A 64,304-nucleotide genomic window follows, 5' to 3' on the forward strand; every position below is an offset into this window, starting at 1 on the left:
CTTTTGTATCTTCTTCTCCCACGGTATAACCCCTGTGTTCATTGTATTTGATTCAGGTGTTCTGAATCTTGTATATACATTTTTGTAATTTGGGGAAGGTATAAAGTGGAATGCTTAAATGGGGATGCAGTTTGACCCATTGTGACGATGAGATGTACAGGACACTTACAGGAGGGGGAGGGATGGGGAGAGGGGCAGTGAGAGATGTTGGCAGGTGGGAGGGAAGAGATGGAGGAGGTAACAATGCTGGATAGGAAATGTACTCAGTACCTTTCCCATATAACTGTAACCCAACTGTACATATAGTATTTTTACAATGAAAAATATTTTTTCTGACTTTGATTAGATATTTACTTCAATGTAAACCCTAATTTATATTACTCAATTCTTTTTTGTTGTTGTTGTTATTCTTAGTGCTTTAACTCTGGCCCTAGGCACTGTCCCTCATCTCTTTAGCTCAAGGGAAGTACTCTACCACTTCAGACACAGTGCAACATCTGGTTTTCTGAGTGGTTTATTGGAGATAAAAATCTCCCAAAGTTTCTTGCTCAGGCTGTCTGTGAACCTTGATCTTAAGATGTCAGTCTCCTTAGTAAGTAGGATTATAGAAATGAGACACTGGCACCTGGCTATTGCTCAATACTTTTTATGCTAAAAGGCCAATGTTTGACTGTTCCTACCTAAAAGTTGTTTTCATTCAAATATTACCTGATGAACCTTAGATGAGTGATACATAACGTGATGTATTTAGATGCATTTTGTAAACAGCAAAAGCAATGGTCTGAGCTTCCTCAAGTTTGTTAAGTTTGGACTCTTGTTGGGAGCTGACAGTAAAGGTTAAAGATCATCTTGACCCTGGTGCTCACTTAAAGGCACATAAAGGAATTGGTTTACTTAAAAACATCAGGTCCCCAGGATGGATTTCTATGTCTGCAGAGTTGTTTTACTTTCTACTAGTTGACCTTGTCATGTTTTTTTACTGAACTCTGTTTTTATTGAAATTTTCTTTGTTTTTCTAGACTATTGTAACCTTATGTTACCTCTTGACTTCTATCAGTATATATTAGGGAAAGTTAAAAATAAACGGTGCTACAGTCATTTTTTTCATTTAATTTAATTTTATTTTATTTTTTGTGAACATACTGTACAGAGGGGTTACAATTACATGGGCAGGATAATGCATAAATTTCTTATCAAGCATTGCAGCCTCCTCTTTTGTTTACCCTTCACATCCCTTCCCAGCCTTCCCCCCACTCCCCCACTCAATCCACCCCCCCTTCCCCGCTGCCCTCCCCACCCCCAGCACCAACATTGTAAAGCTCATGTTCAACATGACAACTTGTACTTCTCATTGTGGCAACAGGTACACCTGTATCCTTAAACGATTTGTTTTTCCCCATCTACTCCACAAGTTATACTGACATCAAATATAGTGAAAGCAGGGGTTATACTGTGGGAGAGGGACATACAAAGCAACAAAGAAATGATCTTATAAATGCATTAGAAACACATGCATAAAAGAAAAAAACATTAAAATACATATCTAAAGGTCCATTTTTCTAACATCACATTATCTGATCTTTTCTGCTTGACTCATACATATACTAGATATTGCATATAAGGGAAACCATGGGACCTATGTTTCTTTGGGCCTGGCTTACTTCACTTAATATAATTTTTTCCAAGCCTTTCCATTTCCTAACAAATGGGGCAATGTCATTCTTTCTGATGGAGGCATAGAATTCCATTGTTTATATATACCACGTTTTCTTGGTCCATTTATTACTGAGGTGCATCTGGGTTGGTTCCATATCTTAGCAATGGTAAATAAGGCTGCAATAAACATAGTTCTGCTAGTAGCTTTAGTGTGGTCTTGTTTGTGATCATTTGGGTAAATGCCCAAAAGTGGGAAATGCTGGGTCATAGGGGAGCTCTATGTGAAGTCTTTTGAGGAACCTCCATACTGCTTTCCAAAGTGGTTGAACAAGTTTACATTCCAACCAAAAATGAAGTAAGATTCCCTTCTGTCCACATCCCCTCCAGCATCTGTTGCTGTTAGAGTTCTTGATTTTTGCCATTCTAACTGGGGTAAGGTGATATCTCAATGTTGTTTGGAACTGCGTTTCTTTTATGGCTAGGGATGTTGAGCATTTCTTCATGTGTCTATTGCCCATCCTTCTTTCTTGTTCAGAGAAGTTTTTCTTTAAGTCTTTAGCCCATTTATTTATTGAGCAGTTGTTTCTTTGAGGATTTGTTGTTGGGGGATTTAATTTTTTGAGTTCCAAGTATATTTTAGATATGAGACCCTTGTTCGTTGTATGGCTAGTGAAGAATGTCTCCCAATCCATGGTCTTTCTATTGATCTTGCTAGCTATGTCCTTTGCCATGCAGAAGCTCTGCAACTTCATGCAATCCCATTTGTCCAACCTTTCTTTGATTTATTGTGTTTCCGGGTCTCTATTCAGAAAATTTCGGCCTGAGCCAAGGAGACCTAGGATTTCTCCTATTCCATCCTGTAATGTTTTCAGAGTGTCTGCTTTGACTTTAGGTCTTTGATCCATTTGGAGTTGATTCTGGTGCAGGGTGATATATAAGGATCTAGCTTTAGTTTTCTACAAGTAGTTAACCAATTTTCCAGCACCATTTACTGAAGAGGCTGTCTTTCTTCCATTCTATTGTTTTAGCTCCCTTATCGAAGATTAGATGGCTATAGGTCTGTAGGTTCATTTCTGGGTTTTCAATTCTATTCCATTGGCCCTGAGGTCTGTTCTTATGCCAATACCAAGATGTTTTGATTACTATGGCTTTATAGTAGAGTTTGAAATTTGGTATTGATATTCCTCCAGCAGTATTCTTTCCGTTGAGGAGCGTTTTTGCTGTTCGGGGTCTTTTATTGTTCCATATGAATTTTTGGATTGCCTCTTCTATTTCCTTGAAGAATGAGGTTCGGATTTTGATAGGTATCACGTTGAATTTGTAGATAGCCTTGGGAAGTATTGCCATTTCCACGATGTTAATCTTTCCAATTCAGGAGCATGGGAGTTTTTGCCATTTTCTAAGTTCTGTTTTGATTTCCTTTTTCAAGATTTTAAAGTTTTCCTCATAGAGGTCCTTCACTTCTTTGGTCAAGTTAATTCCTAGGTATTTTATATTTTTGTGGTACTATTACAAAAGGAGTTGCTTTCCTAAATTCAGCCACACTTCTCTCATTGTTGGCATACAGAAAAACCATTGATTTTGGGGTGTTAATTTTATACCCTGCTACTTTGCGAAAGTTTTGAATCAGTTTGGGTGCTTTGGGAGTGGAGTCTATGGGATTCTTTAAATACAAGATCATGTCGTCTGCAAAGCGGGAGAGTTTTATTTCTTCTTTCCCTATTTGGATCCCCTTTATGTCTTCATCTGGTCTTATTGCCGCAGCTAGGCATTCTAATACTAGATTGAAGAGAAGTGGAAAGAGTGGACATCCTTGTCTTGTTCCTCAGTTAAGAGGAAATGGCTTTAGTTTTTCACCATTAAGTATAGTGCTGGCTGTAGGTTTGTCATATACAGCTTTTATAGTATTGAGGAATGTTCCGTGGATTCCTAATTTTTCCAAAACCTTCATCATAAAGGGGTGTTGCATCTTATCGAATGCTTTTTCTGCACCTATTGAGATAACCTTGTGGTTATTGTTCTTGCTCCTGTTGATGTGATGAATAATATTAGTTGATGTGCTTGTATTCAACCAGCTTTGCATCCCTGAAATGAATCCTGTTTGATCATGTTGTATGATTTTTTGGATGAATTGTTGAAGTCGATTGGCCAAAATTTTGTTGAGAAGTTTTGCATCAATGTTCATCAAAGAAATGGGTCTATAGTTCTCTTTCTTTGATGAGTCCCTGCCTGATTTTGGGATGAGGGTTATGATGGCTTCATAGAATGTGTTCGGTAGTGATCTTTCTCTTTCAATTTCATTGAAGAGTTGGAGGAGTATTGGTGTGAGCTCTGCTTTAAAATCCTTGTAAAATTCTGCTGTAAAACCATCTAGTCCTGGACTTTTCTTAGCTGGGAGGTCTCTTATTGCTCTTTCTATTTCAATGCTTGATATGGGCCTGTTAAGCTGGTTTAATTCATCTTGGTTTAGTTTTGGCATGTCAATATTTGCTAGGAAAAGGTCCATTTCTGTCATGTTCTCAAACTTATTAGTATAAAGTTTTGAGAAGTATTTCCTTATAATGTTCTGAATCTTGACTGTTTCCATGGTGATGTTTCCATTCTCATCTCTGAGTTTATTTATTTGGATGTGTTCTCTTCTTTTTCTGATAAGATTTGATAAGGGTCTATCAATTTTGTTAATTTTTTCGAAGAACAAAGTCTTTGTTTTGTTGATTCTTTTTATAATTTTTTTGGATTATAATTAATCTAATTCTGATTTAATTTTAATTATTTCTTTCCTTCTACTGGATTGGGGTTTATCTTGCTCCTCTTTTTCAAGGAGGTTTAGATGTGTCATTAAATTGTTGGTTTCAGATCTCTCCAATTTGTTGATGTAGGAACTCAGAGTTATAAACTTGCCCCTGAGCACTTCCTTTGCTGTGTCCCAGAGGAGCTGGTAATTTCTGTGCTCATTTTTGTTGAATAGTATTAGCATTTGAATTTCCTTTCTAATCTCTTCCATGACCCACTGGTGATTCAGCAATGTGTTGTTCAGCCTCCATGTGTTACCGGTCTTTCTTTGATGGCTTTTGGTGTTGAGTTCTAATTTTATTCCCTTGTGGTCAGAGAGAATGCAAGGTATAACTTCAGTGTTTCTGAATTTAGACAAGTTTGCTTTGTGGCCTAAAATGTGGTCTATTTTAGAAAATGTTCCATGTGCTGCTGAGAAAAACGTGTAGTCTGATGTTGCTGGGTGAAATGTTCGGTAGATGTCTGTTAAATCTATTTGATCTATGCAGCTGTTTAGATCTGCAGTTTCTCTGAGTTTTTGCTGAGTTGATCAATCTAGTGGGGAGAGTGGTGTGTTAAAATCACCAACAATTAATGTCTTAGGATCTATGTGGGATTTGAGGAAAAGTAGTGTTTCTTGGATAAATTTGGGTGCTCCATTGTTTGGCGAATAGATATTTAGAATTGTAATATCCTCCTGAAGGAGAGATCCCTTAATTAGTATGTAGTGACCTTCTTTATCTCTTCTCACAATTTTAATTTGAAATCTATTTTCTCTGATATTAGGATTGCAACTCCCGCCTGATTATGGGGGCCGTTGGCTTGGTCAATTTTGTTCCAGCCTTTAACATTGAATTTTTTTTTTTTTACGGGCAAGATGTGAATCCTGAAGGCCGCAGATAGAAGGGTCTTGTTTTTTAATCCGACTAGACAGTCTCTGTCCCTTAATTGGAGAGTTAAGTCTGTTAACGTTAAGAGATAGGACTGAGAGGTACTTGAGAGTTCCTGTCATATTATCCACCTTCTTGGAGGCTGTGAAAACTGAGTTCTTCCTATGGTTCTTGGATTCTCAGTTTGGGTGCAGTTTCTTGGCATTTATTGTGGTCTTGTTGGTTTTCTATGTGTAGGACATCTTTAAGAAACTTTTGTAAGGCTGGTTTGGTTTGCTATGGAAGGTTTTTATTTGGCCTTCAGTTATGAAGGAGAGTTTAGCTGGGTACAGTATTCTTGGTTGATAGTTGTTTGTTTTTAGGGCATGGCATCCATCATTCCAGGCTCTTCTTTGATTGTCTCTGCTGAGAAATCTGAGGTGATTCTAATTGGTTTCCCTTTATAGGTGATTAATCTTTTCTCCGTGACTGCTTTAAGGATCTTTTCCTTGGTCTGAGTTGATCCTGTGTGGATTATAATGTAAAGGTGGGATTTCCTATTCTGGTCTGGTCTATTTGGGGTTCTAAAAGCTTTTGGTATCTGAATAGGAGTATCTTTTTGTATGTTTGGGAAGTTCTCTGCTAGGATCCACTTAAGGAAATTTCGTAGACCATTAACATCTGTTTCTAGGTGCTCCTCTACACCCATTATCCTTAGAATAGGCCTTCTCATGGTGTCTTCCAAGTGTTGGATAAAACTATCATATGCCGTTGGCTTGTCTTGGATGGTTGTATGTTCTTTCTCTATAACATCTATGTTGTCTTCAATCCCTGAGATTCGATCTTCTGCATGGTCTAACCTGCTGTCAAGACTTTCTACTTTACTTCTTATCTCTTTTCCTTCTAATTGGTCAGCTTTGATGGGTTCAAATTGTTTGTTGAAGTTTTGTTTTAGATCTTGTATGAACTTCTTTACTTCTTTAATTTGGTGTTCAGTGTTTATTCTCAATTCACTTAGTTGATTGGTTATGGTTTCCTTGGACTCCCATTCCTTCTGTTGGGTTCCTTTCAGCATTCCCTTTGTGGTCTCCCTGACTTCCTTCAGCTCTTTGTTAATGGATTCCATGAATGCCTTTAGTGATCTCTCTGTATTCTCTTCCTGCTCTCACAATTCCTGTATTACTCTTTGATTAGCATCCCCCAAGTTCATGGGATTCCTGCAGTTCCCTTTGAATGTTCTGAGCCTGCTCATGCCATTCCTTCCTTTCTCTTTGGGTATTCTCAAGCTGCTCACGCAAATCCTGTATCAGTTTTTGAGTAGCTTCCTCACGCTTATGATATTCCTGTATAAACTTTTGGATTGCCTCCTCTCTCTCCCTATCACGCTCATACAGAGTCCTTTTTATGTTTTCTATCTTTTCATTTATCATGTTTGCCAGCAGTGTTTGTAGAGCTATATGGGAACTCTCCTCTAGATTATTCATTATCTGTTCTGTCCCCTGATTATCAAGATTGGGAATTGAGATACTCGGATTTGCCATTTTTCTTGTGTTTTTCAGGCTTATTCTGCCCATTTGAGATGAAAATATCACCAATTTTGTGCTCGAACACTATCTTAAGGCAATCATCAACCAAAGTCTGAATTTGTACATTCAATAGTCTACAGATATGATCTAGTACAACAGATACATCTATTCAACATCAAACAACTATATGTTAATGGGCTTCGAACCACAAAGAAGAATTTGGAAAACTAGAAATTATTAGGGTTAGGGAGAGATGTGGGTAAAAAATAGGATTGGTGTGGGGAGGCACAGGGAGAGTTAAATAAGTCCTAATCTTAATGCAGGAAATAGGTTGGGTAGGATGAAAGTAGAGAGAGAGAAAAAAAGAAGAAAGGGAAAGGAAAAAGAAAAGAGACCAGAAAAAATAGAAAAGTAAAAATTAATAACATTATGTAGAATTCAGAACAATCTATAAAAGAACGTGAATATATTGAAAGAAGGGGAGAGATATAGAGGAGATGTGAAAAACTTAAAAATAAAAATGCTTAAAATATTATATAGGTATAAAGAGGTAGTACTGCTATTAAGGAATTTAAGTCTCAGAGGTTTTGAACTGAGCAATAAATTTGTGGATTAAGTGTGTACACAATGGGGGATAGGGTCTAATAGTCAACTACCTGTTTATCTGCGGATGTGTAGGACAAGAGTTAAGTCACATAAAGAAGAATGAAAGAGAGGAAAAGGTGAAGGTGAAAAGGATAAGAAAGGAAGAAAGAAAGATCAGAAGTTCAGTAGAGCTAAACAAAAAACAAAAAGATAATTGAAAAAAAAGAGAAAGAAAACAAAAAAGAAAAACGGACACTCACGTATCTCTAAAATAAAAATTAAAAGAGGGAAAAAAAGTTGCTCGAAAACAATTTTTTTTCAAAAAAGGCAAAAATTAAAGATTAAATAAAGTTTCAGAAAAGAAAAAAAAATTTTATATAAGATACCAAAAGAAGAAGAAGAAGAAGAGGAAGAAAGAAGAAGAAGAAGAAGAAGAAGAAGAAGAAGAAGAAGAAGAAGAAGAAGAAGAAGAAGAAGAAGAAGAAGAAGAAGAAGAAGAAGAAGAAGAAAATATTCTTTGATTTTTTTGGGAGGCGTGGGAAAAATCCTGTATCTCCCTTTTGTCTGTAACCAGCCTCTTGTTGGAGTCTCTGGTCTGCTTGTGGTCCTGTGGCTTGGTTGGTTTCTTAAATCAGTTTGTTCGAACAGGCAGAAAAATGCTCTACTTTACCCAGGATTTTGGGTTTCTCCTCCCAGGGTAGTTCACTGGGAGGCTGATCTGCTTTGAGAATCACAAAAGAGGGGGATGCAGTGATGAGGCTAGGTTCTGGGTAGAGTTGAGGCCTTTCAACAAACAGCAGCTTTTCCCTGGGGCTAATTGGTGAAAAACTCACAGAGCCCAGCCTGGAGCCATTCTCAGGGTTTCTGTTTACTGAATTTCAATTGATTGTCCAGGCTGCTAGAGGGAGGGGCAGCCTCTGGCTCTGATTACTCAGTGAAGAAAGCCACTCCTAAGGCTGGCGCCCGAGGTGGGTGACTTCACCCTGGGTGGAGCTGAGTCTGGCAGGTCATGCCGCCATTAAGTTCTTGTGACCTGCTAAATGACTCCTTTTATTCCAAGGCTTGAGTTGTAGCTAGCAGCTCCCCCGAGCTTTGTCGGTATCCAAGATGGAGATCTCCGGTACTGGGGGGGGAGAGGTGGCCTTCCCTCCTCTGCTCCCTGATAAGGAGTGAGGATGTCAGGCTTCTACTCACGCCGAGTCTTTGTTCCTGGGTCATCTCTGGTCTGTGAACTGCAGGATGAAGATGTCTGCTCCTTGTCGGTTCTTGCTGGTGTTGAGTAGAATCTGCTTGCCCCCTGCGTCTGGCTCCTTTGTCCCGGACTCTCTGTGGCTCAGGTATGGCGCAATGCGGTCGCCGCCGCCACCACTGCCGCAGCCACCGCAGCTGCTAGCAAGAGCTTGGATGTGTCTCCTTGCCTGGATTTTCCCTCTCTGGCCTATGTCTCTGTTCTGTGATGGCACACTTGGCTTAGGACTGTTCACTGGAACTCTAAAACTGCTTTCTATTTGAGAGCTTGTTTAGATTCCAGCTTCTCCTCTGCCATCTTCCCAGAACTCCGGTGCTGCAGTCTTGAGCTGCAGACATCCTGACCCCATCCTGTGTCTTCTGTTTTTATTTTTCCACATCCTCGCCCCCTAATTTAGGATTTCCTTTCATTGCCGGCAGCCTCTGGCAAGTGGCATCTGAACAGGGACCTGAAAACCTGGGATCACAGCAGAGGACCCTCTAAGGTAAGAGGATATCCAGAAATAGAGAGTGGGAGAGAGTATAGTCGGGAGTAAGAAATTATGGGGCATATATTGCGCATGCTATATGTGCAGGCTTTCAAGGGTATCCTTCATGCTCAAGAAGTGAAAGTTAGACAGAGTCAGTTAGAATGTTTCTTTCACTTTGTTGGTTCCCAGAGGAAACTTAGTTTAGAAACTTAGGGAAAAAAAATGGAAAAAAGGATTCAGGGACACTATGATGCAAATGTACGGTAAGTTAAAACATTGCTGCTTTGTAATTGTCTGGTATCTGTGTAGCCTGCAGGTTCTGTATTGGGGTTGGAAAGAAGTCTTCGTGGATGCACTGTAAGACAGGCAACTGGGCCACTGGGAGCTGTCCCCCAGATCCTCATCAGAGTAAACTATCCACTAGTGTGGACATTTGGGCCTGTATGTAGTCTTTCTGTCTGAAGTCTATAACGGGCATGCTGTAAATGTGTTTTGTCTCAATATTTGTGTGTATGTATTCTGGAATTCTTGGAATGTTTCTTCTCTCAGATTCATTCTGATGCAAGATCCCAGAGGAGACTGGCTAACACCCCCTTTTAATATCTTTTTCTCTCTAACTCCTTCTTTGGTACTTACACTTTAAACTGACCCCCTTTCTACCCTTCACTGCCACTTCCTCCACCCTCTCTGGATCCAGAGGTAGGATGGTGGTGGGGAGATGAGAAACCTGGAGGATCTAACAATAACTTAATAGGGCCAACAGGGAAAACTCACAGCCGGATGAAACTGCCACTGACCAACTGCAAGTGACACCAGCAAGATCTTAGCATTGGGCTTTGGCCCAGGGAGTCTGAGTATGGAAGAGAACCTGTCAGTCTGAGGGGGTGGCCGCTAAGGACTTCTTTCCCTTGCCCCAAGATGACTGGGAATTCTCCTCCATCTTAGAAGGCCCCTGGGTCAACGTTTGCAGGAATCTAAAAGAAAAATCTTCCAGAGGTGAGTAAAGGGGGTTCAAGTCCCCTGGTAAGAGGATTTGAATCCCACTTGTGAATGGTGGTGAGATGTTGCCCCATTCACTGAGACCTGATTTTGTCTTTGTGGCTACTTGTTTGACTTGTTTACTTTGGTGTGTTTTCTGTTCTATGTTTTCTGAGGTAGGGATAAACTGGGGGCCCATTAGCTCCCAACTCAGCCTTTGGTTGTTGTCTTGTGTAGTTCTATTTTAGAATTGGTACCAGTTTTAAATGTACATACAACTGATTTTAATTTTTGCGTGCTTTAAGATCTGTGTGTGTTTTGTATGTGTTTATGAACATGTTCAAGATAAGAATTATCAGTGTGCTGTAACAATTGGGTGAGTTTAAGTTTAAAATTCAAAAGGTTATGAGGTTTGGAGATTACCAAAAATTTTTAAGTAATATCACATTGTTTTAAATGACTTTTTAAGGATTCTTTAACTTAAAAATAAAAAAAAAATCTGGTATTTTAAAATTCATAAGGCTGTTTACACTGTAATCAAGTTATCTGGCTTAACAAAAATGCCTTGGCTATTTGGAATTTAGTTCCCTTGACTTAAATTTGAGGATAAATATTAGAAGAAAAATTTGGGGATAAATATTAGAAGTATAAATATAAAAGTTTTTTTAACACTGTCAAAGACCTGTTCTGTCTAAAGCTGTGTATTTTCACTCAAAAATCAAGAGATAAAAAAGGAAAAAACTTAAAAAAGTCAACAAAACACCTATTTTTAGGGGTTGGGGGTAAACAGGCAAAACTGAAGTTCAGCTGGTCATACATGGTGGGACCGGCCATGGGAGGAGTCCACCCATGGTGAAAGAGGACAAGCTGGCACAAACACAGTTCATCTAACCCTAAAGAGTGAGATTAGGTGCATGCCCATTCCATAGGAGGTGCCAAGTGGCCCAGCTTTGTTCTGTCCTTTTTCTCTACAGATAAATACTAGAATCATGATGGTAAAAATTAGTGATGTGATGATATGATTAGTATTGCTGAAACTGGCCATTGGACATAAAAAGTGGGTTAAAAATGTTTTTGTATAATGTGACTTGCTTTCAATGATGTTTTACAATTAAGATATGTTTTTAAAATCATAAAGGTGTTAAGTTTTGCTTCTTGGTACAGTGATGGTGATTGTAATTCTTATATTAAGAAAAAATTGTCATTTGAGTTTAAAAGTTTTAATGTGTATCTGTTTTAAAACAAGCAGCCAAGAGACAATGAGTGACACTTGCCCTCAAAATTTTAAGGGATTTTTAAAAATGTAACTAAAAACTAAACTAAAAAATAATAAAAGAGATTAATAGGAGGCTTAAAAAATTAGGAATGGATTTCTGGATATAAAGTTTAAAAGTAAAATTGTTCTTAACATTTGCCTTAAAGTGAAAAAATTAGGATCACCAAAATAATTGCTTAATTGCTATTCCAGTTTGCTGTTATAGGTTTTTTAAGTTTCCAGCAAGCCCAGAGCAAAGCACAGAGGATTCTTACAGGTTTGTCAGCTGTAACTTTGGCTCTTAATAAGTTTCAGGTAAGAGCATGCTTAAAAGCTTCTTCTATGTTGACCACCTTGTTGCTTTTAATTGGAGTAAAGTGGCCTTTTATGAGATTCATTGATCTGCAAACCGGTTCAAAGCTAGTCTGGGCAGAAAAAGGTCCCTGTGAGACTGTCACCTCTATTCAACCAGCGGAGTGCTGAAAGAGCAAGCAGAGTTGCTTTGGGATTCAAAGCGGCAGAGTGCTAGCCTTGAGCTGTAGAGCTGAGGGACAACACTCAGGCCTGGAGTTCAAGTTCAGCAACCAGCTAAAGAATATGCAAATGAGGCATTTATCCCAGTGTAGAGAAGACATTCCTGGGACAAGAGCAATGGAGAAGCATCCAGAGGCAGTAAGCCACTGCTTGGATGGCAGAAATGCCAGATCCTAGAGTCATTTGTGTGTGGCCCTTCTAGAATTGGTCAGAGCCAGGAGTTCATGGGAAGATACTTTGTAAGCATGCCTAATGTCCATCACTGTCTACCTTGTAGGGACAGGAACTTGTCAGTAATCTGTGATAGTACTAAAAAGCTAAAGTTATAAAATGTGGGGGATGGTTTAAATCCCAACCCCTGTTTGTGCCAAAAGCCCTAATTGGCAGTAAATTTGAGCTAACACTAGCTACATAAAATTTATCTGTTCAAAACAAAAGTTTGTAAGCCTGACAGTGTGTTTCTATTAACATCTGTCTAAAGGCCTACAAAGGTGACTTAGACATTGTTAGGGTTACTAGAGGTAACATTCCTAAAGATGCTTTTACAAACCAGAGTGCTAAACAAGCTACACTGCTGTAGCCAGAGAAAAAGTCTGTGCATTTGTCAAAAGTTAAAATATTGTTCTTAATGACATCTAACCCTGGTAACTTCTTTGTAAAATAGCCTAAGGTTATAGGTTCCTGGTTAGGTAGGATCAACACCCCTGAGTCAGCTTGAAGAAGTAACAGAAGATGAATCTTCGCCCATCATCCCCTTTTTAGAACAAGGGACCAGAGTCACAAAAAAATGTGGCAAAATAGACAGAAGAAAAAGGCATGGAAATAGTAGTACAGGCCTGAGCCCTCTATATCTGCCTAGAAAATCAGCCTTATTAAAAGAACTATCTAGTGAAAAAAGTCATCTTGGTAAATTGTCCTGGGCTATTGTCTAAATAGTCTTAAAAACTAGTGGGCCACAGCCTGCCAAGCCTATGTATTACTTGTATCCTTAACCAGTCTGTGTAGAAATTTACAGCCCAGCACAAGGTGTTACAGTCCCTTGGAGTCACTGAGAGACCCTGCTGCTGCTGCTACAGCCTGACAGTCACCTGGAGGAAATCTAAATCATTACCCTGACCACCTCCATTGTGGAAAAAGTAGACTAAACTCCTGCCTGATTCCATCTTTTGGATGGCTTTGCTTTGTCCATGTTACCATATACCTACTCTAATTTTATTATTGTTACTCCTCTTGCCGGGGAGACTAGTAAACATTGTATTGCTTATTCCCTACACTGCTTTGCCACTATGGGAATTCCTAAATATATTAAAACTGATAATGGTCCGGGATATGTTGGACAAGCTTTTCAAACTTTTTGTAAATCTTACCAGATTGTTCACACTACAGGTATTCCCTGTAATCCACAAGGACAAGAAATTGTTAAACAAGCCAACAGGCTGTTAAAACCAAAATTTTAAATTAAAAGGGGGAAATTATACCCCTTCTCTCCTGTTAATATACTTCTCATGCTTTATTTTACTAAATTTTTAAAGTTTAGATTGTAAGGGCCTTTCCGCAGTACATTGGCTTGGGGAAAAAAGAGAGCAAAGAGCTTTTGCCCAGGTTAAGTGGAAGGATCCATTAACAGGTGATTGGCAGGGGCCCGATCTGGTTTTAACATGGGGTCGAGGACATGTTTGTGTTTTTCGCAGGAAGAAAATAAATCCAGCTGGTTGCCTGAGCATTGTTTTAGGATTGTGGAGGCTCATTCAGATGACACAAACCCTGACACATTGGTCTTACATGCTGGATCCCCCCGATTGTGCACCCTACAACTTGGGAGGGAGTTGAAGTACTCATTCACATCAATAGATCATACAGTACAGCCCCGAGCACACCAAGATGAGTGATGTCTCAGCTTCAGGCACTGGAACTCCTTTATGCTTTACCACCAGCTCTAAAGGTTCCTTCCAGGCTGTATTAGAATGCTATCCATGTACAATATACAGATGACATCTTTAACAACTAGGCACCCAGTTCATGTAAATTCTACTCTACCCTATATGATACCCATTGCATTAATTCTTCACAAATAGTAGTAGCTACAGGAGAGACTCAACCAATAAGGTGCAGGCATGTACAGCCATTTGTTACCAATATTTCTGGAGCTAACTCTCAATTAATGGACTGGTCTGGAGCTAATCTTACTAATAAGTACAATCTTGGACCGTGGTGGATGAATGGGCATCCTCAACATCATGTTTGGATGCTGGTGGCTGCATTCAACAACATAACCTGGCCCAGTTCATCCTTTAAAAAAATTATGAGTTGTGTATCACCACCTATGTCATTATGTATGGACCATTTAATATTTCTGTAGGAGCTAATTGTTTTAATGTCACCTGCTCTAATTGTTCTTTTGCTAATTGCTCGTATAGCAGCATAACTGAATCCATACTTATTGTTAGACAACCATCTTTTGTTATGCTTCCTGTACATATTTCTGAAACTTGGTATGAAGATACTGGCATTCAGGTGTTAAGACAATTGAAAGAACTAATGCGCCCTCTTGTTGGGCTACTTGTAGCTTATGTTTTGGCCTATATTTTGTGAGCCTCCGCAGCGGCAGCTGCTGTGGCACTAACACAAAATGTACAAACTGCCCATTATCTTAATAAGCTTGCTCTTAATACTACATAAGCCCTACCTCTGGACTCTAAAGTGGCAAAAACTGCTTAAAAAACTGTTTAAACAATTTCAACACTATATCCCTTCCCTGACTTATGTTAAAGGATTGCTAATGTCAATGCTTGGCCTGGGAATGCTTTTGCTGATGGTTTTTCTATGCCTTCCTTGTATTATACATGCACTACAAAACTCTCTTATGAGTTTAGCCAGCCAGCTACATAAGATCAAGCTCCATATAAATGAATTCCCCCCAAGAGGAACTGCATCCAGAGACGGGTAAGAGGGGGTGCCAGTCTGACCAACCTAAAACAGGGCCTTCAGCTTCTCTCTGAAGAAGTTCCCGATGACGGGTAAGACAGACAAGCTGATCCACCCAACCTAAGACAGGTGGCTTCACTTCTTTAAACAATGATGGGGGAGTTGTTGGGAGCTGACAGTAAAATTTAAAGGTTATCTTGACCCTGGTGCTCACTTAAAGGCATGTACAAGGAACTGGCTTTCTTAAAAACACCAGCTGCCCAGGATTGCTTTTTTATGTCTGCAGTTTTAATTTCTACCAGTTGACCTTGTCCTTTTTTTTACTGCACTCTGTTTTTACTGAAATTTTCCTTGTTTTTCTGGACTATTGTAACCTTATGTTATCTCTTGGCTTCTATCAGTATATATTAGGGAAAGTTAAAAATAAACGGTGCTGCAGTCTTGAGCTACAGACATCCCGACCCCATCCTTTGTCTTCTGTCTTTATTTTTCCACATCCTCGCCTCTTAATTTAGGATTTCTTTTCCTTGCCGGCAGGCTCCAGCAGACTCTTAGTTCAATGTCAGTCTACATGTGATTCTCTTGTTCTCCCTATTTTAAAACCAAATGGGAAATATAGATTTACAACTAGTTTGTCTTAGGGTAATTACTTTACATTTTTAACATGTCATTTTGAGATCAAATGTTTCAAAGAGTTAACTGAAAATGCAAATTTTTTAAAACTCAGTAATGAAGCCAGGTGCCATTGACTCACACCTGTCATCCTAGCTACTCAGGATGCTGATATCTGAGGATCGAGATTCAAAGCTAGCCCAGGGGAAAGTCTGTGAGTCTCTTCTCTCTAATAAACCACAAGAAAACTGAAAGTGGTGCTATGGTTCAAGTGATAGAGCACTCTAACTGAGTGACAGCCCCCAAGTCTAGAGTTTAATCCCTTTAATGGAGTCTGGGGTAAGGAATTCCACATTCCTCCCGATGGGGACATTATATTCCACTAAGGTCCACCATGCAGAGATAGCCTCATGTAAAAAGATGAATTTATTGACCAGCCAGGGATGCAGCACAGACCTGGGAGCTGTGACTGTGACCCCAAGCAGTCCTTAAGCTGGTGTTTTTAAGGGGTAGGTTACATAGAGTTATATAGATGAGCCATGCAAAGTAGTTTTGGCACATTTTCATTGGCTATAGTTATATGACATTCAAATTCATTTGTTCTTTACAGTAAATATCACATGTAAAAATTTATAATGGGCTGCCCATAGTGGGACCACTGGGTGGTGTTTTTTAATTGGTGGTCTTAAGGCCCTGTTACTGAAGCATGCAAGCAAGGTTACAGAAGCAAAACATAGCAAAAACATAGCGTCGAGTCACAGGAACATAGGCAAAATATAATCTTGACTTGGTAAGCATGACTAATACTATTAATGCAATTGATACTATTAAAAATTATTTTTATTTAAACTCCTGACTAAGACAGCTACTCAGAGCAGCTGGTGATAAGCTTCAAGGTTGTCAGCAGCCTTCTGCAAAGCTGCCAGCTTGGTAACCTTGATTGAGGGAAAAATGTTCTTTTGGTTTTTAGCAAGGATGGAGAAGCAAAGGCTGACTAGTAGTCAGGCTTTATATGGGGTTTTTCTTTATCAAGAGTTTTTTGCCCTTTATTAATATCAACTGAGATATTACAGCCCCTTGATTGACAAAAAAATCTCAGTAAGGAAATAACAAATGTAAAGGAAGAAGGAAGTTAGTAAATAAAAGCCTTCAGAAAGGAAACTGAGGAAACAAATTGTTTTCAATTGGATAAAAAATGACTTGAGAAGCAAAATTGTCTTCACTGTTTCTAACCACAAAATGTTCAAGTAGCTCATGGTCTGAGTAGGTCTTGAGTTTCATAAAATAGAGCTTACTATAAAATAAATGGTATTAAATAATTTGGTTGATGATCAAGAAAATTAATAATCACAGATGCTGGTGGAGATGTGGCCAAAATGAATAACACTGTTAATAAAATAAATGACAAAAGTTATAATATTACATGCACATTACACACGCACAAACTGGTATGGGTGTTTGCTATGTCTATGTTTACATACAATGAGTGTTTATCATGACACTACTTAGAAGCTGAATTGTAGAACCAGGTACCATTCCAATCAACCCATGAAGGGAAAAAGTAAATTGAGTCACACAGACACAATGGAGTCTTGAGAATGCAATTAAATATATTACATATGGAAGGAATTGGATATCATTGTGTTCAGTAAAGCACCCTGACAAATACAACAATAATATATACTGGACACCATTTGGAAAATGAAGTATAAAACCTATGGGTGGGGAAGGAAGGGAAAAACTGAGTAACATTGTAAAAACAGAAATGTACTCATTACCTGATTTACATAATGGTAACTCCTCTGTACATCACCTTTACAAAACAGACAGATATACAGGAACATAGAGAGACACACAGATAGGTAGATAGATGTATTACCACCCAAAGCAGATTCCCAATATTTCTCTTATTTTTGAAATATAGGCAGAAGAAGTCTTAGAGTAATAGAGTAGATATCAATGACAATGAAGTAGAAATTGTAAGGTTCGACATAATGGAAACCTGACATATGGTTCAGGCAGACATAGAAAACTTTCCTCCTACAGGAGATGGAAGCCCATGGAGAAGGAAAAAGGAAAAACATGGAGACAGGAAAAGGAAAAACAGAAAGAGAGAGAAGGGGATTTGTGTTGAGCCAGGACAACAGCCAAATGCGGAAGCGACCTCAGAGCCTGGGGAACCTCCCACTGTTAGAGGAAGGTGTGACCAGGAAAGTTCAGGAAGTGAACTCAGCAGATAAGGAAGTGACCTCAGAGTGTGAGATCCTTTCCTGACTCACAGTCATGTGTTTCACAGGTGACTACTGGTTTCAGGCAGGTGAAGAGGAAGTGGGGAAGGACTGTTCTCCTGGGAGACTTAACAGAAGTAGAGTAATCTATGAGGGGAACAGTATAAAAGTTTGTCTTCTGAGCCAGGAACAGGTGGCTCATATCTATAATCCTGGATATAGGAAGCAACAAAGATTCCTACCTCAGAACCCAAGTCAGGCTTGGCCCCAGCACTGACCCTCTTGCAATGTCTTGCTGGCTACCAACACCATGTAGCATTTGCATCCTTACTTTTCCAACTTACTCTTACCAAGCCCTTCCTGATAAACATATGGAGCCAGATCACAGAATCAGCCACCACAGTGGGAAGCAGGACACTACACGATGACCTTGGTTTCACTTCTATTTAGAGAATATAATAGAGGAGACAGGTAGGGAGAAATGGACAGAGCCAGCATCATGTGGCTGTCCAAGTGGGAACAAGAATTTCCCCAGAACCCAGGACATGACTGGGACACACAGCAGAGCAAGACCCATCCATATACCCACAGCTTCCAGGATCCTCAGTAGGCAGGCCTGCTATGTTCTCAGAATGTCATAAATCATAGAATAACTCTGTCTAACAGTGGATGGCCACAATGTATTGATAGATGCATTCTGCTGGTCAGCAACATGCAAACACTAAATAAGTTCAAGGTTCAAAGTGCAAATGTCCAATTGGATGTGTGTTTTGACCTTGAAGTATTGATCTGAAATGGTTGAATTCAGGGATACTGTTGGTAACTCCTGCAGCAGTAAAGAAATGCATTGACCACTTCTGGATGTTTCTTCATGTGGAGCTGGTATGGAAACCTGAATGGGTCATTTCTCCAAACTTCTGTGGCTCCCTTGGCCCTGGGTTTGTGAATCTGTCCATCCTCATCTTTGATTGTGCTCCAATAACTCTGATTGGGCCTTTGCTGGCCATGGCACTCTATGACTTTTGACCTTCACCTGGCATCTTCTGGTGTCATCCATTCCTATCATCCCTGTGGCTTTCCTATTGGTCTTCATGTTGTATGCTTTTTATTCTTTTCAACTTTTTGCTTTCACACAAGTTTGTGAGCAACTCAACAAGAAAAGAATTCATCCCTAGAGTTTCATTATCTATAGTCTTGGATGAAATCACAGTCCTGAGGGTGTGGAGAGGAAGATGGTACACTTGTTTTCCAACTTGGGTTTTGAGCTTGAAGCCGGACCCCAGATGCAGAGCCAGAGGGCAGAACAGACCCTGTATTCCTCTAGGACAGTGGAGGAGGCTGCTGGTGAGTCCCAGTGGCCATCCAGGTAACAAGAAGCTACAGAAACTGAAGATCCATTTAGACACCTGCCGGCACTGCAGGCTCATTCTGCAGCCATAATTGCAGCTCTACACCAAAACAGCAGCAATGTTCCCTGTGGCTCTGAAACTGCTTCTCTTCCAGCTTCCGCTCGTGGTCAGTTCCCCTGAAGATGCCAGAGGCATTTGCAGAGAGAAATCTGTGGCCCACAGCAGGGGAGATGTGGTGATTGCCGGGTTTTTCCCCCTTTATTCTTGGGAATTTGTTTCCAACGTGAATGACTTTGCCGGGCAGCAACAGAGCTTTCAGTAAGTGATTTCTTGGATTTTCGTAAAATTCACTTTTTCTGTTTGTTTATCAGATTTTTTGGGGGAAGTTTGGTTGCATCCACTAATGTTCTCTACATCTTTCACATTGTCCTCACCACAGCAGCTCTACTTTATATTTCATGTTTTCCTGATGAAAATTTTTCTTTCTTCCAAAGAGCAAAGAAGTTTCTGTCTGTCTTCCATTCTGCTCCCCTTTTCCAGTGCTGCCCTAACCACCCCACCATCACTGTGACTCCTCCAGTCATCACTGTTCCTCAGGGTCAATTGGGTGACCAAGAGTCCACACAAAGACACTAAAATGCAATGTCCCCATCCATAGGGCAAAGGCCAAGGAATTTTAAATCAATTCTCTTCTTTGTACTTTTCAAAACAGGTCTAATGTTTGGACCTCCTTCAGGGCAACATTTCTTAGGATAGACATGCAGTTTCTGCTTCTAGGGTTATTTCATGTCAGCAAAGCTCTGGGAATGGGGAGCTGCTGGTCAGATCAGGAATAAAAGATTCATGACAAGTTTGATTTTTTTCCCCCTTTAACTAATGTAAGTAAGCCGCTGCCTTGCTGTCCTTATCTTGGCCTGTATCCTGTATCCCAGAAGCTTGGCTTCTGTTCCATGGTCTCTGCCATAATTCCAGGCTTATCTATTTTTCCCCTACTCATACTTTATTTTTTATTTTTAATACGTTTTTATTGTAAAAATACTGTACAGAAGGGTTATAGTTACATGAGTAAGGTAATAAGTAAATTATCTATCGAGCATTGTTACCCCCTCTTTGTTTTGCCCCTATCATCTCTTCCTTCCCCACCTCCCCAAGTACTGCATGCCTTCCTCTTCCCCCTCCCCCCAGTTGTAAAGTTCATTTTCAACATAGTGTCCTGTGCGTCTTATTGTTACAATGGCTGAACTTGTATCACTATTTAAGCATTTTGTTTTTTCCCTACCATCCCCAAATTAGAAAAATATATATACAACATGTAGGACAGTGATATCAAATACAGTGAAAACAGGGGTTATACTATCGTGGAGGAACATAACAAAAAAACAAAAAATTCACTTAGTACATTATAAACATGTTAAAAACAATAGCAAGAAAGAAAAGACTATTTGTCCACTTTCTTGGGGTTCATTTTCCTTAACATCACCTTATGTAGTCATATATACATAGCTTTTGACCTTTCTGCTTGTCCTAGACTTATACTAGTTATTACAAATAAGGAAAACCATGGGACCTATGTTTCTTTGGGCCTGTCTTACTTCACTTAATATAATTTTTTCCAAGTCTTTCCATTTTCTAACAAATGGGGTAATGCCATTCTTTCTGATGGAGGCATAGAATTAAATTGTATATATATATGTATATATATATATATGTATGTATATATGTACATATGTATATGTATATATGTATATATGTATATATATATATATATATATATATATATATATATATATATATATCACGTTTTCTTGATTCATTCATCTACTAAGGGACATCTGGGTTGGTTCCATGCCTTAGCTATGATAAATAATACAATAATGTTGTGATAAACATCATTGTTCTGGTAACTTCAGTAAAGTCGTGTTTGTGATCATTTGGGTAAATGCCCAAAAGTGGGATTGCTGGGTCATAGGGGAGCTCTATGCCGAGTCTTTTGAGGAACCTCCATACTACTTTCCAAAGTGGTTGAACAAGTTTACACTCCCACCAACAATGCAGTAGGGTTCCCTTTTGGCTTCATCTCCTCCAGCATCTGTTGATATTAGATTTCTCAATGTAGTTCTTATTTGCATTTCTTTTGTAGCTAGAGACATTGAGCATTTCTTCATGTGTCTATTGGCCATTCTTACTTCCTCTTCAGAGAGTCTATCTTTAAGTCTTTAGCCCACTTATTAATTGGGTAGTTGTTCTTTGAGGATTTCTTATTGGTGGATTTAATTTTTGGACTTCTAAGCATATTTTAGATATGAGACCCTTGTCTGTTGTATGGCTAGTGACGATCTTCTCCCAGTCTATGGGCTTTTTCTATTGATTTTGCTGTCTATGTCCTTTGCTATGCAGAATCTCTGCAGTTTCATGCAATCCCATTAGTCCAAACTTTCTTCGATTTGTTGTGTTTCTGGGTCTCTATTAAGAAAATTTTGGCCTGTGCCAAGGAGCCCTAGATTTCTTTGATTCCTTCCTGTAATGTTTTCATGCTGTCTGCTTTGACTTCAAGGTCTTTGATCCATTTGGAGTTGATTTTGGTGCAGGGTGATATATTAGGATCTAGCTTTAGTTTTCTAGAGGTGTTTAAGCAATTTTTCCAGGACCATTTACTGCTAAGGCTGTCTTTCTTCCATTCTATTTTTTAGCTCCCTTGTCAAAGATTAGGTGACTATAGATCTGTGGGTTCATTTCTTGGTCTTCATTTCTATTCCATTGGTCCTCAGGTCTGATCTTGTGCCAGTACAAAGCTGCTTTGATTACTATGGCTTTGTAGTAAAGTTTCAAGTTTGGTATTGATATTTGTCCAGCAGTGTCCTTTCTGCTAAGGATTGTTTTTGCTATTTGTGGTCTTTTATTGTTCCATATGAATTTTTGCCTTGCTTCTTCTAGTTCATTGAAGAATGAGGTTGGAATATTGATAGGTATTGCATTGAATTTGCAGATAGACTTTGGAAGTAATGCCATTTTCACAATGTTGTTTCTCCCAATCCAAGAGATTGGGTTGTTTCTTCACTTCCTACATTCTGCTTTAATTTCCATTTTCAGGTTTTAAAATTTTTTCAGCATAGAGGTCTTTCATTTGTTCAGTTAACAACTAGGTATTTTATTTTTGTGGGGTGATTCCAAAAGGAGTTGCTTTCCTGCCATACTCTTTTCATACAGAAGAGCATACAGAAAAGCCAGTGAATTTCAAGAGTTAATTTTATACCTGACACATTGCCAGAGTTTCAAACCAGCTCAAGTATTTTTAGAGTGGAGTCTATGGGATTCTTTTTTTTTTTACTTGTTGGTTGGTCATGGGAATTGAACTCTGGGCCTGGCCAGTGTCCTTGCACTGTTCAGCTCAAAGCGAGCGCTCTACGGCTTGAACCACAATGCCACATCCAGTTTTCTAGTGGTTTAATGGAGATAAGAGGCTCACAGACTTTTCCTGCCCGGGCTGGCCTTGAACTGCTATCCTCAGACCTCAGCCTCCTCAGTATCTAGGATTGCAGGCATGAGCCACCAGCACCTGGCTTACATGGGATTCTTTAAATACCAGATCATGCCATCTGCAAAGAGGGGAGTTTTACTTCATCTTTTCCTATTTGGATCCCGTTTATGTTTGCATCTTTTCTTATTGCTGTAGCTAGGCATTCTGATATGAAATTGAAGAGAAATGGAGAGAGTAGACATCCTTGTGTCATTCTTTTTTTTAAATTTAATTTAATTTTATTTGTGAACATACTGTACAGAGGAGTTACAATTACATGGGCAGGATAATGCGTACATTTCTTATCAAGCATTGCAGCCTCCTCCTGTTTTTACCCTTCACATCCCTTCCCAGCCTCCCCACTCCCCTCCAATCCCAATCCTTCTCCTTCCCTCCTCCCCCTCCCCCCCCCCTGCACCGACGTTGTAAAGCTCGTTTTGGACATGACAACTTGTACTTCTCATTGTTGCAACAGGTCCACCTGTATCCTTAAACAACTGGTTTTTCCCCATCTCCTCCACAAGTTATACTGACATCAAATATAGTGAAAGCAGGGGTTATACTGTGGGGGAGGGACACTTATTTGTAAAATATAGTATATGTATGAGTCAAGCAGAAATGGGCAGATAATGTGATGTCAGGAAAATGAACTCTTAGAAGTGTGTTTTAAGGTTTTTTCTTTCATGCATGTGTTTCTAATGCATTTATAAGATTATCTCTTTGTTGCTTTGTATGTCCCTTGTGTCATTATTGAGTTTAAAGGAAATGGCTTTATCTTTTTGCCATTAAGTATAATGCTGGCAGGAAATAGAAGATGCAATCTAAAAATTCATATGGAACAATAAAAGACCCCGAACAGCAAAAACGCTCCTCAATGGAAAGAACACTGCTGGAGGAATATCAATACCAAATTTCAAACTCTGCTATAAAGCCATAGTAATCAAAACAGCTTGGTATTGGCATAAGAACAGACCTCAGGACCAATGGAATAGAATTGAAAACCCAGAAATGAACCTACAGACCTATAGCCATCTAATCTTCGATAAGGGAGCTAAAACAATAGAATGAAAGAAAGACAACCTCTTCAGTAAATGCTGCTGGCAAAATTGGTTAACTACATGTAAAAAACTAAAGCTAGATCCTTATATATCACCCTGCACCAGAATCAACTCCAAATGGATCAAAGACCTTGAACTCAAAGCAGACACTCTGACAACATTACAGGATGAAATAGGAGAAACCCCAGGTCTCCTTGGCTGAGGCCGAAATTTTCTGAATAGAGACCGGGAAACACAACAAATCAAAGAAAGGTTGGACAAATGGGATTGCATAAAGTTGCAGAGCTTTTGCAGGGCAAATGACATAGCTAGCAAGATCAATAGAAAGCCCACGGATTGGGAGAAGATCTTTACTAGCCATACAACGGACAAGGGTCTTATATCTAAAATATACTTAGAACTCAAAAAATTAAATCCCCCAACAGCAAATCCTCAAAGAAACAACTGCTCAATAAATAAGTGGACGAAAGACTTAAACAGAATCTTCTCTGAAGAAGAAAGAAGAATGGCCAATAGACACATGAAGAAATGTTCAACATCCCTAGCCATAAAAGAAATGCAAATCAAAACAACATTGAGATATCACCTCACTCCAGTTAGAATGGCAAAAATCAAGAACTCTAACAACAACAGATGCTGGAGGGGATGTGGACAGAAAGGAACCTTACTTCATTGTTGGTGGGAATGTAAACTTGTTCAACCACTTTGGAAAGCAGTATAGAGGTTCCTCAAAAGACTTCACATAGAACTCCCCTATGACCCAGCAATCCCACTTTTGGGCATTTACCCAAATGTTAACAAACAAGACCACACTAAAGCTACCAGCACAACAATGTTTATTGCAGCATTATTTACCATAGCTAAGATATGGAACCAACCCAGATGCCACTCAGTAGATGAATGGATCAAGAAAATGTGGTATTCTATGCCTCCATCAGAAAGAATGACATTGCCCCATTTGTTAGGAAATGGAAAAACTTGGAGCCTTTTTTTTTTTTTTTTTTTTTTGTCGGTCGTGGGGCTTGAACTCTGGGCCTGGGAGCTGTCCCTCAGCTCTTCAGCTCAAGGCGAGCGCTCTACCACTTGAGCTACAGCGCCACTTCCGGAAATGGAAAAACTTGGAAAAAATTATATTAAGTGAAGTAAGCCAGGCCCAAAGAAACATAGGTCCCATGGTTTCCCTTATTTGTAATATCTAGTATATGTGTGAGTCAAGCGGAAAAGGTCAGATAATGTGATGTCAGGAAAATGAACCCTTAGATGTGTATTTTAATGTTTTTTTCTTTCATGCATGTGTTTCTAATGCATTTATAAGATTATCTCTTTGTTGTTTTGTATGTCCCTTCCCCACACTATAACCCCTGCTTTCACTATATTTGATGTCAGTATAACTTGTGGAGGAGATGGGGAAAAACCAGTTGTTTAAGGATACAGGTGGACCTGTTGCAACAATGAGAAGTACAAGTTGTCATGTCCAAAACGAGCTTTACAACGTCGGTACGGGGGCGGGGGGGAAGGAGAATGATTGGGATTGGGGGGGGAGGGGGTAGGCTTGGAATGGATGTGAAGGGTAAACAAAGGAGGAGGGTGCAATGCTTGGTAAGAAATGTATGCATTATCCTGCCCAAGTAATTGTAACTCCTCTGTACAGTATGTTCACAAATAAAATAAAATTAAATTTAAAAAAAAGTATAATGCTGGCTTGTAAGTTTGTCTAACACTGCCTTTATTATATTGAGGAATGTTCCATGGATTCCTAGTTTTTCCGTAGATTTCATCATAAATTGTGGTGAATATTGTCAACTGCTTTTTCTGCATTTATTGAGATAATCATGTGGTTCTTATCCTTAGTCTTGTTGATGTGATGAATTATATTAATTGACTTGCATATATGGAACCAGATTTTCATCCCTGAAATGAATCCTCCTTGAACATGGTTTATGATTTTTTTGATAAGTTGTTGAAGTGAGTTGGCCAAAATTTTGTTGAGAAGTTTTGCATCTGTGTTCATCAAAGTAATGGATCTATAGTTATCTTTCTCTCATGAGTCCCTGCCTGTTTTTGAGATGAGTGTTATGATGGCTTCATAGAAAGAGTATAGTAGTATATTTTCACTTTCAATTTGATTGAAGAGTTGGAGGAGTATTAGTGTGAGATCTGCTTTGAAGGTCTTGTTGAATTTCACTGTAAATCCATCTGGTCCTGGACTTTTCTGAGATGGGATGTCTCTTATTGCTGTTTCTATTTCAATGGGTGTTATAGATATGTTAAGTTGGTGTAATTCAACTTGGTTTAGATTCTGCATGCCAATATTTGCTAGCAAATCATCCATTTCCTCCAGATTCTCAAACTTATTCCTAGTCATAACTTTCAAAACTAGATTTGAAGTTTTTCATATGTTTTACATACACTTTGATTCGTCCATTTGAATGCAGGTGAGCTCACTACTTTTAGATCTCTAGAAATCCCTGTAAACTAGGGAAGTCACAGATAAATCTTCACTGACAGTTGTATGGAAACACTCTGTATGGGCATTGTTTGAGAGGGGAATACTTTATGCCATGAACTATTTGTGAGAGATATTGAAGCCAACTGAACATGGAGTGGAAGTGAGACAGATGGGGCTCATGTGTAAATCCAGAATTAGAAATGTACCTCTATGGGAGGTGGGAGATGTCAAAGATTTCTTCTGCACTGTCCACTCTCTAATTGAGTTCTCTGTGTGTGCACACACTCTCACACCCCTTTCCCCACATGCTCACACATGCTCTGGTATTTGGACTTGAACTCAAATTCTGATGGCTGTCCCTTAGCATTGTTTTCTGGCACTCTACTACTTGACCCACAGCTCTACTACTAGCTTCAGTGTGAAATAACAATCTCAAAGACATTCCAGCCCAAAGTGACTTCAAAATATAATCCTCAGATCTCAGCCTCCTTAGTAGCTGTAATTAAGGCCTGAGCCACCTGTATCCAATTAATATTTAATATTACTGACATTCTAGCTGTCAAGCCATTGTACAAGACCATATCAAAAACAACCGTGAGAATTGAAATTCTCTATGAGAATTTCCCCAAAATGATTATATTGAATCCTAGGAGAACTTATACTTGTGGAACATTCTTGATTCATATTGGCTTGTGATACCATCTGGCCTTTGAAATGTCTCAGAATTAGACCAGTCTGCCTGGTCTAGCTTTGTGCCTGTCTTTCAAGAAATTCCAGGCTATATTTAGTGCTCCTGAGTCTGTAGTGACTTCCACAATGTCACCACTAGAGGGAGCAAAGGCCTTGAGGGAAGTGAGCTGGAGAGGTGATAAACCTCTTCAGTAGCAGAGAAAACCAAAGACAAGTTGAGTGACCAAGAGTATGTGGTTCTAAAAACCTCAAAGAGAACCCCAATGAGTGGTGGGTCCCAGCATGCCTCCTCCTGGGGACACGGGGGCCCATAAGCTTCATGCACAGGGAATGACCATATGATGGATTCTGTCTAGCAATGGCAAGATCTGTGTGAGGGAACAGGTCTTAATCACAGCCATGGCCACTAGAACCCTATCACAACTGGAATACCAACCAGCAGGGACACCAAAACAGGTGAAGATTAATGAGGTTTCCATCTAAAAGTAGGGACCCTTCACTTAGGATCCTTGACTTTGATCTCAGAAGAACAAATTCTAGACAAGTCACAATGGTAAGAAAATGTGGCATAGCTTTACTGAGCAAAGATGCAAACAAGCAAGCAGGAAGAGAAACAGGAAACAGAAAGGCAAAGAAACACTCCAACTGAGGAGAGACACATGGCCCTTGGACTACCAGGGGTATTCATATGGTAATGGCAGGGGTCTGACTTCAAACTTAAGCAAACGTTGGTGGCTCATCTTTGCTTTAATCACTCCTGGTATTACACTTTCTGAGTTTCTGTATGTTTTGGATGTTCTTTTCAGATAAGAAGGCATCCTTCCCTAAAACATATGATTACCCTTGAAGTGAGGAAGGTGTGCTCTTGTCTATATTTTGGGTAGGACGTTGCTTATGTTTTGAAGGAGCATTTTTTGGGGAAGACATACACACTGCCAGACAACTGGTAATTCATATGATGAGAAATAGATCTCTCAGGAAGGAATGCATCATGTTGTCACTCTTTGAAACAAAGTTAGTGCTTTTGTGTTTCTAAATCATATGTTTCTGAGTTGTCTTCACGAAGGCTCATTGCTTTTCCTCAATTTATCTGGCTTCATTTTCTGCTCAATGATTTGGTTCCCTTAATCTTAAGGATGTAGATGAACGAATAGATCTCTATTTGCTGTGAGAATAACATACCTCATTTCTCCTTATCTAATCTACTCTATTTTCCTCTGAATGACTTAATTCCATTAATATTAAGAGAAGTAGATCGACAAGTTTTACGCTTGAGTTTTTGAATTCCTGGCATGCATTAACCAGGCCTCATTTTCCCTAGTCTACCCTGCCTCAGTACTACATCCTCAGTCCATTGCAATCAAGACCAGAGTAGTGCTGGGTAAGCACTAATATCCACCCAATTTGTGTGTAGTAGAGGTGGCCTCATGGGCCAAAATGGCCACAAACATATGTAATTAGTGATAGCTGGAATAGAACTGATTGTCTGCTGGTAGATGACATTGCCAGGTACTGAGGTGATTACAGAGCTCTGCCAGAGGCTGGCCTGGCTATGGGGTCATGGCACAGTTCTAGTGCTATCAATTGGCCTACACTAAGCTGTGGGACAATATTACCATCTTGCTTCGTGTCCTACTCATGACAAGTGGGATGGAGAACTATGCTGTGTCATATCAGTATGGTAAATTTTGTCAAGAAAGCCTCAAGCTCTTCACCAGTAGATGACACCTGAAATCCCAGCTACTTAGTATGTTGACATCAGAGGATTGGGGTTCAAAGCAAGCCCAGGCAGAAAATTCAATGAGATTTTTATCTCCAATAAAACATCAGAAAACTGGTTGTGGCACTGTGGTCAAGTGGTGGAGCACTAGACTTGACCTGAAGAATTCAGCGTCAGATCCCAGCCTAGAGTTCAAGCCCCAAAACTGACAAAAAAGGAAGTCATACGTCCATTTTGGTGAACAACACCATGCATTCAGGCTTAATATCCCATCCAGAAAGCCCTAACTGTCATGTGGATACAGTGAGGCCCACACTCCAGCTTGTGATGCTGTAGACCAATGCACACTAGTTTCCTAGAGCAACCTAAGTTTCTGCCTGGTACCATCTTGAGCACTGTCCTTCTAGGGCAAAGGTCCCTGAGATGATTCACTAAGTAACAAGACTGGGACTGACCAGATGACAACAGGGTCACACAGCAACAGTAGCTGCACAAGGCTAAACAGGAGGACAGAGTCAGCCTATTCCACCCATGGTGGAAACTAATGGAAATGGCATTTGGTTCTGCCTCAGGGGCCTTCTAACACCTCCTGAAAGCTTCTAATGGAAGCTGTGGTGATAGCATACCAACAGTGCCTCTAATTTATACTGGATTTTTGGTCAAACCATGACATGCCTGACAGAGTTCTAAGAAAAACCGAGACCCACTATTCTTGCCCTGCTCAGTAGGAGGTTGTATCCCATACATGGTGTCGTTCACAAGATTGAGGAGGAAGGTTTTGGCAGTGTCTTTCTTCTCTGTCCTACAACAGTTCCAGAGGCACAATCTAAAGGTCTGGACCCAAGAGTAAAGATTATAAGTACTTCCCCAGCACTGGTCTCTGTATATAGGGATGATGCTGAGATTTAACTTTAGTTTGCTCCCTCCCTGCAATGTCAGTGGGTTTCTGTCCATTATGAGCTACTATGGCTGGTGATGGGGAGGAACATGGAGATGGCTTCTTCTACCTTTTCTCACACTACCTTTTCTGTTGTTTTGTTCTACTAGAGAAGAACTCTCCAGTCCACACCACCTGACTCTCATATGCTCTTTGTTTGGTGGTGTAATCTTTCTATTCTCTCTTCCTCAGCTGCCGTCTTGCTCTGTTTCTGGGGAATCTCCTTAAATGATCACATTCTCTGAGTCAGCTTAGTGTGCTTTTACCACTTGACATGAATTGTATTTCTTCTTTCTTTCTTTCTTTCTTTCTTTCTTTCTTTCTTTCTTTCTTTCTTTCTTTCTTTCTTTCTTTCTTTCTTTCTTTCTTTCTTTCTTTCTTTCTTTGTTGCTTCCTTTCTTTCCCCATCGTGGGGCCTGAATTCTGGGGCTGGGTGCTGTCCCTGAGATCTTCAGCTCAAGACTAGCACTCTACCACTTAAGCCACAGCACCACTTCTGGTTTTTTTCAGCTTATATGGTGCTGAAGAATTGAACCCAGGGCATCATGAATGCAAGGCAAGCACCTCTGAGCCACTATCCCAGCCCTACTTTGTTTTCTTTACATGCCTCACAAGGCAAGATTTACTTCTTTGCAGAAGGGTGTCCCATCAGCAAAAGTCTGGCAAGCAAGCACAGATACAAAGCAGCCTGTTTTCCTATTTACTCTTAACACAGCAGACCCTGCCTCTCTCCTAATATTGGTTGCACTCAGGTGGACAATAGGCTCCCAATTTGAATTGTATATCTTAAGAGTTTCTTCATATGCACAGCTAATTCAAAGTACTTAATGGTTTGGTAAGTTACCTAGGCATGCTCCAATGTCCCAGACAGCAGTGTTTTTCACACATCCATACAAGGCAGAGTGGAAAAGCCAGCTTGCTTATTCCTCCCCACCCCAACCTCTCTGCAATCTCAGAAGAACAGTCATCTTGAATATGCTGATCAAGGCCTGTTCAGGAGCTCTCCCAATTCTAAGAACTTTCCCAAGATTCCAAATACAATGGCATCTTGTTGGAAAATAAGATCTATACATACTACTGTGTATAAAGATAAGAATTTATTCAAAAAAGTCATGAGATTTTCAGTTAATCATTTGTAATACACATATGCCTACTCAAATATTTCTGGCCTTTTTGCAGGACCAACTTAAAGAAATACCAATTGCTTCTCACCCTGGTGCTTGCTGTGGAGGAGATCAACAAGAATCGCCATCTGCTTCCCAACATGACTCTGGGGTTTGAGATCTATAGTGAACATTACAAAGATACTGATATGTTAGAGGATCCTCTCATCTGGCTGTCTGGGAAGAATAAAAACAACCCAAATTACACCTGCAGACGAGACAACAAAGCTTTAGCAGCACTCACAGGAACCTCAAGCACATCTGTCCCAATTGGGACACTGCTAGACCTCTACAAAATTCCACAGGTGAGGCTGGGAGAGGTGGGCAGATGTGAAGCCATGTCTTCATGGACCCTGTCCTCAGCAGGCTGAAAAAGAGGTGTTAGAACAAACCCTTCCAAATGCATGCTATTACAGGGAAAGGACTCCAGAAGTGTGTGGGACATACACATTTTCTTTGCTGTAAAAATAAGTAAATAAAAGGAAAGTTTGTAAGAGAACAAAGGCTAGCCCAAAGCTCTGAGCCTTTTCTATATATGTCTACAATGAGCTTGGAACATGGGAGATAACTTTGCAAGTGGGATAAGTAAACTTTTTTGGGGGGGGGGGGTCCGGTCATGGGGCCTGAACTCTGGGCCTGGGTGCTATCCCTCAGCTCTTCAGCTCAAGGCTAGCACTCTACAACTTGAGCCACAGCCCCACTTCCGGCTTTTTTCTTTTTGCTTATGTGGTGCTGAGGAATCGAACCCAGGGCCTCAGGCATACAAGGCAAGTGCTCTACCACTGAGCCACCTTCCCAGCTTCGAGCAAACTTTTACTCCCACCTGTGCCAGTTTTTGCTTAGTTCACATCAGGACTGAGGCTTGCCTATGACCATCCTCTTCTTGCTGTTGTGTTCATTGTTTCCCTGTAGTTCACCTTTGGGTCTTTTGATCCTCTCCTGAGTGACAATGGAAAGTTTAATACTATCTATCAGATGGCTGCCAAGGACTCAGGTCTAGCTCTGGCCATGGTCTCCTTGATGCTTTATTTTAGATGGACCTGGGTGGGACTGTTCATCACTGAAGATGACTACAGTGTGTGGTTCCTCTCAGAATTGAGAGAAGAGATGGGCAAGAATGGAATCTGTTTGGCCTTTGAGAACATGATTACTTACATAGCCGTTTCAGATATCTCAAATGATCTATCAATGCATCGCCAACTAATGGAATCATCAACCAACGTGATTATCATTTATGGGGACAGTAAATTTTTATTAAGCTTTATTCTTAAATTTGGGCACATTCTAATTACAGGGAAAGTCTGGGTCATGAACTCACCCTATGAGGACATGATCATTGGTAAAAGATATTTTCTGATCAACTCCTTCCATGCACCTCTCATCTTCTCTCACCATCATAGAAATACTTCTGGGTTCACCAGTTTTATTGTGACAGATACCTTGTCCAAGAACTCAGGAGTTAATTCCCTTTCCAGGGCATGGATTCAGTCTGTTTATTGCCTACTGATTAAGTCTGACTGCAGAGACTTGGGGCACTGTTCATACAATGCCACACTGGATTGGTTGCTGAGGCACATTTTTGACATGACCATGTCAGACGAGAGTTACAACATCTACAACACTGTGTATGCTTTGGCCCATGCCCTCCACCAGAGGTTTCTTCATCATACGGAAGAACCACCAGTGCACAATGCCCAACCAAGGGTATTTCTCTCTTCACAGGTAATGGCTTTGCTTTTGGGTGACCTACTCTAGGCATGCAGACTTTCTATAGAAGCTTTCATAGCAGATGGAACTAGGTCAACTGGCTCTATTTTGGATAGTACAAGAGACAGTGGGCCTGTCATCCTGTCCAAGAAATGACTGTAGAGCTATGAAGACAATGTTCTTGAAGAAAGCTGCATCCCTAACAAAGAAGTTCTGTGTCTTCTGTCCCCATCCTCAGTATGTGTGGAAAAAACCATACCCTTTCAATAGCATATATCCTAGTTCTCTTTGTACCTTTTTAAAATGACATATCAATTTTGGTTAGTTCTTGAAAACCTACGATTGTCTGGACACAAGTGGCTCAAACCTGTGGCTCACTCTTGACTACAATTAACCCCCAAAAAGCCAGAGGTGGAGCTGTGGCTCAATGGATAGAATGCTTACTTTGAAAAGAAAAAAAAAAACACCTCAAGTTGAGGACCTAGGCCCTGAGGTCTAGCCGCTGGACACACACACACACACACACACACACACACACACACACACACACACAAATTGAAGTAAGTCTTGCTTAATGTAATCTTTCCTAGTTGTCATAAATATTCTATGATTCTACTTTCGTATTTTTCAGACTGACTCTCACAATCATAATATAAATGATTGGAATGCACTTAAGAGAGGTGGTTGAGGTTTGTCACATGGTAATTTATTATTTGGTTGAATGTGGCTGGAGTCTCATTCCCTTCAATTGAGTTTCTGCATCCCATCCTGGATAACCAGGTTTTAGAACTTGGTAACACTGTAGTCTGCTGTGGGCCTGCATTGATACAATTGGTTGGATTCCTTTGGTGTGTGTGAATCAGGTGGTGGGAATGAAGACGAATCTGTGTGCATCCACTGTTCTGGGGTTCTGTGATAAATCTGGGAAGCACTTCACCAAACTGTAATGTGTCCATTTTAGTTACATCCCTTTTTGAAGAAGATTCAATTTACCAATCCTGTTGGAGACCAAGTGGTTTTGAATGAGGAAAGGAAATTGCAGCCAGAGTATGACATTATGAGCTTTTGGAATTTTCCTGAAGGTCTGGGACAAAGGGTGAAGGTTGGCCAGTTTTCTCCATTTCGACCACATGGTCAACAACTGACTTTGTTTGAAAATCTGATAGAGTGGCCCATAGGAATTATCAAGGTGGGTCATTTCTATATTTTTCACTCTTTCCTTTTTTTTTTTAAATTGTATTTTATTTTATTTGAGAACATACTGTACATAGGGGCTACAATTACATGGGCAGGATAATGCATACATTTTTTACCAAGCATTGCAGCCTCCTCCTTTTTTTACCCTTCACTTCCCTTCCCCGCCTCCCCCCTCCCCCCACCCAATTTTACCCCCCTCCCCCCACCCAATTATACCCCCTCCCCCCCCCCACACCGACATTGTAAAGCTGGTTTTGACATGACATTTTGTACTTCTCATTGTTGCAACAGGTCCACCTGAATCCTTAAACGACTTGTTTGTCCCCATCTCCTCCACATGTTATACTGACATCAAATATAGTGAAAACGGGGGTTTCACTGTGGGGGAGGGACATACATAGCAACAAAGAAATAATCTTATAAGTGCATTAGAAACACATGCATGAAAGAAACGAAAACATTAAAATACATATTTAAGGGTTCATTTTCCTAACATCACATTATCTGACCTTTTCCGCTTGACTCATACCTATACTAGATATTGCAAATAAGGGAAACCATGGGACCTATGCTTCTTTGGGTATTTTTCACTCTTTCCTTTTAAAAAATATATTTACATAATGAAGTAGTTGTTGAAAGAGCTTACATTTCTCTTAGTCAGGTCATGAGTACAATGCTTGTAGACAATGTCACCACATCCTTATTTCTCCCCCAGAGCTGGTTGTTTCTAACTATGTCATGATCCATACATAAATAAGCAATAAGATTTTCCTGTTTTAAATGTTGTTCACTAAAATTATGGCTCAGTGGTGTACATTTCACCACTTCCTGTTTCTGGAAGTTTCTTACTAACAGATTCATGAAGGGAATAGGGGAACATTTCATTACCATCATGTTGTTATGTTGTTCTATTTTTGCGTATTGAATATCATAAAAGATGAATGACACCTGTGAATCATCATTTCAGCACTGTGACAAAATATCTGAGGGAATCAAATCGGAAGGCAGAAGGGCTTGCTTCACTTCTGCCTGGAGATTTCAGACTATGGTTGGATAGGTTGTTGCTTTTGCGTTTGAGTCTGTGCTGAGGCAGAATGTAATGAAAGGAGTATCTGCCAGTGAAGTTCACCCACCTCATAACAGCTGGGAAGCCAATAGAGATGTGAATGGTCCTCAGTACAGCAGCACCTCCAAAGCAATTAGCCATGCTTTGGAGTGTGGGTTTGAAGTTTCCCTGGGTGATTTTCCTCTCATGCTCTTATACATCTGTTCACAGATGAATAAGAGAGAAAACACATCACTTGGATGCAAAAATGGGATGCAAGAGTTTACTCCCATTTGCTAATTTCCTAGAATTAACATCCAGCTCTTAAAGGCTCTATGACTTCCCAATAACGTGGAGGACAGGGTGTCGAGGACCCACATTTTCTTCAGGTCATGTTAGATGAAACTGTGAGAAGGCTCAATCAATTCATTGGCTGTATGTATATAAAGCTTATGTGTCTTGATGATCTTTTCCCTAAAGCACTGGAGTGTCTGGGATGTCAGGTAAAAGGATCAATAGTCACTAACCTTTATCTGAATGTTCTCAGACTCCTCAGTCTGTCTGCAGTGAGAGCTGTCGTCCTGGATTCAGGAAGGCCTCTTTGGAGGGAAATGCTACTTGTTGCTTTGAGTGCATTCCTTGCCCAGAGAATGAGATTTCTAATGTGACAGGTGAGTCTGGCAGTGATAGAGAAATTTCCCATCCCTCCTTCTTAACCTTCAGTTCCTGCAAGCTAGCGGGGTGATCTACAGTAGAACTGCAGGGAAGCACATGCACCTTCATGCAGAGTTCCATGGCTACCATTAACCATGGTTCTCCTTAGAAGGAACAACACACTGCCCCTACATTATATATCTGATTGTATTTTCTAATCTGTTACAGAATTTACCTTGAGAATGCACCTGTTCCCCCTTCTCAGTCCCATCTTTTTATTTAAAGAAAGTGTAAAAAAAGAAAATATCAAAGATCAAATGTTGATCTTTGAAATGAAGTGTAAATCATCATGGAATTTTGGATCTAACACAGCCTTTCATTCTGAGTACTCTTTGCTGCTCTTTTCTAATTAAATTTTACTTTCTATTTGGCATACACTAATAATACAAGGGGCTTTGTTATGATCACTTCATATATGACACTGGCACTAGGTTGAGTATGCAATTACTCAAATATAATTGATTCAGAAGTAGTTTACGATTTCCCTTTCATTTCTCATCTCTCTTTCCAGTTGATCTTTTCCCGAACCTCTTAAATCAGTGGAGGATCATTGTTCTTGATACAGATCAAATGCTCAGGAAGTTTGTATTTGGTGTCAGGAGTAGGTTGAGGTTTGGATTAGACCCTCTTTTAAAAATGGATCTATTGGGCTGATTCTCTATTCTCCATAATTTCTTGAATGAGTAGAAGAGAGTCAGAGTGGTATGACCTGCCAAGAAAGCAGCACATAGTGCTAGGAATTTATATATTACACTTGTAATCCAAGTGACTCGGGCAGTTGAGATTTTAAAATGGAGATTAGATGCAATGATGGGCAGGAAACACAGTATGATTCATTTCCACAATTATGCACCAAAAAAGGTGAATGAATACTCTGCAAAAATTCCCAGGGCCAGAGTTCAAGCATTGGAAGAAAGAAAGAAAGAAAGAAAGAAAGAAAGAAAGAAAGAAAGAAAGAAAGAAAGAAAGAAAGAAAGAGAGAAAGAGAGAAAGAGAGAAAGAGAGAAAGAGAGAAAGAGAGAGAGAGAGAGAGAGAGAGAAAGAGAGAGAGAGAGAAAGAGAGAGAGAGAGAAAGAAAAAAGAAAGAAAGAAAGAAGGAAGGAAGGAAAGAAAGAAAGAAAGAAAGAAAGAAAGAAAGAAAGAAAGAAAGAAAGAAAGAAGAGAGGAGAAGAGAGGCAGGGAGGGAGGGAGGGAAAAAGGAGGGACGGAAGGAAGAAAGGAAAGAAGGAAGGAAGGAAGGGAGGAAGGAAAGAGATAACTAGAAAAGAGAGAATGTGAGGAAGGAAAGGACAAGAAATGTGAGAAAGAAAACAAATTCACCTGAATGTTTTATTTTAATTTTTATTTTTTATTGTGAAAATAACCTACAGAGGGGTTACAGTTACATGAACAAGAATTATTACCTCCTCCTTTGTTTCCTCTTACCATCCCTTCCCATCTCCCCACCTACCCCACCTTGTCCCTACTCCCACCCCCACCCCACCAAAGGTCTAAAGTTTGTTTCTCGATGTAATGTCTTGTAAATATCATTGTTGCAATGAGTCCACCTGTATCCCTATTTATACAAATTTTCCCTTCCCCTCCACAAATTATACCAACATCAAATATAGTGAAAACATGAGTGTGGGGGAGAGACATACAAAGAAACAGAAATCATCTCATAAATATGTTAGAAACAATAGCAAGAAAGAAAAACCATTTGAGTCCTTATCTTGGGGTTCATTTCACCTAAAATCAACTTATCTGACCTTTTCTGCTTGTCACAGACATATACTAGTTATTGCAAATAAGGGAAACCACGGGACCTATCTTTATTTGGGCCTAGGTTATTTCACTTAATATAATTTTTTTTCCAAGTCTTTCCATTTTCTAACAAATGGGGCAATGTCATTATTTCTGATGGAGGCACAGAAATCCATTGTGTATATATACCACACTTTCTTGATCCATTCAACTACTGAGGGGCATCTGGGTTGGTTCCATATCTTAGCTATGGTAAACAATGCTGCAACAAACATAGCTGTGCTGGTAACTTTAGTATGGTCTTGTTTGTGATCATTCAGGTAAATGTCCAAAAGTGAGATTATTGAGTCATAGGGGAGCTCTATGTGGAGTCTTTTGAGGAATCTCCAGAGTACTTTCCAAAGTGGATGAATGAGTTTACACTCCCACCAACAATGCAGCAGGGTTCCCTTCTGTCCACATCCCCCAGCATCTGTTATTATTAGAGTTCTTGATTATAGCCATTCTGACTGGTGTGAGGTGGTATCTCAGTGTTGTTTTGATTTGCATTTCTTTTATAGGTAGGGAGATTGAGCAATTCTGAAAGATTTTTATATAGAGAGTTACCCTCTTTGTATTTAAAACAATACAGATCAGGTGGTGAACCAGGGAAAATGATCTGCTTAAGTGGAGGGGGATGATAGGAAAGAGAAATACTGAACCCGACTAATAGTGATTCTCACTTCTCACCAGACATGGAGCAGTGTATGAGGTGTCCAGATCTTCAGTTTGCCAACACTGACAGAAACCACTGCCTGATGAAAACTGAGATTTTCCTAGCTTATGCAGATGCCTTGGGTATGACTCTGGCCTGCACTGCTTTCTGCTGCTCTGCACTTACAGCTGTTGTTCTTGGGGTATTTATCAAGCACCAAGACACCCCTATTGTCAAGGCCAATAACCGGGCCCTCAGCTACATCCTGCTCATCTCCCTCATCTGCTGCTTCCTCTGTTCCTTGCTCTTTCTTGGCCATCCCAACACAGCCACCTGCATCCTCCAGCACACCACATTTGCAGTGGTCTTCACCGTGGCTGTCTCCACAGTCCTGGCCAAGACCACCACCGTCGTTCTGGCCTTCACGCTCACTGCTCCAGGGAGAAGCATGAGTCAGTGGTTGGTGTCCAGGGCTCCTAACCTTATCATCCCCATCTGCACCCTCATCCAGGTGACTCTCTGTGGACTTTGGCTGCGAATCTCTCCTCCCTTTGTGGACAGAGATTCACACTCTGAACATGGCCATGTCATCATCCTGTGCAACAAGGGCTCCCTCACCACTTTCTACTGTGTCCTGGGATACCTGGGCGCCCTGGCCATGGCCAGCTTCACAGTGGCTTTTCTAGTCAGGAACCTGCCTGACATCTTCAATGAGGCCAAGTTCCTGACCTTCAGCATGCTGGTGTTCTGCAGTGTGTGGCTCACCTTCCTGCCTGTCTACCATAGCACTAAAGGGAAGGTCATGGTGGCCGTGGAGGTCTTCTCCATCTTGGCCTCAAGTGGAGGTCTCCTGGGCTGCATCTTTGCCCCCAAGTGCTACATCATCTTGATTAGACCTGAGAGAAATTCCCTGCACAGTTTTAGGGAAAGATCACCTGGAAGAAATCAATCTTAGGATGAATATAATTTTGTCTAGAATTCTTAGAGGTTCTGACACAAAGGTATACGATTTTGGCAGCCAAAAATCCATTTAACCTGAGGAATTCTGTCAACAAATAAGTTAACTCATTCATTTTGCTGGTTATGTTAGAGACACAGCAAAGTTCCATCTAGATGTTGTACATTTACATTTTATCTTAGATATCCTTTGTTTCCTCCAATGTAACCTGCCTTTATTCTATCAATCATCCTTTTGAGTATATTAACTACAGTGATTCTTCCTTTCCCTATATGTAGGCTATATCACTGCTTGCATATCACTATATTGATCACTTATATATGAACATTCACCTTGGTAAAAGTTTCCATGCTTTGATTCCAATTACTTGAGTATATTTTCTGAGCTATTTTTGTATTTCTGTTCACATATTGCTGTTTTGCAATATTACTGAGTGTGTTTTCCTAGGAAATCTCTCGCACACAAACCCATTCTCTCTCTTTCACTATCCCCCCACTCTCCCTTTAGTATTTTAGATCACGATATTAATCAGCCCCAGTTTCCAATGGGAATCTCTATGTGTACCTTTTCCTGGAAAAAGGGCCAGGGCATCAACATGACTTAAGCTGTCCAAACGAACCACTGGAGGAATACTTTGGTTATTGATGATTATTTCTCACTGGAAGTTGAAGATAGATTTAGCTTGACCGTCAGAGGTAAACCTTGTCACCTCACTCTCTATCAATTCTCAATGATAATAGATGGAGAAAGAGAAAATGATCCAAATAATGGTGAAAATACATTAGATCATGCTCAGACTCAATATCTGTCAATGTTCTTTAAACAGTATGAGAGAAGGAACAATTCAACCATTCAGAAGGCTCCCTGAGGAAAACAAAATCTGTTGCTTGTTTATTTGGAATGGAAGTTGAGGCTCCTTGACGTGCCATTTTTCTTGTGTTTCTATGGCTTGTTCTGCCCACTTGGAAATGGCAACAGAGCAGTCAATGAAAAACCTAGAGAATAGTTTTCAAAATGCTCTAGAAACACTACTGGTAAGCATGGGCCCTTTTAAGTGGCAGAGTTCAAGGGAAAGGCTATAAGAAAAAAATTGGAAATCCAGATGTGAAAGAAGTTAATGAGGCCAAGAAAGGCCAAATGGCCTTAGTTGGACAGAGGCAGCAGTAATGGAGGAGTTTCTGAATTCTGCAGAGAGGTATAGCTTGTCACTGATGTGAAATAATGACCCCAAGTGTGACTAACATCTGGCATAACTGGGCCTTGTCTTTCAAGTCTCTGTAGCCCCAATAAGCAAGAGAGTTAAGAAGGAGAGTGGAATGCTTGATATTTACTTTTTACTAATTCCTAAAAGATATTTATTACTAGTTTTAAATTTAAAATTTTCATTGTTACTATAAAGGGGATATACAGGGGGATTACACTTACCCAAGTCAGGTAAAGAGTACATTTCTTTTTGGACAATGTCACCTCTTTCCTTGCTCTTTCCCAGTTTTTCCCTCCACTTCCAAGCACAAGTTGTATGGTTCATTTACCACATAGTGTCTAGTGAGTACAACTCATGCATTGGTTCACTATTTGTCCCTCCATTTCCCTAATCAAATTGTAAAGGCCTCACCTCTTAATACTGTCATATCAGAGAAGATACATTCAAATCCTAATAAGGACCAAGCTGAAGGAAGAGCTATGGACCTGAAGAGTGAAAAGTTCAGGTGGTAGAAAATCATTGCCTTTTTAAAATCAGGTGATAAGAAAAATCAAAGCAATGCTTTAGAAAGACTTATTTAACACTATAATGGTGGGGGGAGAATGAAATGAGAAGAAATTGAAGAATAATCAAATTGAAATAGAGATTGTGTATCTTTACATATGGATTGCAATGTATATGAGTTATATATGTAACAGTATGGCAGATTTTGCCAGATATGGACGTTAAGTCTAAACTATAAACATGAAAAAAAAACTGACTAAAAAATGTTACACTTAAGGGAGGATTCCAAGAGAATAGATCCTTTGAACAACTAATGAGCAGGATGCTTGACAGTTAGCTCAGCTGAAAGCCTGAAGAGAAGGAGGTCATATTGGAGAAGAAAATTAAGGGATAGGTTGAAATTAGTCCAAACCTTTTGTAGGGTTTGGCCAAAGTAATGGAGGCTCTTTCTAAAACCTTTAGGCGAAATGTCCTGGTTTAATTGTTGAGCTTGGAGAATATCTGGGTCTTTCCTAGATGAAGGCAAAGAGGGTTCTTAAGGTGAGGTGTAAGGGGATAATAAAGAAGGTGTCCTTTAAATAAAAAACTGAAAAGATTGGGGAGTTAGAGGAAATGTGGGAGAGGAGGGTTGGATACAATGAGAACAGATGAGATGACTCTCTGATTAATTTTTCAGAGGTCCTAAAGCAAGCAGTAGGAACCATTAGTTTTTTTTTTTTAATTCTTAAAATGGGGGCTAGTGGGGAGGGTGAATGGGAATCAGGAGAGAGGCAGAAAGTAAGTGAAGGATAATAGTCTCTGGCCCTCATTGGGTAGCAGGAAACAGGGGATATTCATTTGGGTTTAAAGAAAGAATGTGAGAGCTTTAAGGGAAAAAAGAACTGAGTCACAGTGGGAGGCAATGGGCATGGGTGTCCTGAACTGTCCCAAGCTCAGGGAATTTACTTCTAGAAAGGGAGTTGGGGGAGCAGAGGATTGGGTTTGGGGTGGGGGCTTGTTTGAGTCTGGCTTGCTCTGGAGGAGAAAAATAGGGGTGGATTTTAAGGGTGGGATATATAAGGAAACACTTAATTTAGAAATCAGGTCCCTTCCTAACAACAGCAGAGTACCCTGGGGCATAATGAAAAGGAATGGCTGACAGATATGTTTCCAAACTGGGAAGGTACAGCAGGAGTGTGGAGGGGCTTAAAAAGAGTCCCTGTAACACCCCCCCAGTAACTCTTAAATTGGAGAGGGTGGAAGAACCTCTCCTGGAGGATAGAAGGGACATCAATGTCCCAGTGTCCAGAAGGAAATCAATACAGGTAGGCACTGTGGCTTATACATATAAACCTTTGGGCTCCCAAGGCCCTGACTTCAAATCTCAGGGCTGGCACAAAACAAATATAATTTAAAAAAAATAACTAAAGATAAAATCGTGATGATTTCTCAGGAGGATGAAGCACTACTGGGGTTCAGGTAGCTAACTGAAATGCCTCAATAATCCTATTAATGTTGATGATGATGATGATGATGATGATGATGATGATGACAATCACGATCATGATATTGAGGAGGAGGAGGAGGAGGAGGACCATACTTGTAGTTACTAAATTCCTATATGGGGAGGGGGGGCAGAGGTGATTGTGTAGAGGGGCGGGGGGGGAGGATGGGAAGGGTTGGGAAGGGGAAAAAAAGGAGGAGGCTACAATGCTTGATAAGAAATGTGCCCATTATCTTGCCCATGTAATTGTAACCCCTCTGTAAATTATTTTCACAATAAAAAAAGAAATTGATAAAAAAAAATAAATTCCTATACAGTGTGGATATTATCTATTCCGTTGTTTGTCTCCCCAGCTAAGCACCATTAAAAATGAGGGATTTGGGGCCTAAGAGCTCAAAAACATATCCCAGTCTGCTCAGTTTATAATTTTCAGCTAATGTTGAAAAACAGCTTTGAACTACAAGCATATATGTTGGGTTATCCATGAACTATATATGTATAAATATAATTAGTGTTATTTTGCCTGTCCGGGGGCTTGACTCAGGGCATAAGCATTGTCCCTGAGCTTCTTTTATTCAATGCTAGAAAGTTACCACCTGATCCAGAACTCCACTTCCAGCTACTTTGGTAATACATTGCAGATAAAATGTCCCTCCCTCACAGTATAACCCCTGGTTTCACTATATTTGATGTCAGTATAACTTGTGGAGGAGATGGGGAAAAACCAGTTGTTTAAGGATACAGGTGGACCTGTTGCAACAATGAGAAGTACAATTTGTCATGTCCAAAACGAGCTTTACAACGTCAGTGCGGGGGGGGGGGGGGGGAAGGGGGGTAGGAGAAGGATTGGGATTGGGGGGGAGGGGGAGGCTGGGAAGGGATGTGAAGGGTAAACAAAGGAGGAGGCTGCAATGCTTGGTAAGAAATATACGCATTATCCTGCCCATGTAATTATAACTCCTCTGTACAGTATGTTCACAAATAAAAATAAATTAAATTTCAAAAAATAGAGTCTCATGGACTTTCTTGTTTGGACTGGCTTCGAACCTAGATCCTCTGATCTCACACTCCTGAGTAGCTAGAGTTACAGACATGAGCCACAGCCTCACAGTGATAATTTTTTTGATAATGACAGTTTCCCTACTATATTACAATAATGACAGTTTCCCTACTATATTACTATGGACTAAATTCTGATTTGGGACATTTGACTCCATGTTGTAGTACAGGATTTCACTTAAATTCTCTGAACACCACAACACTTCTGAGAAGCAAGCTAAGTACAACAGTAGCATACTGAAGATCACAGGTTCTTTAATATCAGATTAAATTTGAATTCTAGGAACACAATTTTTTTGTGACTGTACTGCAGCTTGAACTTAGGGCTTTGTCCTCTCACTTGACATTCTTAATTAAGTTGAAGACTTAATTCTGGCTTTTTGCTAGTTAATTAGAGATAAAAGTCTTATGGATTTTTTTTTGCCCAGGCAGGCTTTAAGCTGAGATGCTCAGATCTCACCCTCTTGAGTAGGTAGTATTACAGGTATGAGACAACCGCACTGTCTCCTTGGGTGTTTTTTGATACATTTTAAATTGCAGACATGTCATAAGGTGAGAATTTTTCACATGGTGTGATTATCACTCAGGATTCTGTCAAGAAATAGAAATCCAACTAGTAACTTTAATAGAGATAGTGGAACATAGACAATTGGTTGGATGGATGATGACATGAGAGCAAAGGCAAGATGAGGACATTGCAGCCATAAACATATTAGCTGAAGGGAACTTCTGACCACCATAGATGGCTTAGATAGTTCTGCTCTGCAATTTACACAGGGCGTGTTGAATCTCTGTGTTCCCCAGGCTGTAGAAAGGGGTTCAGCATGGGGTGACCCCAGAGTACATCAATGAGGCCACTGTTTGTTGCCTTGGAGAATAGGACACTGTTGACCCAAGGTACACCCCAATGGCGGTTCCATAATATAAACATACTACTCAGAGTTGAGAGCGATGGGTGGAGAAGGCTTTATGCTTCCCACCTGCTGATATGATTCTCAGAATAGAAGAAATGATTTTATAGTAAGAAAAAATGATCTCAGAGATAAGAAATAAAATGAATAGGGAACCAGCAAAATATAGGGCTAGGTTCTTTTTTTGTTTCTTGTTTTCTTTCTTTTTTTATTGTGAAAATACCATATAGGGTGCTTACAATTACATGGGCAAGATAATGAGTACATTTCTAATCAAGCATTGTTGCCTTCTCCTTTGTTTCCCCTTCCTATCCCTTCCCATCTCCCTCCTACTCCTGCCCCCCTACTCCCCACGCCAAAGTTGTAAAGTTTATTTTTCAACATAATGATTTGTACATCTCATTGTTGCAATGGGTCCACCTCTATCCCTATTTAAACAGCATTTCACAGCAGTCAAGGCAAAACACTTGAGAAGGGTCACAGTAAAAATTATGAATGTCCACATCCTTGAAGCTGCTAAACTCTGAGGCAATCAGAGTGTGTACCTGCGACTCCAAAATGCTAATGAGGAAATACAGCGTATTCAAGAGTGCATGGACATGAGGGTTCATGATGCCTGTGTATTTTAAAGGGTGACAAATGGACACAAACTTGTCACATGCCATCACCGTTAGAAGCATGCCATTCACATTTCCAAAAATGATAGCAAAAGACACCTGTGTGAGGCAGCCCACATAGGAGATGGCTCTGCTGTGACTCTATATGTCCCCTAGCATCTTAGGGACAATGGTGTTGATGAGACCAATTCCACTGATGGACAGGATGGAGAGAAAAAAGTACAAGGGGGTGTGGAATTGGTGTTCAGAACTGATGACCAGGATAATGAGCAGATTTCTGAGTACAGTTATCATGTATATGGACAGGAACAGCCCAGAGAGGATAGATTGTAATTTGGGATCCTCTGAGAGGTTAGGAAAAGAAATTCTGTGACACACTTTTGGTTTTGTGCTTCTATGTTACTTGAACACCTTTTTTTTAAAAAAAAAAAAGAATATTCATTGGAGAAAAAATAAGATACAACTAACTGCGCACTACCCTGTATATTGTTTGAATTCCCTCACACTCTCCCAGTCCCTCCCTCCTGTCTCTACCACAAGTTACATAGTTCACTGTCATCAGTGGCTAGTGAGCTCTGCTGCTGCACTTGTTCGCCTTTTTTTCCTGAGTTTTGTACTCCCCCAATATCCTAAAGATATATATTTGGATATACCATACTGCCCTGGGGCAGTGGAGAACCTCCTGGAGATTCCAATGGAAGCACTGGTGCTAGCATCAAGCAAGCGACTATTTTGTCTGGATTATTGGTTCAACTATTTCATGTCTGACACAGGGATTTAAGAAAAATCCTGACCCACATTTATCCCTGCTCACTAGGTGGTTGAATCCAATACCTGCTCTCATTTACAAGATTGGAGGAGGGAGGTTGTGTCAGTGTCTTTCTTCTCTCTCCTAAAAGAGTTCCAGAGGCACAATCTGGACCCAAGAGCAGAGAATATAACCATTTTCCAACCGCTTGTCTCAGTTTATGGTCATGATGCTGAGATTTAATTCCCTCCATGCAATGTCGGAGGGTTTATGTCCATAGAGAACTACTAACACTGATTATGGTGAGACATGGAGCCAGCTTCTTTCCACAATTTCTTACACATACTTTTCTGTTGTTTTGTTCTACTATGGAAGTACCCTCTGATCCGCACCCCTTGACTCTCATGTGTTCTTTCATGTCTGGTGCAATCTTCATGTTCTATCTTCCTTGGCTGCCATCTTGCTATGCTTCTGGGGAATCCCCTTGAATGATGATATTCTCTGAGTCAGCTTAGTGTACCTCTACCACATAACATGAATTGTATTTCTTTGTTTTCTTTAAATTCCTCACAATGCAAGATTAACTTCTTTGCAGCAGGGTGGGCCATCTGCAATCATTTAGCAAGTGAGCCCAGAGACAAGATAGCCTGTTTTCTTATGTAGTCCAAACACAGCAGGCTATGCCTCTCTGCTCATACTGGTTGAACTCAAGTGAACAAGCTGCTCCCAATTTGAATTATATTTCTTAAGAGTTTTCTCAGATGCACAGCTAATCCAAGGTACTTAATGACTTTGGATGTGAGGTGGGCATGCTCCTATGTCCTAGCAGACAGCAGTGTTTTTCACATGTCCATACATGCTAGAGAGGAAAAACCAGCTTTCTCATCCCTGCCCACCCCTTTCTGCAATCTCTGAAGAATAGTCATCTCATGTATGCTGATCAAGGCCCATTCAGGAGCTCTCCAAATTGTAATGTCATCCTGTTGGAAGATAGGATCTACATATACTACTGTGTAGAGATAAGCATTTGATTCAACAATGTCATGAGATTTGCAGTTAATAATTTTTAATACACATGCACACCAAATTTTTGTGACCCCTGTGCAGGATAAACCTAAAGAAATACCAATTACTTCTTACCCTGGTGTTAGCTGTGGAGGAGATCAACAAGAATGCTACCCAACATGACTCTTGGGTTTAAAATCTATAGTGCACTTTACACAGATAATGATGTTAGAGTATCCACTCATCTGGCTGTCTGGGATGAATAAAAACTGCCCTAATTACACCTACAGAAGAGACAGCAAACCTATGGCAGTACTCAAGGAACCTCTAGCATATGTGTCCCAACTTGGACACTGTTAGACCTCTACAAATGTCCACAGGTGAGGATGGGAAGAGTGGGCAGTTGTGAAGCCATGTCCACATTGACTCTGTCCTCTACAGGCTGAAGAAGAAGTGTTATCACCAGCCCTTAAAATTGCTTGATTGCACAGGGAAAAGATTCCAAAAATGGGTGGAACATACACATTTTCTTTGCTGCAAAAATAAATAAACAAAAGGAAATATTTTAAGAGACTAAAGGATTACCCAAAGCTCTGAGCCTTATGCTTACATTTCTACAGAGATCTCAGAACACGGGAGATGACTTTGCAAATGGTATAAGGAAACTTTTGCTCCCACCACTGATAGTTGTTTTGTAGCTCACATGAGGACCGGGATTTGCCTGTGACCATCCTCTTCCTGGTTTGTGTTCATTTTTTTTTTTTTTGATCGGTCGTGGGGCTTGAACTCTGGGCCTGGGCGCTGTCCCTCAGCTCTTCAGCTCAAGGCAAGCACTCTACCACTTGAGCTACAGCGCCACTTCCTGTGTTCATTTTTTCACCTCTAGTTCATGTTTGGGACTTTTGATCCTCTCCTGAGTGACCATGGAAAGTTCGATGCTGTCTATCATATGGTTGCCAAGGACTCTGCTCTAGCTCTGGCCATGGTCTCCTTGATGCTATGCTTCATTTCTGCTGGACCTGGGTGGGACTGTTCATAACCCAAGATGACTATGGTGTGTGGTTCCTCTCAGAATTGAGAGAAGAGATGTGTATAAATGGAGTCTGTCTGGCTTTTCAGAGCATGATCACTTACAGTGCCTTTTCAGATTTCTCAAATGATCTATGGATGCATTGTCAACTAATTGCCAAGACTCATCAACAAATGTGATTATCATTTATGGAAACAGTAAATTTCTACTAAGCTTTATTCTTAGATTTGGGCACTTTTTAATTACAGGGAAAGTCTGGGTCATGAACTCACTCTATGATGATGTGACTATTGGTAAAAGATATTTTCTGCTCGATTCTTTCCATGCTACTCTCATCTTCTCTTACCATCTTAGAAACACTTATAGGTTCAACAATTATATTCTGACAGATACCTTGTCCAAGAACTCAGGAGATAATTCCCTTCACAGCTCAGAGATTCAATCTGTTTATTGCCTGCTGATTAATTCTGACTGCAGAGACGTGGGGCACTGTTCATACAATGCCACACTGCATTGGTTGCTGAGGCACATTTTTTACATGACCATGTCAGACGAGAGTTACAACATCTACAACACTGTTTATGCTGTGGCCCACGCCCTCCACCAGATGTTTCTTGGTCACATGGAAGAGCCACCAGTGCAAAATGTCCAACCAAGGGCATTTCTTTGTTCATAGCCAATGTCTTTGCTTTTGGGTAGCCTACACTAGGCATGCAGACTTTCTATGAAAGCACTCTTAGCAGATGGAACTGGGTTATCTGAATCCATTTTGGAAAATACAAGAGACACTGCCACTGTCTGATGAAAACTAACAGCTTCCTAGCTTATGAAGACCCATTGGCGTGTCTCTGTCCTGCTTGGCTCTCTGCTGCACTGCACTCACAACTGTTCTTCGTGGGGTGTTTATCAAGCACCAAGACACCCCCATTGTCAAGGCCAATAACCGGTACCTCAGCTACATCCTGCTCATCTCCCTCATCTGCTGCTTCCTCTGCTCCTTGCTCTTCCTTGGCCATCCCCACACAGCTACCTGCTTCCACCAGCACAGAATATTCAGAGTGGTCTTCACCATGGCTGTGTTCACTCTCCTGGACAAGACTATCTCTGTGATACTGGCGTTGAAACTCACTGCTCCAGTGAGAAGCAGGAGACAGTGGCTTGTGTCCTGGGTTCCTAACTTCATCATCCCCATCTGCACCCTAATCCAGGTGACTATCTGTGGCCTCTTGCTGGGAAATTCTCCTCCCTTTGTGGACATAAATGCACACTCTGAACATGGACATATCATCATCCTGTGCAACATGGGCTCCCTCAGTGCCTTCTACTGTGTTTTGGGATACCTGAGTGCCTTGGCCCTAGCCAGCTTCACAGTATCTTTCCTGGCCAGGAACATCCCTGACACCTTCAATAAGGCCAAGTTTCTGACTTTCAGCATGCTGTTGTTCTGCAGTGTGTGGCTCACCTTCCTGCCTGTCTACCACAGTGCCAAGGGTAACGTCATGATGGCTGTGGAGTTCTTCTCCATCTTGGCCTCCAGTGGAGGTCTCCTCAGCTGCATCTTTGTCCCTAAGTGCTACATCTTCTTGATAAGACCTCAGAGAAATTTTCTGTCCAGATTCAGGTAGAGATCACATTCTAGAAGAAATACAAATTAAGTTGAACATGTGTTGTTTAGAATGTATAGAGCCTTTGAGAGAAATCTGTACCAATTTGGCAATCACAACTTAGTTTAATTTGAGGAGTTCTTTGAACAAAGTATTGACTCTAATTCATTCCTCTGCTTATGTTAGAGTCATTGCAAATTCCCAACAAGTCCTCCTAAATTGCATTCTAACTTGGATATATTATGCTTCTTCCGGTGCAATCTGCCCTTTATGCTATCATTCTTCCTTATGAGTATATTATGTATTGTGCTTCTTCCTTTCTCTTTCCTGTTTCAATTAATCTTTATATCTATGCTATATTGCTGCTTGTACATCACTATATTGCTAAGGCTACTAGTATATGAACATTATGTTGTCGAATGTTTCCATGATTGCATTAGGGTACCTCGAGTTCATTCTCTGATCTAGTTTTGTATTTCTTTTCACAGATTTTCTTTATTACTTCTCTCTTTTTTTGTACTTTTTTTTATTGTAAAAATACTGTATGGAGGGGTTCCAAGTACACGAACATGGTAATGTGTACATTTTGTATCAAGCATGGTTGCTTCTTCCTTTGCTTTCCCCCTACAATCCCTTACTTCCAACCTCCACAATTATTTGCCCTTAAGATGCTGAAGTTGTAAAGTTCTATGTGATTTTTTTCTTTGTATGTTCCTCCTCTGCGGTATAACTCTTGTTTTCACTGTATTTGATTCTGGTACTTTGTGTCTTCTATATACAGTTCTGTAATTTTGGGAAGGAAAAGGAAAAAAGAAAATGCTCAAATAGGTATAGAGCTTGACCATTGTAACAATGAGATGTAGAAAACTCTGTGCAGTTTACCTATTTTCTATTTTTCTATATTAGTGAGTGCAGTATTTTAGAGAACCTCTCATTCTCACTCTTCCTTCCTTAAGAGTTTTAGAGCAGAATATTAATCTGCTCCAGTTTCACACAGGAATCTAGCATTTTTTTCTGGAAGAAATGCAAGGGCACCAAAAATAACTAGATCTGTCGAAATGAGAAGCTGTAGCAATAGTTATTGATCATTATTTATCTTGGCCAAGCAGAGCCTTGTCATCCCAGTCCCTAAGAATCCCCAATATTAGTGGAAGGAGGAATGGAATGATTTATAAGAGGACACAAAGCTCTCCAAAGAGAGGACAAACATTTAGATAGGCTCTGACTCTGTATCTCTCAATGTTCTTTATGATTCTATGAGAACAAGAATGATTCAGAAGTCCCTTAAGAAATCAGAAGTGTAGAGGAGCTTGAAGTAGGAATATTGTAAGGCCACCATCGCATTCTAGAGTCAGGAGGAGTCCAAATGACAAGCAAGATCATGTCACTGAGTCCAGAAATCTTGACCTCATTCAATGTTGTAGCTGTGGCTCATTGGAGTGACATCACCCACGCATGCATGACAGAGACACACGCAGCGTTGTCTCTAATTCTGCTGGCACACTGCTGGAAAAAAGGAAAGCATCTGCACAAAGACAAAAATGTCTGGAAGCCAAATAGATTATTCCCACTTACAAGGACTCAAAGAAGAGAGTGCTTGCTGTTCTGTATAGGTGCTTATGTAACAACCACCATTGTTGAGCAAGTATCATATAACACAGGGACACTGATGGATTTTGCTACAATAACACTTTAATGAGAGTCAAAACAGCCTACCTAAACTAAACAAATGAGTGTTAGACTACCATGTCAAATATCTACATCAAACTTTTGAAGAATCAGATAAGTTGCCCACTAGAGAAATAGGAACAAGGAAACTTCAACTCCAATAACTGTTTGCCCTTTATTAAGTATAAACTTACCATTTATGCTATTAATAAATAGCTAGTTGCCCTTATATATTAATCATACTCCAATAGTATAGGAAGTAAGCTTAAGTCATTCTAAGGAAGAGGTCAAGGTACAATGGACCTGTTCCTGTGCTCACAGTGGAATAAAATGGATATTTATCTTGTCAAAGGGGACAACCTATAAGAATTATCCTAGTCACATGCCTTATGTCCATAAGCAGCAAGACCATTACACAGAGAGCTGTCACAGTGTTTCTATACACTTATGAGATACATTAAAATCACTCACTCTGCTGAGCACCCATGCCTTCACTCCTCAGAGAGCTGACATGAGAGGATCAGGGTTCCAAGCCAGCCTGTGGAAGGAAAGTTCATTAGTCTTTTATCTGCAATGAACCAACAAAAGCCAGAATATATCTGTGGTTCAAATGGAAAAGCACTAAGTTTACACAAAAACAATGCTTAGAAACAAGTCCCATACCCTGACTTCAACTATCAGAACCATTACCCCCCCAAAAAAACCCATATGAAAACAAGGTCACTTTCATTTCTCTAGGTGGCCCTGATGTAAATTCCATGTGAAGTACAGAAAGATGATGCATATGGAATAAAAAGAGCAACAGAGAACACAATGATCATAGCTAGGAAAATAGAATCTCCTAATAATATAATTGATGCTGTTTTTAAAACCGAGGCCTTGACCTTTAATATCATTGTGATAGTCCCTTTGTAGTACTCAGAAATAGTTTAGAATAACACATGTATTGTAGTTTGGTGAAGACCTCAACAGGAAACAGCCAGTACTATATAGGTAGGAAAAAATGTTTTGGTTACCCATTTTGGTAATCAAACACAAGGAAGAACATATAAAACATGGTGAACTTTGGCATTCACACAAGTGGTGAAATAATTTTTACTGTGCTGTCCTAACAGCTGGCTAGACAAAACTATTACATCTGTAGTTACTGGATAGAGCTGCTTCGGTGCTTAGACACAACCAAGGTGTAAAGAACCAAGGATGGGGAGGGGAGACAAGATGGCAATGGGACAGTAGGGAAACACACAGCTCTCTACAACCAAAAAGAGAGGTTGAGTACCAATGCTTAATTTCCTCAGGCAACCAAAACAAAAGAGGCACGAACACCCAGAGAAAAACAGGAGGTGGAAAAAAACAAAAGAGAAAGAAAGAAAGGGAAGAATTTCAGTACCGAAAAGCTGAAGTCTCTGTCCCCAACCTTTACTGTCTATGCAGCAAAGTGCAGATCTCTCCACACAGACACTGAATGCAATAAAGGCCTGGGAATGTAAGATTCAAGCCCTGTGAACCAATAACTGTCAGGCCAGACTGATATACCCACCAAAGCTAGCATTCACATTCAATGGAGAAACTAAAATTTTTAATAGGAAAGAAAACTTAAATGAACAATAAAAAATAAACCAGCATTGCAAAGAATACTAAGAAGGGGAACACAAGCTGAAGAAAACAATCAGGAATTGGGATCATCATCAGAAAGGTATCACTAGAAGTCTAACTTAGTAAGCACAGGAGGAAAGGAAAAAAGAAAAACTTAGGAAAACAGGAAATGAAAGGATTCGCAATGCATCTCTCTATAATAATCATAAATATTAACGGACTCAATTCAGCAATCTAAAACAAACAAAAAAAAAGAACTGCAGATTGGATCAGAAAACCCGACCCATCCATCTGTTGACTTCAGGAGACCCACCTCTCACCAAACATACAAACAAACTCAGAGTGAAGGGTTGGAGAAAGATCTACCAAGCAAATGCCCCCAGTAAGAAATCAGGAGTAATTATCCTGATATCTGACAAAATATACTTTTCATTAAAATCAATACAAAAAGACAAGGAAGGATACTACATATTAATACAGGGAACAATCCAGGAAAGTATATTATCATTATCAGCCTGTACTCCCCAAACATTGGAGCAACCAAATATGTTAAGCAAAAACTCAAACTTACAGAATAAAATAGATCCAAATACGATAATACTATGAGACTTTAGTATCCCACTCTCACCAAATGGCAGGTCTATCAACCAGAGGATTGGCAAAGATGCTACCCAAATAAGTGAGGCCATATTTCAAGCAGAACTAACTGACATCTACCAAGTATTTCACCCTCAAATGAAACAGTACATGTTCTTCTCAGCAGTTTATGGAACTTTCTTCAAAATAGACCATATCTGTCCATCTTAGGAACTTAAGCAAATACAAAATCCCAATGATTTACAATCCTGAAGTACAGAAAACAGTCCAAAATTCATATGGAACAACAAAAGACCTAGAATAGCCAAAACAATTCTAGGGAAAAAAGACAAAATGGGAGGGTTCTCAATGCCAGACTTCAAACTCTACTATAGAGCCATAATAACAAAGACAGCCTGATACTGGCACGAAAACTGACCCAAAGGCCAATGGAATAGAATAGAAGATCCAGAAATAAAATTACATGCCTACAGTCAGCTGATATTTGACAAAGGTGCCAAAGATGTACAGTGGAAGAAGCACAGCCTCTTCAACTACTGGTGCTGGAAACAGTGGGCAGCCACAAGCAGAATATTAAAAGTGGACTCCAGCCTGTCACCATGCACTAACATCAACCCAAGATGGATTAAAGACCTTAATATCAAACCTGAATCTCTGAAACTACTGCAAGACATAGCAGGAGAGATACTTGCACATATAAGCACAGGCAAGAACTTCCTCAATAGAGTCCCAGGGTCACAACAAATTGGAGAGAGACTCGAGAAATGGGACTACCTTAAAATAAAAAGTTTCTGCACAGCTAAAGTCATAACAACCAAGCTAGAAAGACAACCAACTAACTGGGAAAACATATTTGCCAGCAATATATCAGATAAGGGGTTAATATCCAATATATACAGGGAACTCAAGAAACTAATCCCTCCCAAACCTAACAAATCAATTATTAAATGGGCAAGGAAACTAAAGAGAGACTTCTCACAAGAAGAGATAAAAATGGCAAAGAAACACATGAGGGAATGTTCACCATCCCTCGACGTAAAGAAAATGCAAATAAAGATAACCCTGAGATACCACCTTACCCCAGTCAGAATGGCCCACACCCTAAAGTCAGCCAACGACAAATGCTTAAGGGGATGTTGAGAAAGAGGAACCCTATTACACTGCTGGTGGGAATGTACACTTATACAACACCTTGGAAAGCAGTCTTGAGGGTCCTCATAAAGTAAAATATTGACCACACCTATGACCCAGCCATAACATTGCTAGGCATCTATCCTGAACAACAGGAACCTGTATACAAGGACACATGCACCTAAATGCTTATTTCAGCAGTTTCCAGGATATGGAAACAACCCAGATGCCCCAACACAGATAAATAGATCCGAAAATTTTTATATGTATACACAATGGAATATTATGCAGCCATTGGAAAGGACAAAATAATGACATTTGCAAGGAAATGCATGGAACTAGAAGAAATCATGTTAAGTGAGGTTAGCCAAGAGTAAAGAGACAAATGTCACATGGTCTCCCTGATAAGTGGATGTCAAATCCAAAATGTAAGGTGATACAACAAAGTTAACAAGAATTTAGAAACAAAGGACCTCTACCCATCTAGTTGAATCACTACTAAATAACCCCATGCGGTTGATCACATATATGGTGTATATGTGCATATTGGAGGGAAACCAAGAGGAGACACAGAACAAGAGGGAATCAGGCAAAAACATACAACAGTGGGAACTAAACCACTCAATGGCAGCTCTGGGATGGAGTGGAAGAGTGGGAAAGAGGGAACAGCTAGTTGATGCTATGCAAAAGGAAAGAAATATATATATATATATATATATATATATATATATATATATATATCACATTATGTGCAAGAAATAACAGTATTGTCAAAGCTCATAGACTAAAATCTTTATAGCCCATGATAGACAATTTGCTCCCTGAAAGTTAGAATGTTTGTGACTTTGACTAAGCATCACTATCCCACAATATTGTGAAATTTGGGAAATTATGTAATCAATCACAATGAAGAATATTCGAAAAAATGAAAGAAGGAAGGGGTAAGATACAAGGGATTCAGACATTTTATTAAGAGATGTTTTTGGAAAGGCAAGTTGCAATTAGGCTGTTGAGAGTTGAGTTTCATCTATTAAAGGGTCTGAGGCCTGGATTTGATTCTGAATGATTAGGAGTAATTATCATATGTGGAATTTTTGTGGAAATTTTTATATTATGTTTTGACATTTAACTCAAACCTCTGTAACAAAAGATTTAAAAACCTGAAAAAAGAAGTTAGGGCATTTGGTCTCCAGTGATGTAAAAAAGAGAGAGAGAAAGGTTGATTTTTGTCATTAAAATCTAGTTTTCATTTCATTGTATGAACTCTTATATGAGTAAACTATTTTATGAGCAGAACTGGTTCCATTTCCCATGGAACTATACATTATTTTAAAGTGTTTGATCTCTGAAGTCATTATTCTTGGTTCTTTCATTTACACAGACCAACTTCCTCACTTTTCAATATTCTGATATGTGAGGACAAAAACAATGGCAACTATTTTTTTTAAGTTGTGAGCATTTAGAGTTAATACACATAACACAATGGGCACACTGTCTGCCTTAGGAATCCATTAGGGCAAGGTGAGTGAGAATGAAGGAGAATGGGGCAAGAGCTGGTTATGGTTGTGGTAATTCCAATAGTTGAGAATACAGTGAAACTTGTGAGAATGCATTCCCCATTGTTCATAGTAAAAACTTTATGTCTGCAATACAAGGGGAGAAAGGGGTAACATCCTTAAGTATAACAATGGTACCCTGTTAACATCATCCTTCAAAAACCAATTATATCAGAAGGAAATAATAATTAGTGGAGATATTTGATGCTAAAGATTTAAGAGCTTTAAACATGAGCAATTTAAGCATGAGCTTTAGTCAATGAGAAATAGAATAGAGTTGACCTATAAATTCCTGGATTGTAGACACAGCTCTTACATTTTTGATGCTTATTCTAGACTTCTATTCAATGTAATAATTTTTGTGTTAATTTCTATTCCATGTGACACAAAATATCCTTTAATATTCATAACAGAAGCAAATATATTAAAAGTTTTGTCCCCAAACATGTAATTTTAAAGTCACACACGTACATGCATAATATTGAAAAATAGGGCCAGCAAATTCGTTTTTGCTGTTAATTTTGTTTTGTTTTTGTTGCTGGGGGTTGACCCCAGGTTTCATATATGCTAAGCATGTGTTCTTTAATGAGTGCTCATGTACTGTCCAAATCCTGCCCCAATCAGAAAACAGATTATATATATATTATATATATATATATATAAAGTTCCAATTATTAAAATGCATAAAAAATAATTTCTCAACTTGTAAGTTATTTATTTAACTACTCTTAGACTGAATGACTGAAAATCTGATTTTGAAATGTCACTAAATTGGTAAATGGAGTTTCTTTAGATGGTTATTCACATTCTTTTCATGTTTTGAATTTTGGTTTCTTCTTTAAATGGGAATATGACACTTTCCAAAATAATTAAGATAGATATGCTTGCTCCAACTTCTTTTTTAATGAGGGTATTCTAATATATATTAGATATATGTATAATGCTAATATATAGAGAAATTTATTTGCTTTGTACATAGTATTTCAGCCATAGCAAAGTGTCTCATGCATACAAATATTCTAGACTTGTTGATGATGCTAATTTATTGGCTCTTTCCTTGGGAATTCTGACTTTGTATATTTGAGATTGAGGCTGGGAATGTATGCTTACTTTCTTAAGAACCCTTGTGTGAATATGATATAGGTGGTCTAAAGACTATAATTAATAAAATGTTTAGACTTTATTCTCTAGTTGTTATCAACACAATCTTCAAATTTTAATAAAGAATCAATTTGTTACTAAAAAACGAAGCAAGGATCTTTTCAAGACTGATGCCCAAGGAAACTCAGCCTCCTTTCTCAGGTCTGACAGACCAGGAGCTGACCAGTGCCTGCCTCTGTCCCTGAGTATACAAGCATGGAACCCACACCTGTCCTGGAGACACTCAAGTGAATGAGGGAAAGGATGGGTTCATCATTCACCATCATATGATCTTGGGAAAATCAAGCCCCAGAGTTCACAATTATCCAACTCGTGCACCTCATTGGACCATGTCTCTAAGGATGTCCAAACACAAAGGGAAGAAGAAGAGAAGAAACAAGAACACCCACAATTTTGGGGGGAGGGTTCTTTAAGCTACTCTGGGAAAAGATAGTGTGTATTTTCTTCCACTACTTTATTTTCTGCTTAATGTTTTAAGATCCAGTGATGTTCAATCTCTCCTTGTATTGGACTAAATTTCACATCATAAAAGCGTTAGTGTTTTACAATGAGATATGACAAAGTAAACGAGTCCCAAGAATCAAAGGATCTGTTCTTAACTTGTCATATACTTTCTAGATGACTCTATATTCTGTACCCCATATATGATGTATACACATGCACATCTGAAGGAAACTAGGAGGAGGGCAAAGAACTATAGGAAAATGGGTGAAAAATAAGACAGTGTGGCTCATCAGCTGCACTGGTCATTGATGAAAGCGAACTAAGCAACTCAAGAGTGATGATGGGAAGGAAGGGATGAGAGAGAATGAGGAAACAGCTGATACTAAGCAAAAGGAATGTACACATCACCCTGTTTGGAAAAAAACAGTTATATTGTTAAAGTCTGTAGAGTTCATAAACTTTGTAATTAAGACAATGACAAGATGAATTGTGAAATATAAACGGTGTTACTGACTTGAGCTAAGAATCACTATGCCACAATACTGTGAAATTTATGTATTTACTTACTCTCAATGAAGAAAAAGTGTTACTGTTTTAAAATAGTGACTAAAACCTTGAGTAATATGTGTTAACTTTTTACATTCTTATGTAAAGCTATTATTAAATTCATTATGAATTTCAACATTATACACGTAATATTTTTTCAAGTCAGACACCAGTGGCTCCCTTAGAAGGCCTGGATCTGAGGATCACAATTCAAAACTAGCCTGGACAGAAAAGTCTATGAGACTCCATCTCTAACTTGCAAGTTAAAATATTTGACTGGAGGTATTTCTTAAATGGTATAATGCCATTTGTGAATAGGAAATCCAAGAATGGGACCTTGGGGCCCTGACTTCCAGGGCTGGTTCACAAATCCAAAACACACCCACCCCCCCAACACACACACACATACACACACACACACACACACACACACACACACACACACACACACATTGTTTTTATTGTGAAAATACAATTACATGGGCAAAGTAATGAGTACATTTCTTATCAAGCATTGTTGCCTCCTCCTTTGTAACCCACGCACTTTTTTCCATATTGAAAACTGAAATTGATTTTTAATTCCATTCATTCCACTACCCAACTCTTAAAAACATCAACCCTGTATACATACATACATATATATATATATATAGGTACATATATATATATATATTTAATTAACAAGTCATGCCTTTTCTGTGTCTGTGGATGCCACTGCAGGCAGTACCAATTATTGCAAAGGTTCGGCATATAAGAATAGATAAAAAAAGGGGGGTGAGAGGAAGACAGACAGAGAGACCCGATATATTAAAGTCACACAATCATTAAATGAAAACAAACCCAATATGTGTGAGCAGAAGAAAAGAGAAGCTTACTCGTGGCAGGTGAGACAACCCAACCCAGAGAAGGGCTGGAATAGCAGGAATAGGCTATGGATCCCGCCTGTACTCCCTGGGCCTGCTGCTCAGGATCTGTGTGATTTGGTGTTGCTGAACCCGCTCCCAGAAATGGATCCTGTATTATTCCAGAGACACATGCAGCTCCCCCATGGTCAAGACCCAGGTCTCCTTCCCGATGACACTCACTGCCCCATGCCGCAGAGGATGCTGGGAGTATCCTTCCCCTTCCAGAGCAAGACCCTGAGCTCCATCTTCCTGAGAGGTGCCAATCTATGTGCAGGAGCTCGGCAGCTTGGACACACTGGTTGTCATGTCTGGGGACGGCCTGATGCACAGGGTGAGGCCAACGCACTAGTTGGTTGGCTGGTTGAGGTGGATGTAGAAGTTCCCAGAGGCAGAAGTTGCACTCCAGATCTAACATGTGGTGAATGGCTCAAGAAACAACCAGACTGGGATCTGGAAATCGCTGAGTACCTCTCCAGAAGGATCTGGCAACCTACTGGTAGCTTCCATCAGCCAAAGGGATAGGAGGTAGCAATTCTCAAACTGGCTTTGAGAACATCAAAAGATAAGAATATTAGCTGAGTTTTACAGTTTTCTTATTTTTCTTCTCTTATTTTGCCAGTTTTTGCCAATACTAACCCTTCCAAACTCATATATACCTTGTTTTTCAGCCCCAGGATTCCTTTGGTAAAAAAAATCGTGGAGTGTGTTAATATTTTACTTTCTTATACATATGCTTCAAATAGATAATGTGTAATTTGTTCTACATACATATATTTCCCATTATGGTTTCCTTCAAAGGACAAAGAAAACAAATAGCACCTACATGTAAATTTTCCTTGCTTTATCTCTTCAAAATTCAGGAATGAGACAAGGATGTCCACTCTCTCCACTCCTCTTCAACTTAGTATTAGAATGCCTAGCTAGGGCAATAAGACAAGATGAAAACATAAAGGGGATCCAAACTGGGAAAGATGAAATGGAACCTAACCATCATATCATCTTTGCAGATGATATGATCTTGTATTTAAAGAAACCCATGGACTCCACTCCCAAATTACTTGAGCTGATTGGAAACTTTGGCAATTCAGCAGGTATAAAATTAACCCTCAGAAATCAATGGCTTTCCTGTATGCCAATTACAAGAGCGTGGTTGAAATGAGGAAAGCAACTCCCCTTTTTTTGTAAGTTTTTTTTATTGTAAAAATACTGAACAAAGGGGTTACAGTTACATGAGCAAAGTAATGAATACATTTCCTATCGAGGATTGTTTCCTCTTCCATTTTTTTCCCTACCATCTCTTCCCTCACACCACCAAAATTACTCCCCACTGCTACTCTGTCGAAGTTGTAAAGTTTATTTTCAACATAGTGTTTTAGACATTTCATTGTTAAAATGAGTCAACTTGTATCCCTACTTAAGCTTTTTGTATTTTCCCTTGCCCTCCCTGAGTTAGAGAAGTGTATATACAAGATGCAGGTCACTGACATCAAATACAGTGATAACAGAGTTTTACTGTGGAGGAGGAACATAGAAAGAACCAAAAAAAAAGAACCATGGTACATTATCAATACATTAGAAAGAATAACAAGAAAGATAATGATATTTGTGTCCCTAGGTTGGGGTTCATTTTGCTTAACATCATCTTATATGGTTATATGTACATTGCTTTTTACCTTTTCTACTTGCCCCACACAAGTATTAGTTATTGCAAATAAAGGAAACCATGAGACCTATGTTTCTTTGGGCCTGGCTTACTTCACGTAATGTAATTTTTCCAAGTCTTTCCATTTCCTAACAAATGGGGGGATGTCATTCTTTCTGATGGAGGCATAGAATTCTATTGCATATTCTATGTCTCCATCAGAAAGAATGACATTGCCCCATATATACATATATATACCATATATATATATATACCATATATATATCATATATATATATACCATATATATGTATATACACACCACATTTTCTTGATCCATTCTTCTACTGAGGGACATCTGGTTAGGTTCCATTTCTTAGCTATGGTTAAAATGCTGCAATAAGCATAGTTTTGCTGGTAACCTTAGTATGGCCTTGTCTGTGATCAGTTGGGCAAATGGGCAAGAGTGGGATTACTGGCTTATATGGCAGCTCTATGTGGAGTCTTTTGAGGAACCTCCATACTGCTTTCCATAGTGGAAAGACACCCCTTTTGTATAGCACCACAAAAAATAAAACACTTAGTAGTTAACTAAAGAGGTGAAGGGTCTGTCTGAAGAACATTTTAAAAACCTGAAAATATTTAAGGAGAACTAAGCAACTGGAGAAAGCTCCCATGCTCCTGGATTGAGAGGATTAACATCGTGAAAAGGGCAATACTGCCAAAGGCTATGTACAATTTCAATGCCATGCCTATCAATATCCCAACCTCATTCTTCAATGAAATAGAAGAAGCAATCCAAAAATTCATATGGAACAATAAAAGACTCCGAATAGCAAAAACAATCCTTAGTAGAAAGAACAGCGCTGTAGGAATATCAATTCCAAATCTCAAACTACTACAAAGCCATAGTAAACAAAACAGCTTGGTACTGGCATGAGAACAGACCTAAGGACCAATGGAATAGGACTGAAGATGCAGAAATGAACCCAGAGACCTATAGCCACCTAATCTTTGACAAGTGAGCTAAAAAATAGAATAGAAGAAAGACAGTCTCTTCAGTAAATGGTATTGGCCAAATTGGTTAATCACCACTAGAAAACTTAAGCTAGATCCATATATATCACCCTGCTCCTGAATCAACTCCAAATGACCTCGAAGTGAAAGCAGACACCATGAAAACATTACAGGAAGGAATAAGAGAAACTTTAGGTCTGCTTGGCAAAGGCCAAAAATTTCTTAATAGAGAGCAAGAAGCACAACAAATCAAAGAAAGGTTGGACAAATGGGATTGCATGAAACTGCAGAGCTTGGCAAAGGACATAGCTAGCAAGATCAACAGAAAGCCAATGGACTGGAAGAAGTTGGTCACTAGTCATACAGCAGATAAGTGTCTCATATCTAAACTATACTAAGAACTAAAAAAAACTTTAATCTTCCAAACACAAATCCTCAAAGAAACAACTGCCCAATTAATAAGAGAGCTAAAGTCGAAAAAAGAGACTTCTGTGAAGAGGAAATAAAAATGGCCAATAGACACAGGAAGAAATGTTCACCTTCTCTAGCCATAAAAGAAGTGCAAATCAATAAAACATTGAGATCCCACCTCATCCCGGTTAAAATGGATGTAATCAAGAAAATCTAGTAACAACAGATGTTGGAGGAGATGTGGCCAAAAGGGAACCCTACTGCATTGTTGGTGGGTGTGTAAATGTGGGCAACCACTTTGGAAAGCAGCATGGAGGTTCCTCAAAAGATTCCACATAGAGCTCCCTTATGACCCAGCAATCCCACTTTTGGGCATTTAAACAAATCATCTCAAACAAGGTCATATCAAAGCTACAGCACATAGCTAAGATATGGAACCAACCCAGATGCCCCTCGGCAGATGGATGGATCAAGAAAACGTGATATACATATATACATAAATATGTATACATATACATGTATATATATGTATACATAAATATGTATACCTATACATGTATATATATGTATATATTCATATATATTTATATCATGGAATTCTATGCCTCGATCAAGAAGAATGACATTGCACCATTCGTTAGGAAATGGAAAGACTTGGAAAAAATTACATTAAGTGAAGTATGCTCGGCCCAAAGAAACATAGGTCCTATCGTTTCCCCTGTTTTCAATGACTGGTACATGTCTAGGACAAGAAGAGAAGTGCAAAGCATATGTATATAATACCATATGAAGTGATTTGAAGTGAAATATACCCAAGACAGGGACACAAATGGTTTTATCTTTCTTGGTATTGTTTTTAATGTACTTATAATGCACTATGTGGTTGCTTTGTTCCTTTTATATGTTCTTCCCCCATTTTATAATCCTGTTTTCACTGTATTTGTGGTGTTCAGCATCTTGTGTATACATTTTTGTAATTTGTTGAGGGAAGGGATATGGCAGAATGCTTAAATGGGGATGCAGGTTGACCCATTGTGATGATGAAATCTATAGGACACTATGCTGAAAATGAATTTTACAATGTCAGGGGAGGGGAGGGAGGAGTTTGTAGGTGAGGAGGGAAGGGATGATAGGTGAAAAACAAAGGAGGAGGTAACAATATTTGGTAGGAACTGTACTCATTACCCTACTCATGTAACTGTAAATCCTCTGTACAGTATTTTTACAATAAAATATACATATTCTGGCTTTGATTAGATATTTACTTCAATGTAAAACCTAACTTATATTGCTGAATTTCTTTTTACTTTTTAATTTTTTGGTCAGTTATCGGACCTGAATCTGGGCCTAGGTGCTTTCCCCTCAACTCATCAGCTCAAGGAAAGCACTCTACCACTTGAACTACAGCACCACTTCTGGTTTTCTGAGTGGTTTATTGTAGTTTAGAGACTCATGGTGTTTCTTACCCAGACTGGCTTTGAAGTGATCCTCAGGTCTCAGCCTCCTGAGTAGGTAGGATTATAGGCATGAACCACAGGCTCCTGGCTATTGCTCAATTCTTTACATGCTAAAAAGCCAAAGTATGACTTTTTTTACCTAAAACTTGTTTTTCCTTCAAATATTATCTGATGAAATTTAGAAGAGTGATGTGTAAAGTGATGCAATTAGATGCATTTTGAAAGCAGCAAAAGAAATGGTCTGAGCTCCCTGATTTGTTAAATTTGGATTCTTAATGCAAGTCAGTCTACCTACATGTGATTCTCCTGTTTTCCTTACTTTAAAACCAAATGGAGCCGGGCGCTGGTGGCTCACGCCTGTAATCCTAGCTACTCAGGAGGCTGAGATCTGAGGATGGCAGTTCAAAGCCAGCCCGGGCAGGAGAGACCGTGAGACTCCTATCTCCAATAAACCACCAGAAAACCAGAAGTGGCGCTGTAGCTCAAGTGGTAGAGCGCTCACCTTGAGCTGAAGAGCTGAGGGACAGCACCCAGGCCCAGAGTTCAAGCCCCACAACCGACAAAAAAAAAAAAAAATGGAAAATATTAATTTACAACCAGTTTTTCTATGGGTAATTACTTTACATTTAAAAAAATATCATTTTGAGATTAAATATTTCAGAGTCAAATGAAAATTCAATTTTTTTACAACTCAGTAAGGAAGCCAGGCGATGTTGACTCATGCCTTTAATTCTAGCTACTCGGGATGTTGAGATCTGAGGATCAAGGTTCAAAAGCAACTCAGGCAGGAAAGAATTAGAATCTTTTCTCTAATAAACCACAATGAAAGGGAAAGTGGCCCTATGGCTCAAGTGGTGGAACACTCTCTTTAAGCTGAAGAGCTGAGTGACATCACACAAGGCCTAGAGTTTTAAGCCCTGTTATGGGGTCTGTGGTAGGGGATTCCACATTCATCCTGGTGGGGATATTATATTCCACTAGGATCCATCATGCAGAGACAGCATCATGTAAAAAGATGAATTTATTGGGGAAGTGAATAGCTGATCGGCCAGGGATGCATCAAAGATCTGGGAGCTGTGACTGGGACCCTGAGCAGTTCTCAAGCTAGGGTTTTTAAGGGGTAGGTTACAAAGAGTTACATAGACGAGCCGTGTTATGCGGGATTGGCACATTTTCATTGGTTATAGTTATATGACCTTTAAATTCATTTGTTCTTTATGGTAAATATCATATGTAATAACTTGTAATAAGCTGCCCATAGTGGCACCACTGGGTGGTGGTCTTTAATTGGTGGTCTTAAGGCCATCTTACTGAGGCATACAAGCAAAGTTACAGAAGCAAAACAGCAAAAACACAGCCTTGAGTCACAGGAGCATATGCAAAGCATAATCTTGACTTGGCCACCATGA

At 39.6% G+C, this 64,304-nt stretch overlaps 1 protein-coding gene and 1 pseudogene across 1 annotated transcript; both read left to right on the top strand.

Annotated features, from left to right (window-relative positions):
- The first annotated feature begins 13,210 nt into the window (after positions 1–13,210).
- Positions 13,211–38,596, top strand: LOC138813652 (vomeronasal type-2 receptor 116-like). Its single transcript, XM_070002051.1, has 7 exons — positions 13,211–13,279; positions 19,162–19,325; positions 30,558–30,846; positions 31,454–32,263; positions 33,210–33,437; positions 35,038–35,161; positions 37,680–38,596. The coding sequence occupies exons 1-7, from the start codon at positions 13,211–13,213 to the stop codon at positions 38,594–38,596; spliced, it is 2,601 nt and encodes an 866-aa protein (XP_069858152.1).
- Positions 38,597–47,961: 9,365 nt separating this feature from the next.
- LOC138813653 (vomeronasal type-2 receptor 116-like) lies at positions 47,962–48,815 on the top strand (annotated as a pseudogene).
- Positions 48,816–64,304: the final 15,489 nt, after the last annotated feature.

Source organism: Dipodomys merriami, unplaced genomic scaffold (genome assembly GCF_024711535.1).
Source record: "Dipodomys merriami isolate MVZ:Mamm:240054 unplaced genomic scaffold, mDipMer1.0.p SCAF_6, whole genome shotgun sequence".
NCBI classification, from domain to species: Eukaryota; Metazoa; Chordata; class Mammalia; order Rodentia; family Heteromyidae; genus Dipodomys; species Dipodomys merriami.

What these genes read in the sequence shown, in the direction of transcription:
- LOC138813652 (XM_070002051.1), top strand. Translation starts at nt 13,211, where the DNA reads ATGGTCCGGGATATGTTGGACAAGCTTTTCAAACTTTTTGTAAATCTT. An exon ending in CCAGATTGTTCACACTACAG is followed by an intron (nt 13,280 to 19,161) that starts GTATTCCCTGTA and finishes CTTCTCTTCCAG; the next exon opens with CTTCCGCTCGTGGTCAGTTC. An exon ending in TGAGATTTCTAATGTGACAG is followed by an intron (nt 35,162 to 37,679) that starts GTGAGTCTGGCA and finishes ACTTCTCACCAG; the next exon opens with ACATGGAGCAGTGTATGAGG.